Here is a 72,089-nt window from a genome sequence, read left to right on the forward strand (position 1 = left end):
GCATCACCCCACCTCACCTTTCCCGTTAGGCAGCCTTAGTGTGTTTTCTAAATGTGTGACTCTGTTCTGTTTTGTAATTCAGTTCAAGTGTAGCGGTTTTTACTTTCCCTCTATAAGTGATATCTTATGATTAGTGTCTTTTTCTGTGTGACTTCCTTCACTTAGAACCGTCTTACCTGAATCCACTCATTATGCTGCTACTAGCCTTATGACGTTGATTTCATGGCTGAGTGATATTCCATTGTACCTAAGGACCACAACTTCTTTATCCATTTTTCTCTTTCCTGGGATATTTAAGGTGGAATGAAGTGGAGGTTCTTGTCAACAGAGCAACCCTAAACTTTGGAGTGCCTGTGCCTTGCTGATTTTTAGTTTTCCCAAATTAGACGCTCATGAGTGGAAGTGCCCTATGCTGTCTAAGCCGAGTTTTTTAGATGTTTCAGGACACACCGTACACTTCTCCAGAGTGGCTGTTGGCAATTTACATCCCGCCCATCAGCGTAGCAAGGCTCCCATTTTTCCATGTCCTCTCCTGCATTTCTGGTTTTGACACTTTATTCAGCATGGCCCTTTTGACCGATGGGAAGCGAGACTTCTTTGTAGCGCTGATTTGCCTTTCCAGGTTGCTTGGTTGGCCAAAAAGGGCGTATGCGTTTTTTCCTGAATATATTCAGGAAAAAACGCATACGCCCTTTTTGGCCAAGGGCATCACTGTCGAGGTTTTGCCGCTTTTCCTGTGCTTTACAGGCGATTCGAATCTACCTCCTGAAATCTGTTTCCTGCAATTCTGCCTTGCTTTCAAATCCTCTTCGTTGCTTTCCCTCAATATTTTTGTGGGCGAGAGTTATCATTTCTAACTCTGCAGGTTTGTGATTTGCAGTGCCCCTGAGCTCCATTTTTCAACTCGCTTTTTTGGGAGCTGGCCTCAAAAGCGTAGGATTGCTTCAGGCCTTTTTCTGGTTCCGGGCGGCAGGCAGAGCCTGTGGTTAATTCTTCTTCCTGATGGGAAAATAGAGTGACCTGTGCCTTTCCCAACACCTAGAGCTAGTCGCTCATTGGTTCCCCCTCTTGCCGTTCATCCTCAGGACAAATTGCAACCTGTACGGAACAGGAGGTTAAAGTGCTGATTCTCCAAGGAGGGACATTGCTAGTAAAGCGGCTGGAATGGCGACCCCGAGCACAAGGAGATGAGAAATAAGGTGCGTTTTAGAAACCTTTCCCGATCACACGGTGTACCATCTTCTGGGTTTCTCATGCATGTTTTCGATGTAGGAAGATGCCCTTGAACCTGGAGATTTGGGACCCATCAGACGGGTACCACGCAGTATTACTTTAAAGGGTCTGTGTTTGCTCACCCAACCTCACCAAACCTCTCAGCCCCAAGAGTGTCCACGCTTATGTCTCAATCAGCTGTGGGTCTAGATATGGTCAATCCAGGTGGCATCACAGCCCCTGAACGAATTTTGTAAGAATTTCTCTCTCTTTCACTGTCTTTGTTTCACGGGTTTTTAAAAGTAATTGATTTTCCTAATGGGGTTTAGCTGCTTTTCACTGCTGTGTTTATGCCGCTTTACTCCCACTTGACTCACTTACAGAGAGATATCAATACATAGGTTTGAAGATTCTTACTAGTCAGATCTATTCTTGGGCGGTGAATAGGGGGTGTTGAGTCCAGTTCACTGAGCAAGGAGTAGGTCTTTTCTATTACATATTGTGTTTATGGAACGGTATCTGAGCTAATTTGAAACCCTTGTTTTAGGCATCACCCCACCTCACCTTTCCCGTTAGGCAGCCTTAGTGTGTTTTCTAAATGTGTGACTCTGTTCTGTTTTGTAATTCAGTTCAAGTGTAGCGGTTTTTACTTTCCCTCTATAAGTGATATCTTATGATTAGTGTCTTTTTCTGTGTGACTTCCTTCACTTAGAACCGTCTTACCTGAATCCACTCATTATGCTGCTACTAGCCTTATGACGTTGATTTCATGGCTGAGTGATATTCCATTGTACCTAAGGACCACAACTTCTTTATCCATTTTTCTCTTTCCTGGGATATTTAAGGTGGAATGAAGTGGAGGTTCTTGTCAACAGAGCAACCCTAAACTTTGGAGTGCCTGTGCCTTGCTGATTTTTAGTTTTCCCAAATTAGACGCTCATGAGTGGAAGTGCCCTATGCTGTCTAAGCCGAGTTTTTTAGATGTTTCAGGACACACCGTACACTTCTCCAGAGTGGCTGTTGGCAATTTACATCCCGCCCATCAGCGTAGCAAGGCTCCCATTTTTCCATGTCCTCTCCTGCATTTCTGGTTTTGACACTTTATTCAGCATGGCCCTTTTGACCGATGGGAAGCGAGACTTCTTTGTAGCGCTGATTTGCCTTTCCAGGTTGCTTGGTTGGCCAAAAAGGGCGTATGCGTTTTTTCCTGAATATATTCAGGAAAAAACGCATACGCCCTTTTTGGCCAAGGGCATCACTGTCGAGGTTTTGCCGCTTTTCCTGTGCTTTACAGGCGATTCGAATCTACCTCCTGAAATCTGTTTCCTGCAATTCTGCCTTGCTTTCAAATCCTCTTCGTTGCTTTCCCTCAATATTTTTGTGGGCGAGAGTTATCATTTCTAACTCTGCAGGTTTGTGATTTGCAGTGCCCCTGAGCTCCATTTTTCAACTCGCTGTTTTGGGAGCTGGCCTCAAAAGCGTAGGATTGCTTCAGGCCTTTTTCTGGTTCCGGGCGGCAGGCAGAGCCTGTGGTTAATTCTTCTTCCTGATGGGAAAATAGAGTGACCTGTGCCTTTCCCAACACCTAGAGCTAGTCGCTCATTGGTTCCCCCTCTTGCCGTTCATCCTCAAGACAAATTGCAACCTGTACGGAACAGGAGGTTAAAGTGCTGATTCTCCAAGGAGGGACATTGCTAGTAAAGCGGCTGGAATGGCGACCCCGAGCACAAGGAGATGAGAAATAAGGTGCGTTTTAGAAACCTTTCCCGATCACACGGTGTACCATCTTCTGGGTTTCTCATGCATGTTTTCGATGTAGGAAGATGCCCTTGAACCTGGAGATTTGGGACCCATCAGACGGGTACCACGCAATATTACTTTAAAGGGTCTGCGTTTGCTCACCCAACCTCACCAAACCTCTCAGCCCCAAGAGTGTCCACGCTTATGTCTCAATCAGCTGTGGGTCTAGATATGGTCAATCCAGGTGGCATCACAGCCCCTGAACGAATTTTGTAAGAATTTCTCTCTCTTTCACTGTCTTTGTTTCACGGGTTTTTAAAAGTAATTGATTTTCCTAATGGGGTTTAGCTGCTTTTCACTGCTGTGTTTATGCCGCTTTACACCCACTTGACTCACTTCCAGAGAGATATCAATACATAGGTTTGAAGATTTTTACTAGTCAGATATATTCTTGGGCGGTGAATAGGGGGTGTTGAGTCCACTTCACTGAGCAAGGAGTAGGTCTTGTCTATTACATATTGGGTTTATGGAACGGTATCTGAGCTAATTTGAAACCCTTGTTTTATGCATCACCCCACCTCACCTTTCCCGTTAGGCAGCCATAGTGTGTTTTCTAAATGTGTGACTCTGTTCTGTTTTGTAATTCAGTTCAAGTGTAGCGGTTTGTACATTCCCTCTATAAGTGATATCTTATGACTAGTGTCTTTTTCTGTGTGACTTATTTCACTTAGAACCGTCGTACCTGAATCCACTCATCATGCTGCTACTAGCCTTATGACGTTGATTTCATGGCTGAGTGATATTCCATTGTACCTAAGGACCACAACTTCTTTATCCATTTTTCTCCTTCCTGGGATATTTAAGGTGGAATGAAGTGGAGGTTCTTGTCAACAGAGCAACCCTAAACTTTGGAGTGCCTGTGCCTTGCTGATTTTTAGTTTTCCCAAATTAGACGCCCATGAGTGGAAGTGCCCTATGCTCTCTAAGACGAGTTTTTTAGATGTTTCAGGACACACCGTACACTTCTCCAGAGTGGCTGTTGGCAATTTACATCCCGATCATCAGCGTAGCAAGGCTCCCATTTCTCCATGGCCTCTCCTGCATTTCTGGTTTTGACACTTTATTCAGCATGGCCCTTTTGACCGATGGGAAGCGAGACTTCTTTGTAGCGCTGATTTGCCTTTCCAGGTTGCTTGGTTGGCCAAACAGGGCGTATGCGTTTTTTCCTGAATATATTCAGGAAAAAACGCATACGCCCTGTTTGGCCAAGGGCATCATTGTCGAGGTTTTGCCGCTTTTCCTGTGCTTTAAAGGCGATTCGAATCTACCTCCTGAAATCTGTTTCCTGCAATTCTGCCTTGCTTTCAAATCCTCTTCGTTGCCTTCCCTCAATATTTTTGTGGGCGAGAGTTATCATTTCTAACTCTGCAGGTTTGTGATTTGCAGTGCCCCTGAGCTCCATTTTTCAACTCGCTTTTTTGGGAGCTGGCCGCAAAACCGTAGGATTGCTTCAGGCCCTATTCTGGTTCCGGGCGGCAGGCTGATCCTGTGGTTAATTCTTCTTCCTGATGGGAAAATAGAGTGACCTGTGCCTTTCCCAACACCTAGAGCTAGTCGCTCATTGGTTCCCCCTCTTCCCGTTCATCCTCAGGACAAATTGCAACCTGTACGGAACAGGAGGTTAAACGTGCTGATTCTCCAAGGAGGGAGATTGCTAGTAAAGCGGCTGGAATGGCGAACCCGAGCACAAGGAGATGAGAAATGAGGTGCGTTTTAGAAACCTTTCCCGATCACACGGTGTACCATCTTCTGGGGTTCTCATGCATGTTTTCGATGTAGGAAGATGCCCTTCAACCTGGAGATTTGGGACCCATCAGACGGGTACCACGCAGTATTACTTTAAAGGGTCTGTGTTTGCTCACCCAACCTCACCAAACCTCTCAGCCCCAAGAGTGTCCACCCTTATGTCTCAATCAGCTGTGGGTCTAGATATGGTCAATCCAGGTGGCATCACAGCCCCTGAACGAATTTTGTAAGAATTTCTCTCTCTTTCACTGTCTTTGTTTCACGGGTTTTTAAAAGTAATTGATTTTCCTAATGGGGTTTAGCTGCTTTTCACTGCTGTGTTTATGCCGCTTTACTCCCACTTGACTCACTTACGGAGAGATATCAATACATAGCTTTGAAGATTCTTACTAGTCAGATCTATTCTTGGGCGGTGAATAGGGGGTGTTGAGTCCAGTTCACTGAGCAAGGAGTAGGTCTTGTCTATTACATATTGGGTTTATGGAACGGTATCTGAGCTAATTTGAAACCCTTGTTTTAGGCATCACCCCACCTCGCCTTTCCCGTTAGGCAGCCATAGTGTGTTTTCTAAATGTGTGACTCTGTTCTGTTTTGTAATTCAGTTCAAGTGTAGCGGTTTTTACATTCCCTCTATAAGTGATATCTTCTGATTAGTGTCTTTTTCTGTGTGACTTCCTTCACTTAGAACCGTCTTACCTGAATCCACTCATTATGCTGCTACTAGCCTTATGACGTTGATTTCATGGCTGAGTGATATTCCATTGTACCTAAGGACCACAACTTCTTTATCCATTTTTCTCTTTCCTGGGATATTTAAGGTGGAATGAAGTGGAGGTTCTTGTCAACAGAGCAACCCTAAACTTTGGAGTGCCTGTGCCTTGCTGATTTTTAGTTTTCCCAAATTAGACGCCCATGAGTGGAAGTGCCCTATGCTCTCTAAGACGAGTTTTTTAGATGTTTCAGGACACACCGTACACTTCTCCAGAGTGGCTGTTGGCAATTTACATCCCGCCCATCAGCGTAGCAAGGCTCCCATTTCTCCATGGCCTCTCCTGCATTTCTGGTTTTGACACTTTATTCAGCATGGCCCTTTTGACCGATGGGAAGCGAGACTTCTTTGTAGCGCTGATTTGCCTTTCCAGGTTGCTTGGTTGGCCAAAAAGGGCGTATGCGTTTTTTCCTGAATATATTCAGGAAAAAACGCATACGCCCTTTTTGGCCAAGGGCATCATTGTCGAGGTTTTGCCGCTTTTCCTGTGCTTTAAAGGCGATTCGAATCTACCTCCTGAAATCTGTTTCCTGCAATTCTGCCTTGCTTTCAAATCCTCTTCGTTGTCTTCCCTCAATATTTTTGTGGGCGAGAGTTATCATTTCTAACTCTGCAGGTTTGTGATTTGCAGTGCCCCTGAGCTCCATTTTTCAACTCGCTTTTTTGGGAGCTGGCCGCAAAAGCGTAGGATTGCTTCAGGCCCTATTCTGGTTCCGGGCGGCAGGCTGAGCCTGTGGTTAATTCTTCTTCCTGATGGGAAAATAGAGTGACCTGTGCCTTTCCCAACACCTAGAGCTAGTCGCTCATTGGTTCCCCCTCTTCCCGTTCATCCTCAGGACAAATTGCAACCTGTACGGAACAGGAGGTTAAACGTGCTGATTATCCAAGGAGGGAGATTGCTAGTAAAGCGGCTGGAATGGCGAACCCGAGCACAAGGAGATGAGAAATGAGGTGCGTTTTAGAAACCTTTCCCGATCACACGGTGTACCATCATCTGGGTTTCTCATGCATGTTTTCGATGTAGGAAGATGCCCTTGAACCTGGAGATTTGGGACCCATCAGACGGGTACCACGCAGTATTACTTTAAAGGGTCTGCGTTTGCTCACCCAACCTCACCAAACCTCTCAGCCCCAAGAGTGTCCACCCTTATGTCTCAATCAGCTGTGGGTCTAGATATGGTCAATCCAGGTGGCATCACAGCCCCTGAACGAATTTTGTAAGAATTTCTCTCTCTTTCACTGTCTTTGTTTCACGGGTTTTTAAAAGTAATTGATTTTCCTAATGGGGTTTAGCTGCTTTTCACTGCTGTGTTTATGCCGCTTTACTCCCACTTGACTCACTTACAGAGAGATATCAATACATAGGTTTGAAGATTCTTACTAGTCAGATCTATTCTTGGGCGGTGAATAGGGGGTGTTGAGTCCAGTTCACTGAGCAAGGAGTAGGTCTTGTCTATTACATATTGTGTTTATGGAACGGTATCTGAGCTAATTTGAAACCCTTGTTTTAGGCATCACCCCACCTCACCTTTCCCGTTAGGCAGCCTTAGTGTGTTTTCTAAATGTGTGACTCTGTTCTGTTTTGTAATTCAGTTCAAGTGTAGCGGTTTTTACTTTCCCTCTATAAGTGATATGTTATGATTAGTGTCTTTTTCTGTGTGACTTATTTCACTTAGAACCGTCGTACCTGAATCCACTCATCATGCTGCTACTAGCCTTATGACGTTGATTTCATGGCTGAGTGATATTCCATTGTACCTAAGGACCACAACTTCTTTATCCATTTTTCTCTTTCCTGGGATATTTAAGGTGGAATGAAGTGGAGGTTCTTGTCAACAGAGCAACCCTAAACTTTGGAGTGCCTGTGCCTTGCTGATTTTTAGTTTTCCCAAATTAGACGCTCATGAGTGGAAGTGCCCTATGCTGTCTAAGCCGAGTTTTTTAGATGTTTCAGGACACACCGTACACTTCTCCAGAGTGGCTGTTGGCAATTTACATCCCGCCCATCAGCGTAGCAAGGCTCCCATTTCTCCATGTCCTCTCCTGCATTTCTGGTTTTGACACTTTATTCAGCATGGCCCTTTTGACCAATGGGAAGCGAGACTTCTTTGTAGCGCTGATTTGCCTTTCCAGGTTGCTTGGTTGGCCAAAAAGGGCGTATGCGTTTTTTGCTGAATATATTCAGGAAAAAACGCATACGCCCTTTTTGGCCAAGGGCATCACTGTCGAGGTTTTGCCGCTTTTCCTGTGCTTTACAGGCGATTCGAATCTACCTCCTGAAATCTGTTTCCTGCAATTCTGCCTTGCTTTCAAATCCTCTTCGTTGCTTTCCCTCAATATTTTTGTGGGCGAGAGTTATCATTTATAACGCAGCAGGTTTGTGATTTGCAGTGCCCCTGAGCTCCATTTTTCAACTCGCTTTTTTGGGAGCTGGCCTCAAAAGCGTAGGATTGCTTCAGGCCTTTTTCTGGTTCCGGGCGGCAGGCAGAGCCTGTGGTTAATTCTTCTTCCTGATGGGAAAATAGAGTGACCTGTGCCTTTCCCAACACCTAGAGCTAGTCGCTCATTGGTTCCCCCTCTTCCCGTTCATCCTCAGGACAAATTGCAACCTGTACGGAACAGGAGGTTAAAGTGCTGATTCTCCAAGGAGGGACATTGCTAGTAAAGCGGCTGGAATGGCGACCCCGAGCACAAGGAGATGAGAAATAAGGTGCGTTTTAGAAACCTTTCCCGATCACACGGTGTACCATCTTCTGGGTTTCTCATGCATGTTTTCGATGTAGGAAGATGCCCTTAAACCTGGAGATTTGGGACCCATCAGACGGGTACCACGCAATATTACTTTTAAGGGTCTGCGTTTGCTCACCCAACCTCACCAAACCTCTCAGCCCCAAGAGTGTCCACGCTTATGTCTCAATCAGCTGTGGGTCTAGATATGGTCAATCCAGGTGGCATCACAGCCCCTGAACGAATTTTGTAAGAATTTCTCTCTCTTTCACTGTCTTTGTTTCACGGGGTTTTAAAAGTAATTGATTTTCCTAATGGGGTTTAGCTGCTTTTCACTGCTGTGTTTATGCCGCTTTACACCCACTTGACTCACTTCCAGAGAGATATCAATACATAGGTTTGAAGATTTTTACTAGTCAGATCTATTCTTGGGCGGTGAATAGGGGGTGTTGAGTCCACTTCACTGAGCAAGGAGTAGGTCTTGTCTATTACATATTGGGTTTATGGAACGGTATCTGAGCTAATTTGAAACCCTTGTTTTATGCATCACCCCACCTCACCTTTCCCGTTAGGCAGCCATAGTGTGTTTTCTAAATGTGTGACTCTGTTCTGTTTTGTAATTCAGTTCAAGTGTAGCGGTTTGTACATTCCCTCTATAAGTGATATCTTATGACTAGTGTCTTTTTCTGTGTGACTTATTTCACTTAGAACCGTCGTACCTGAATCCACTCATCATGCTGCTACTAGCCTTATGACGTTGATTTCATGGCTGAGTGATATTCCATTGTACCTAAGGACCACAACTTCTTTATCCATTTTTCTCCTTCCTGGGATATTTAAGGTGGAATGAAGTGGAGGTTCTTGTCAACAGAGCAACCCTAAACTTTGGAGTGCCTGTGCCTTGCTGATTTTTAGTTTTCCCAAATTAGACGCCCATGAGTGGAAGTGCCCTATGCTCTCTAAGACGAGTTTTTTAGATGTTTCAGGACACACCGTACACTTCTCCAGAGTGGCTGTTGGCAATTTACATCCCGACCATCAGCGTAGCAAGGCTCCCATTTCTCCATGGCCTCTCCTGCATTTCTGGTTTTGACACTTTATTCAGCATGGCCCTTTTGACCGATGGGAAGCGAGACTTCTTTGTAGCGCTGATTTGCCTTTCCAGGTTGCTTGGTTGGCCAAAAAGGGCGTATGCGTTTTTTGCTGAATATATTCAGGAAAAAACGCATACGCCCTTTTTGGCCAAGGGCATCACTGTCGAGGTTTTGCCGCTTTTCCTGTGCTTTACAGGCGATTCGAATCTACCTCCTGAAATCTGTTTCCTGCAATTCTGCCTTGCTTTCAAATCCTCTTCGTTGCTTTCCCTCAATATTTTTGTGGGCGAGAGTTATCATTTATAACGCAGCAGGTTTGTGATTTGCAGTGCCCCTGAGCTCCATTTTTCAACTCGCTTTTTTGGGAGCTGGCCTCAAAAGCGTAGGATTGCTTCAGGCCTTTTTCTGGTTCCGGGCGGCAGGCAGAGCCTGTGGTTAATTCTTCTTCCTGATGGGAAAATAGAGTGACCTGTGCCTTTCCCAACACCTAGAGCTAGTCGCTCATTGGTTCCCCCTCTTCCCGTTCATCCTCAGGACAAATTGCAACCTGTACGGAACAGGAGGTTAAAGTGCTGATTCTCCAAGGAGGGACATTGCTAGTAAAGCGGCTGGAATGGCGACCCCGAGCACAAGGAGATGAGAAATAAGGTGCGTTTTAGAAACCTTTCCCGATCACACGGTGTACCATCTTCTGGGTTTCTCATGCATGTTTTCGATGTAGGAAGATGCCCTTAAACCTGGAGATTTGGGACCCATCAGACGGGTACCACGCAATATTACTTTTAAGGGTCTGCGTTTGCTCACCCAACCTCACCAAACCTCTCAGCCCCAAGAGTGTCCACGCTTATGTCTCAATCAGCTGTGGGTCTAGATATGGTCAATCCAGGTGGCATCACAGCCCCTGAACGAATTTTGTAAGAATTTCTCTCTCTTTCACTGTCTTTGTTTCACGGGGTTTTAAAAGTAATTGATTTTCCTAATGGGGTTTAGCTGCTTTTCACTGCTGTGTTTATGCCGCTTTACACCCACTTGACTCACTTCCAGAGAGATATCAATACATAGGTTTGAAGATTTTTACTAGTCAGATCTATTCTTGGGCGGTGAATAGGGGGTGTTGAGTCCACTTCACTGAGCAAGGAGTAGGTCTTGTCTATTACATATTGGGTTTATGGAACGGTATCTGAGCTAATTTGAAACCCTTGTTTTATGCATCACCCCACCTCACCTTTCCCGTTAGGCAGCCATAGTGTGTTTTCTAAATGTGTGACTCTGTTCTGTTTTGTAATTCAGTTCAAGTGTAGCGGTTTGTACATTCCCTCTATAAGTGATATCTTATGACTAGTGTCTTTTTCTGTGTGACTTATTTCACTTAGAACCGTCGTACCTGAATCCACTCATCATGCTGCTACTAGCCTTATGACGTTGATTTCATGGCTGAGTGATATTCCATTGTACCTAAGGACCACAACTTCTTTATCCATTTTTCTCCTTCCTGGGATATTTAAGGTGGAATGAAGTGGAGGTTCTTGTCAACAGAGCAACCCTAAACTTTGGAGTGCCTGTGCCTTGCTGATTTTTAGTTTTCCCAAATTAGACGCCCATGAGTGGAAGTGCCCTATGCTGTCTAAGCCGAGTTTTTTAGATGTTTCAGGACACACCGTACACTTCTCCAGAGTGGCTGTTGGCAATTTACATCCCGCCCATCAGCGTAGCAAGGCTCCCATTTCTCCATGGCCTCTCCTGCATTTCTGGTTTTGACACTTTATTCAGCATGGCCCTTTTGACCGATGGGAAGCGAGACTTCTTTGTAGCGCTGATTTGCCTTTCCAGGTTGCTTGGTTGGCCAAAAAGGGCGTATGCGTTTTTTCCTGAATATATTCAGGAAAAAACGCATACGCCCTTTTTGGCCAAGGGCATCATTGTCGAGGTTTTGCCGCTTTTCCTGTGCTTTAAAGGCGATTCGAATCTACCTCCTGAAATCTGTTTCCTGCAATTCTGCCTTGCTTTCAAATCCTCTTCGTTGCCTTCCCTCAATATTTTTGTGGGCGAGAGTTATCATTTCTAACTCTGCAGGTTTGTGATTTGCAGTGCCCCTGAGCTCCATTTTTCAACTCGCTTTTTTGGGAGCTGGCCGCAAAAGCGTAGGATTGCTTCAGGCCCTATTCTGGTTCCGGGCGGCAGGCTGAGCCTGTGGTTAATTCTTCTTCCTGATGGGAAAATAGAGTGACCTGTGCCTTTCCCAACACCTAGAGCTAGTCGCTCATTGGTTCCCCCTCTTCCCGTTCATCCTCAGGACAAATTGCAACCTGTACGGAACAGGAGGTTAAACGTGCTGATTATCCAAGGAGGGAGATTGCTAGTAAAGCGGCTGGAATGGCGAACCCGAGCACAAGGAGATGAGAAATGAGGTGCGTTTTAGAAACCTTTCCCGATCACACGGTGTACCATCATCTGGGTTTCTCATGCATGTTTTCGATGTAGGAAGATGCCCTTGAACCTGGAGATTTGGGACCCATCAGACGGGTACCACGCAGTATTACTTTAAAGGGTCTGCGTTTGCTCACCCAACCTCACCAAACCTCTCAGCCCCAAGAGTGTCCACCCTTATGTCTCAATCAGCTGTGGGTCTAGATATGGTCAATCCAGGTGGCATCACAGCCCCTGAACGAATTTTGTAAGAATTTCTCTCTCTTTCACTGTCTTTGTTTCACGGGTTTTTAAAAGTAATTGATTTTCCTAATGGGGTTTAGCTGCTTTTCACTGCTGTGTTTATGCCGCTTTACTCCCACTTGACTCACTTACAGAGAGATATCAATACATAGGTTTGAAGATTCTTACTAGTCAGATCTATTCTTGGGCGGTGAATAGGGGGTGTTGAGTCCAGTTCACTGAGCAAGGAGTAGGTCTTGTCTATTACATATTGTGTTTATGGAACGGTATCTGAGCTAATTTGAAACCCTTGTTTTAGGCATCACCCCACCTCACCTTTCCCGTTAGGCAGCCTTAGTGTGTTTTCTAAATGTGTGACTCTGTTCTGTTTTGTAATTCAGTTCAAGTGTAGCGGTTTTTACTTTCCCTCTATAAGTGATATGTTATGATTAGTGTCTTTTTCTGTGTGACTTATTTCACTTAGAACCGTCGTACCTGAATCCACTCATCATGCTGCTACTAGCCTTATGACGTTGATTTCATGGCTGAGTGATATTCCATTGTACCTAAGGACCACAACTTCTTTATCCATTTTTCTCTTTCCTGGGATATTTAAGGTGGAATGAAGTGGAGGTTCTTGTCAACAGAGCAACCCTAAACTTTGGAGTGCCTGTGCCTTGCTGATTTTTAGTTTTCCCAAATTAGACGCTCATGAGTGGAAGTGCCCTATGCTGTCTAAGCCGAGTTTTTTAGATGTTTCAGGACACACCGTACACTTCTCCAGAGTGGCTGTTGGCAATTTACATCCCGCCCATCAGCGTAGCAAGGCTCCCATTTCTCCATGTCCTCTCCTGCATTTCTGGTTTTGACACTTTATTCAGCATGGCCCTTTTGACCAATGGGAAGCGAGACTTCTTTGTAGCGCTGATTTGCCTTTCCAGGTTGCTTGGTTGGCCAAAAAGGGCGTATGCGTTTTTTGCTGAATATATTCAGGAAAAAACGCATAAGCCCTTTTTGGCCAAGGGCATCACTGTCGAGGTTTTGCCGCTTTTCCTGTGCTTTACAGGCGATTCGAATCTACCTCCTGAAATCTGTTTCCTGCAATTCTGCCTTGCTTTCAAATCCTCTTCGTTGCTTTCCCTCAATATTTTTGTGGGCGAGAGTTATCATTTATAACGCAGCAGGTTTGTGATTTGCAGTGCCCCTGAGCTCCATTTTTCAACTCGCTTTTTTGGGAGCTGGCCTCAAAAGCGTAGGATTGCTTCAGGCCTTTTTCTGGTTCCGGGCGGCAGGCAGAGCCTGTGGTTAATTCTTCTTCCTGATGGGAAAATAGAGTGACCTGTGCCTTTCCCAACACCTAGAGCTAGTCGCTCATTGGTTCCCCCTCTTCCCGTTCATCCTCAGGACAAATTGCAACCTGTACGGAACAGGAGGTTAAAGTGCTGATTCTCCAAGGAGGGACATTGCTAGTAAAGCGGCTGGAATGGCGACCCCGAGCACAAGGAGATGAGAAATAAGGTGCGTTTTAGAAACCTTTCCCGATCACACGGTGTACCATCTTCTGGGTTTCTCATGCATGTTTTCGATGTAGGAAGATGCCCTTAAACCTGGAGATTTGGGACCCATCAGACGGGTACCACGCAATATTACTTTTAAGGGTCTGCGTTTGCTCACCCAACCTCACCAAACCTCTCAGCCCCAAGAGTGTCCACGCTTATGTCTCAATCAGCTGTGGGTCTAGATATGGTCAATCCAGGTGGCATCACAGCCCCTGAACGAATTTTGTAAGAATTTCTCTCTCTTTCACTGTCTTTGTTTCACGGGGTTTTAAAAGTAATTGATTTTCCTAATGGGGTTTAGCTGCTTTTCACTGCTGTGTTTATGCCGCTTTACACCCACTTGACTCACTTCCAGAGAGATATCAATACATAGGTTTGAAGATTTTTACTAGTCAGATCTATTCTTGGGCGGTGAATAGGGGGTGTTGAGTCCACTTCACTGAGCAAGGAGTAGGTCTTGTCTATTACATATTGGGTTTATGGAACGGTATCTGAGCTAATTTGAAACCCTTGTTTTATGCATCACCCCACCTCACCTTTCCCGTTAGGCAGCCATAGTGTGTTTTCTAAATGTGTGACTCTGTTCTGTTTTGTAATTCAGTTCAAGTGTAGCGGTTTGTACATTCCCTCTATAAGTGATATCTTATGACTAGTGTCTTTTTCTGTGTGACTTATTTCACTTAGAACCGTCGTACCTGAATCCACTCATCATGCTGCTACTAGCCTTATGACGTTGATTTCATGGCTGAGTGATATTCCATTGTACCTAAGGACCACAACTTCTTTATCCATTTTTCTCCTTCCTGGGATATTTAAGGTGGAATGAAGTGGAGGTTCTTGTCAACAGAGCAACCCTAAACTTTGGAGTGCCTGTGCCTTGCTGATTTTTAGTTTTCCCAAATTAGACGCCCATGAGTGGAAGTGCCCTATGCTCTCTAAGACGAGTTTTTTAGATGTTTCAGGACACACCGTACACTTCTCCAGAGTGGCTGTTGGCAATTTACATCCCGACCATCAGCGTAGCAAGGCTCCCATTTCTCCATGGCCTCTCCTGCATTTCTGGTTTTGACACTTTATTCAGCATGGCCCTTTTGACCGATGGGAAGCGAGACTTCTTTGTAGCGCTGATTTGCCTTTCCAGGTTGCTTGGTTGGCCAAAAAGGGCGTATGCGTTTTTTCCTGAATATATTCAGGAAAAAACGCATACGCCCTTTTTGGCCAAGGGCATCACTGTCGAGGTTTTGCCGCTTTTCCTGTGCTTTACAGGCGATTCGAATCTACCTCCTGAAATCTGTTTCCTGCAATTCTGCCTTGCTTTCAAATCCTCTTCGTTGCTTTCCCTCAATATTTTTGTGGGCGAGAGTTATCATTTATAACGCAGCAGGTTTGTGATTTGCAGTGCCCCTGAGCTCCATTTTTCAACTCGCTTTTTTGGGAGCTGGCCTCAAAAGCGTAGGATTGCTTCAGGCCTTTTTCTGGTTCCGGGCGGCAGGCAGAGCCTGTGGTTAATTCTTCTTCCTGATGGGAAAATAGAGTGACCTGTGCCTTTCCCAACACCTAGAGCTAGTCGCTCATTGGTTCCCCCTCTTCCCGTTCATCCTCAGGACAAATTGCAACCTGTACGGAACAGGAGGTTAAAGTGCTGATTCTCCAAGGAGGGACATTGCTAGTAAAGCGGCTGGAATGGCGACCCCGAGCACAAGGAGATGAGAAATAAGGTGCGTTTTAGAAACCTTTCCCGATCACACGGTGTACCATCTTCTGGGTTTCTCATGCATGTTTTCGATGTAGGAAGATGCCCTTAAACCTGGAGATTTGGGACCCATCAGACGGGTACCACGCAATATTACTTTTAAGGGTCTGCGTTTGCTCACCCAACCTCACCAAACCTCTCAGCCCCAAGAGTGTCCACGCTTATGTCTCAATCAGCTGTGGGTCTAGATATGGTCAATCCAGGTGGCATCACAGCCCCTGAACGAATTTTGTAAGAATTTCTCTCTCTTTCACTGTCTTTGTTTCACGGGGTTTTAAAAGTAATTGATTTTCCTAATGGGGTTTAGCTGCTTTTCACTGCTGTGTTTATGCCGCTTTACACCCACTTGACTCACTTCCAGAGAGATATCAATACATAGGTTTGAAGATTTTTACTAGTCAGATCTATTCTTGGGCGGTGAATAGGGGGTGTTGAGTCCACTTCACTGAGCAAGGAGTAGGTCTTGTCTATTACATATTGGGTTTATGGAACGGTATCTGAGCTAATTTGAAACCCTTGTTTTATGCATCACCCCACCTCACCTTTCCCGTTAGGCAGCCATAGTGTGTTTTCTAAATGTGTGACTCTGTTCTGTTTTGTAATTCAGTTCAAGTGTAGCGGTTTGTACATTCCCTCTATAAGTGATATCTTATGACTAGTGTCTTTTTCTGTGTGACTTATTTCACTTAGAACCGTCGTACCTGAATCCACTCATCATGCTGCTACTAGCCTTATGACGTTGATTTCATGGCTGAGTGATATTCCATTGTACCTAAGGACCACAACTTCTTTATCCATTTTTCTCCTTCCTGGGATATTTAAGGTGGAATGAAGTGGAGGTTCTTGTCAACAGAGCAACCCTAAACTTTGGAGTGCCTGTGCCTTGCTGATTTTTAGTTTTCCCAAATTAGACGCCCATGAGTGGAAGTGCCCTATGCTCTCTAAGACGAGTTTTTTAGATGTTTCAGGACACACCGTACACTTCTCCAGAGTGGCTGTTGGCAATTTACATCCCGACCATCAGCGTAGCAAGGCTCCCATTTCTCCATGGCCTCTCCTGCATTTCTGGTTTTGACACTTTATTCAGCATGGCCCTTTTGACCGATGGGAAGCGAGACTTCTTTGTAGCGCTGATTTGCCTTTCCAGGTTGCTTGGTTGGCCAAACAGGGCGTATGCGTTTTTTCCTGAATATATTCAGGAAAAAACGCATACGCCCTGTTTGGCCAAGGGCATCATTGTCGAGGTTTTGCCGCTTTTCCTGTGCTTTAAAGGCGATTCGAATCTACCTCCTGAAATCTGTTTCCTGCAATTCTGCCTTGCTTTCAAATCCTCTTCGTTGCCTTCCCTCAATGTTTTTGTGGGCGAGAGTTATCATTTCTAACTCTGCAGGTTTGTGATTTGCAGTGCCCCTGAGCTCCATTTTTCAACTCGCTTTTTTGGGAGCTGGCCGCAAAAGCGTAGGATTGCTTCAGGCCCTATTCTGGTTCCGGGCGGCAGGCTGAGCCTGTGGTTAATTCTTCTTCCTGATGGGAAAATAGAGTGACCTGTGCCTTTCCCAACACCTAGAGCTAGTCGCTCATTGGTTCCCCCTCTTCCCGTTCATCCTCAGGACAAATTGCAACCTGTACGGAACAGGAGGTTAAACGTGCTGATTATCCAAGGAGGGAGATTGCTAGTAAAGCGGCTGGAATGGCGAACCCGAGCACAAGGAGATGAGAAATGAGGTGCGTTTTAGAAACCTTTCCCGATCACACGGTGTACCATCATCTGGGTTTCTCATGCATGTTTTCGATGTAGGAAGATGCCCTTGAACCTGGAGATTTGGGACCCATCAGACGGGTACCACGCAGTATTACTTTGAAGGGTCTGCGTTTGCTCACCCAACCTCACCAAACCTCTCAGCCCCAAGAGTGTCCACCCTTATGTCTCAATCAGCTGTGGGTCTAGATATGGTCAATCCAGGTGGCATCACAGCCCCTGAACGAATTTTGTAAGAATTTCTCTCTCTTTCACTGTCTTTGTTTCACGGGTTTTTAAAAGTAATTGATTTTCCTAATGGGGTTTAGCTGCTTTTCACTGCTGTGTTTATGCCGCTTTACTCCCACTTGACTCACTTACAGAGAGATATCAATACATAGGTTTGAAGATTCTTACTAGTCAGATCTATTCTTGGGCGGTGAATAGGGGGTGTTGAGTCCAGTTCACTGAGCAAGGAGTAGGTCTTGTCTATTACATATTGTGTTTATGGAACGGTATCTGAGCTAATTTGAAACCCTTGTTTTAGGCATCACCCCACCTCACCTTTCCCGTTAGGCAGCCTTAGTGTGTTTTCTAAATGTGTGACTCTGTTCTGTTTTTTAATTCAGTTCAAGTATAGCGGTTTTTACTTTCCCTCTATAAGTGATATGTTATGATTAGTGTCTTTTTCTGTGTGACTTATTTCACTTAGAACCGTCGTACCTGAATCCACTCATCATGCTGCTACTAGCCTTATGACGTTGATTTCATGGCTGAGTGATATTCCATTGTACCTAAGGACCACAACTTCTTTATCCATTTTTCTCTTTCCTGGGATATTTAAGGTGGAATGAAGTGGAGGTTCTTGTCAACAGAGCAACCCTAAACTTTGGAGTGCCTGTGCCTTGCTGATTTTTAGTTTTCCCAAATTAGACGCTCATGAGTGGAAGTGCCCTATGCTGTCTAAGCCGAGTTTTTTAGATGTTTCAGGACACACCGTACACTTCTCCAGAGTGGCTGTTGGCAATTTACATCCCGCCCATCAGCGTAGCAAGGCTCCCATTTCTCCATGTCCTCTCCTGCATTTCTGGTTTTGACACTTTATTCAGCATGGCCCTTTTGACCAATGGGAAGCGAGACTTCTTTGTAGCGCTGATTTGCCTTTCCAGGTTGCTTGGTTGGCCAAAAAGGGCGTATGCGTTTTTTGCTGAATATATTCAGGAAAAAACGCATACGCCCTTTTTGGCCAAGGGCATCACTGTCGAGGTTTTGCCGCTTTTCCTGTGCTTTACAGGCGATTCGAATCTACCTCCTGAAATCTGTTTCCTGCAATTCTGCCTTGCTTTCAAATCCTCTTCGTTGCTTTCCCTCAATATTTTTGTGGGCGAGAGGTATCATTTATAACACAGCAGGTTTGTGATTTGCAGTGCCCCTGAGCTCCATTTTTCAACTCGCTTTTTTGGGAGCTGGCCTCAAAAGCGTAGGATTGCTTCAGGCCTTTTTCTGGTTCCGGGCGGCAGGCAGAGCCTGTGGTTAATTCTTCTTCCTGATGGGAAAATAGAGTGACCTGTGCCTTTCCCAACACCTAGAGCTAGTCGCTCATTGGTTCCCCCTCTTCCCGTTCATCCTCAGGACAAATTGCAACCTGTACGGAACAGGAGGTTAAAGTGCTGATTCTCCAAGGAGGGACATTGCTAGTAAAGCGGATGGAATGGCGACCCCGAGCACAAGGAGATGAGAAATAAGGTGCGTTTTAGAAACCTTTCCCGATCACACGGTGTACCATCTTCTGGGTTTCTCATGCATGTTTTCGATGTAGGAAGATGCCCTTGAACCTGGAGATTTGGGACCCATCAGACGGGTACCACGCAATATTACTTTTAAGGATCTGCGTTTGCTCACCCAACCTCACCAAACCTCTCAGGCCCAAGAGTGTCCACGCTTATGTCTCAATCAGCTGTGGGTCTAGATATGGTCAATCCAGGTGGCATCACAGCCCCTGAACGAATTTTGTAAGAATTTCTCTCTCTTTCACTGTCTTTGTTTCACGGGTTTTTAAAAGTAATTGATTTTCCTAATGGGGTTTAGCTGCTTTTCACTGCTGTGTTTATGCCGCTTTACACCCACTTGACTCACTTCCAGAGAGATATCAATACATAGGTTTGAAGATTTTTACTAGTCAGATCTATTCTTGGGCGGTGAATAGGGGGTGTTGAGTCCACTTCACTGAGCAAGGAGTAGGTCTTGTCTATTACATATTGGGTTTATGGAACGGTATCTGAGCTAATTTGAAACCCTTGTTTTATGCATCACCCCACCTCACCTTTCCCGTTAGGCAGCCATAGTGTGTTTTCTAAATGTGTGACTCTGTTCTGTTTTGTAATTCAGTTCAAGTGTAGCGGTTTGTACATTCCCTCTATAAGTGATATCTTATGACTAGTGTCTTTTTCTGTGTGACTTATTTCACTTAGAACCGTCGTACCTGAATCCACTCATCATGCTGCTACTAGCCTTATGACGTTGATTTCATGGCTGAGTGATATTCCATTGTATCTAAGGACCACAACTTCTTTATCCATTTTTCTCCTTCCTGGGATATTTAAGGTGGAATGAAGTGGAGGTTCTTGTCAACAGAGCAACCCTAAACTTTGGAGTGCCTGTGCCTTGCTGATTTTTAGTTTTCCCAAATTAGACGCCCATGAGTGGAAGTGCCCTATGCTCTCTAAGACGAGTTTTTTAGATGTTTCAGGACACACCGTACACTTCTCCAGAGTGGCTGTTGGCAATTTACATCCCGACCATCAGCGTAGCAAGGCTCCCATTTCTCCATGGCCTCTCCTGCATTTCTGGTTTTGACACTTTATTCAGCATGGCCCTTTTGACCGATGGGAAGCGAGACTTCTTTGTAGCGCTGATTTGCCTTTCCAGGTTGCTTGGTTGGCCAAACAGGGCGTATGCGTTTTTTCCTGAATATATTCAGGAAAAAACGCATACGCCCTGTTTGGCCAAGGGCATCATTGTCGAGGTTTTGCCGCTTTTCCTGTGCTTTAAAGGCGATTCGAATCTACCTCCTGAAATCTGTTTCCTGCAATTCTGCCTTGCTTTCAAATCCTCTTCGTTGCCTTCCCTCAATATTTTTGTGGGCGAGAGTTATCATTTCTAACTCTGCAGGTTTGTGATTTGCAGTGCCCCTGAGCTCCATTTTTCAACTCGCTTTTTTGGGAGCTGTCCGCAAAACCGTAGGATTGCTTCAGGCCCTATTCTGGTTCCGGGCGGCAGGCTGATCCTGTGGTTAATTCTTCTTCCTGATGGGAAAATAGAGTGACCTGTGCCTTTCCCAACACCTAGAGCTAGTCGCTCATTGGTTCCCCCTCTTCCCGTTCATCCTCAGGACAAATTGCAACCTGTACGGAACAGGAGGTTAAACGTGCTGATTCTCCAAGGAGGGAGATTGCTAGTAAAGCGGCTGGAATGGCGAACCCGAGCACAAGGAGATGAGAAATGAGGTGCGTTTTAGAAACCTTTCCCGATCACACGGTGTACCATCTTCTGGGGTTCTCATGCATGTTTTCCATGTAGGAAGATGCCCTTCAACCTGGAGATTTGGGACCCATCAGACGGGTACCACGCAGTATTACTTTAAAGGGTCTGCGTTTGCTCACCCAACCTCACCAAACCTCTCAGCCCCAAGAGTGTCCACCCTTATGTCTCAATCAGCTGTGGGTCTAGATATGGTCAATCCAGGTGGCATCACAGCCCCTGAACGAATTTTGTAAAAATTTCTCTCTCTTTCACTGTCTTTGTTTCACGGGTTTTTAAAAGTAATTGATTTTCCTAATGGGGTTTAGCTGCTTTTCACTGCTGTGTTTATGCCGCTTTACTCCCACTTGACTCACTTACAGAGAGATATCAATACATAGGTTTGAAGATTCTTACTAGTCAGATCTATTCTTGGGCGGTGAATAGGGGGTGTTGAGTCCAGTTCACTGAGCAAGGAGTAGGTCTTGTCTATTACATACTGTGTTTATGGAACGGTATCTGAGCTAATTTGAAACCCTTGTTTTAGGCATCACCCCACCTCACCTTTCCCGTTAGGCAGCCTTAGTGTGTTTTCTAAATGTGTGACTCTGTTCTGTTTTGTAATTCAGTTCAAGTGTAGCGGTTTTTACTTTCCCTCTATAAGTGATATGTTATGATTAGTGTCTTTTTCTGTGTGACTTATTTCACTTAGAACCGTCGTACCTGAATCCACTCATCATGCTGCTACTAGCCTTATGACGTTGATTTCATGGCTGAGTGATATTCCATTGTACCTAAGGACCACAACTTCTTTATCCATTTTTCTCCTTCCTGGGATATTTAAGGTGGAATGAAGTGGAGGTTCTTGTCAACAGAGCAACCCTAAACTTTGGAGTGCCTGTGCCTTGCTGATTTTTAGTTTTCCCAAATTAGACGCCCATGAGTGGAAGTGCCCTATGCTCTCTAAGACGAGTTTTTTAGATGTTTCAGGACACACCGTACACTTCTCCAGAGTGGCTGTTGGCAATTTACATCCCGACCATCAGCGTAGCAAGGCTCCCATTTCTCCATGGCCTCTCCTGCATTTCTGGTTTTGACACTTTATTCAGCATGGCCCTTTTGACCGATGGGAAGCGAGACTTCTTTGTAGCGCTGATTTGCCTTTCCAGGTTGCTTGGTTGGCCAAAAAGGGCGTATGCGTTTTTTGCTGAATATATTCAGGAAAAAACGCATACGCCCTTTTTGGCCAAGGGCATCACTGTCGAGGTTTTGCCGCTTTTCCTGTGCTTTACAGGCGATTCGAATCTACCTCCTGAAATCTGTTTCCTGCAATTCTGCCTTGCTTTCAAATCCTCTTCGTTGCTTTCCCTCAATATTTTTGTGGGCGAGAGTTATCATTTATAACGCAGCAGGTTTGTGATTTGCAGTGCCCCTGAGCTCCATTTTTCAACTCGCTTTTTTGGGAGCTGGCCTCAAAAGCGTAGGATTGCTTCAGGCCTTTTTCTGGTTCCGGGCGGCAGGCAGAGCCTGTGGTTAATTCTTCTTCCTGATGGGAAAATAGAGTGACCTGTGCCTTTCCCAACACCTAGAGCTAGTCGCTCATTGGTTCCCCCTCTTCCCGTTCATCCTCAGGACAAATTGCAACCTGTACGGAACAGGAGGTTAAAGTGCTGATTCTCCAAGGAGGGACATTGCTAGTAAAGCGGCTGGAATGGCGACCCCGAGCACAAGGAGATGAGAAATAAGGTGCGTTTTAGAAACCTTTCCCGATCACACGGTGTACCATCTTCTGGGTTTCTCATGCATGTTTTCGATGTAGGAAGATGCCCTTAAACCTGGAGATTTGGGACCCATCAGACGGGTACCACGCAATATTACTTTTAAGGGTCTGCGTTTGCTCACCCAACCTCACCAAACCTCTCAGCCCCAAGAGTGTCCACGCTTATGTCTCAATCAGCTGTGGGTCTAGATATGGTCAATCCAGGTGGCATCACAGCCCCTGAACGAATTTTGTAAGAATTTCTCTCTCTTTCACTGTCTTTGTTTCACGGGGTTTTAAAAGTAATTGATTTTCCTAATGGGGTTTAGCTGCTTTTCACTGCTGTGTTTATGCCGCTTTACACCCACTTGACTCACTTCCAGAGAGATATCAATACATAGGTTTGAAGATTTTTACTAGTCAGATCTATTCTTGGGCGGTGAATAGGGGGTGTTGAGTCCACTTCACTGAGCAAGGAGTAGGTCTTGTCTATTACATATTGGGTTTATGGAACGGTATCTGAGCTAATTTGAAACCCTTGTTTTATGCATCACCCCACCTCACCTTTCCCGTTAGGCAGCCATAGTGTGTTTTCTAAATGTGTGACTCTGTTCTGTTTTGTAATTCAGTTCAAGTGTAGCGGTTTGTACATTCCCTCTATAAGTGATATCTTATGACTAGTGTCTTTTTCTGTGTGACTTATTTCACTTAGAACCGTCGTACCTGAATCCACTCATCATGCTGCTACTAGCCTTATGACGTTGATTTCATGGCTGAGTGATATTCCATTGTACCTAAGGACCACAACTTCTTTATCCATTTTTCTCCTTCCTGGGATATTTAAGGTGGAATGAAGTGGAGGTTCTTGTCAACAGAGCAACCCTAAACTTTGGAGTGCCTGTGCCTTGCTGATTTTTAGTTTTCCCAAATTAGACGCCCATGAGTGGAAGTGCCCTATGCTGTCTAAGCCGAGTTTTTTAGATGTTTCAGGACACACCGTACACTTCTCCAGAGTGGCTGTTGGCAATTTACATCCCGCCCATCAGCGTAGCAAGGCTCCCATTTCTCCATGGCCTCTCCTGCATTTCTGGTTTTGACACTTTATTCAGCATGGCCCTTTTGACCGATGGGAAGCGAGACTTCTTTGTAGCGCTGATTTGCCTTTCCAGGTTGCTTGGTTGGCCAAAAAGGGCGTATGCGTTTTTTCCTGAATATATTCAGGAAAAAACGCATACGCCCTTTTTGGCCAAGGGCATCATTGTCGAGGTTTTGCCGCTTTTCCTGTGCTTTAAAGGCGATTCGAATCTACCTCCTGAAATCTGTTTCCTGCAATTCTGCCTTGCTTTCAAATCCTCTTCGTTGCCTTCCCTCAATATTTTTGTGGGCGAGAGTTATCATTTCTAACTCTGCAGGTTTGTGATTTGCAGTGCCCCTGAGCTCCATTTTTCAACTCGCTTTTTTGGGAGCTGGCCGCAAAAGCGTAGGATTGCTTCAGGCCCTATTCTGGTTCCGGGCGGCAGGCTGAGCCTGTGGTTAATTCTTCTTCCTGATGGGAAAATAGAGTGACCTGTGCCTTTCCCAACACCTAGAGCTAGTCGCTCATTGGTTCCCCCTCTTCCCGTTCATCCTCAGGACAAATTGCAACCTGTACGGAACAGGAGGTTAAACGTGCTGATTATCCAAGGAGGGAGATTGCTAGTAAAGCGGCTGGAATGGCGAACCCGAGCACAAGGAGATGAGAAATGAGGTGCGTTTTAGAAACCTTTCCCGATCACACGGTGTACCATCATCTGGGTTTCTCATGCATGTTTTCGATGTAGGAAGATGCCCTTGAACCTGGAGATTTGGGACCCATCAGACGGGTACCACGCAGTATTACTTTAAAGGGTCTGCGTTTGCTCACCCAACCTCACCAAACCTCTCAGCCCCAAGAGTGTCCACCCTTATGTCTCAATCAGCTGTGGGTCTAGATATGGTCAATCCAGGTGGCATCACAGCCCCTGAACGAATTTTGTAAGAATTTCTCTCTCTTTCACTGTCTTTGTTTCACGGGTTTTTAAAAGTAATTGATTTTCCTAATGGGGTTTAGCTGCTTTTCACTGCTGTGTTTATGCCGCTTTACTCCCACTTGACTCACTTACAGAGAGATATCAATACATAGGTTTGAAGATTCTTACTAGTCAGATCTATTCTTGGGCGGTGAATAGGGGGTGTTGAGTCCAGTTCACTGAGCAAGGAGTAGGTCTTGTCTATTACATATTGTGTTTATGGAACGGTATCTGAGCTAATTTGAAACCCTTGTTTTAGGCATCACCCCACCTCACCTTTCCCGTTAGGCAGCCTTAGTGTGTTTTCTAAATGTGTGACTCTGTTCTGTTTTGTAATTCAGTTCAAGTGTAGCGGTTTTTACTTTCCCTCTATAAGTGATATGTTATGATTAGTGTCTTTTTCTGTGTGACTTATTTCACTTAGAACCGTCGTACCTGAATCCACTCATCATGCTGCTACTAGCCTTATGACGTTGATTTCATGGCTGAGTGATATTCCATTGTACCTAAGGACCACAACTTCTTTATCCATTTTTCTCTTTCCTGGGATATTTAAGGTGGAATGAAGTGGAGGTTCTTGTCAACAGAGCAACCCTAAACTTTGGAGTGCCTGTGCCTTGCTGATTTTTAGTTTTCCCAAATTAGACGCTCATGAGTGGAAGTGCCCTATGCTGTCTAAGCCGAGTTTTTTAGATGTTTCAGGACACACCGTACACTTCTCCAGAGTGGCTGTTGGCAATTTACATCCCGCCCATCAGCGTAGCAAGGCTCCCATTTCTCCATGTCCTCTCCTGCATTTCTGGTTTTGACACTTTATTCAGCATGGCCCTTTTGACCAATGGGAAGCGAGACTTCTTTGTAGCGCTGATTTGCCTTTCCAGGTTGCTTGGTTGGCCAAAAAGGGCGTATGCGTTTTTTGCTGAATATATTCAGGAAAAAACGCATAAGCCCTTTTTGGCCAAGGGCATCACTGTCGAGGTTTTGCCGCTTTTCCTGTGCTTTACAGGCGATTCGAATCTACCTCCTGAAATCTGTTTCCTGCAATTCTGCCTTGCTTTCAAATCCTCTTCGTTGCTTTCCCTCAATATTTTTGTGGGCGAGAGTTATCATTTATAACGCAGCAGGTTTGTGATTTGCAGTGCCCCTGAGCTCCATTTTTCAACTCGCTTTTTTGGGAGCTGGCCTCAAAAGCGTAGGATTGCTTCAGGCCTTTTTCTGGTTCCGGGCGGCAGGCAGAGCCTGTGGTTAATTCTTCTTCCTGATGGGAAAATAGAGTGACCTGTGCCTTTCCCAACACCTAGAGCTAGTCGCTCATTGGTTCCCCCTCTTCCCGTTCATCCTCAGGACAAATTGCAACCTGTACGGAACAGGAGGTTAAAGTGCTGATTCTCCAAGGAGGGACATTGCTAGTAAAGCGGCTGGAATGGCGACCCCGAGCACAAGGAGATGAGAAATAAGGTGCGTTTTAGAAACCTTTCCCGATCACACGGTGTACCATCTTCTGGGTTTCTCATGCATGTTTTCGATGTAGGAAGATGCCCTTAAACCTGGAGATTTGGGACCCATCAGACGGGTACCACGCAATATTACTTTTAAGGGTCTGCGTTTGCTCACCCAACCTCACCAAACCTCTCAGCCCCAAGAGTGTCCACGCTTATGTCTCAATCAGCTGTGGGTCTAGATATGGTCAATCCAGGTGGCATCACAGCCCCTGAACGAATTTTGTAAGAATTTCTCTCTCTTTCACTGTCTTTGTTTCACGGGGTTTTAAAAGTAATTGATTTTCCTAATGGGGTTTAGCTGCTTTTCACTGCTGTGTTTATGCCGCTTTACACCCACTTGACTCACTTCCAGAGAGATATCAATACATAGGTTTGAAGATTTTTACTAGTCAGATCTATTCTTGGGCGGTGAATAGGGGGTGTTGAGTCCACTTCACTGAGCAAGGAGTAGGTCTTGTCTATTACATATTGGGTTTATGGAACGGTATCTGAGCTAATTTGAAACCCTTGTTTTATGCATCACCCCACCTCACCTTTCCCGTTAGGCAGCCATAGTGTGTTTTCTAAATGTGTGACTCTGTTCTGTTTTGTAATTCAGTTCAAGTGTAGCGGTTTGTACATTCCCTCTATAAGTGATATCTTATGACTAGTGTCTTTTTCTGTGTGACTTATTTCACTTAGAACCGTCGTACCTGAATCCACTCATCATGCTGCTACTAGCCTTATGACGTTGATTTCATGGCTGAGTGATATTCCATTGTACCTAAGGACCACAACTTCTTTATCCATTTTTCTCCTTCCTGGGATATTTAAGGTGGAATGAAGTGGAGGTTCTTGTCAACAGAGCAACCCTAAACTTTGGAGTGCCTGTGCCTTGCTGATTTTTAGTTTTCCCAAATTAGACGCCCATGAGTGGAAGTGCCCTATGCTCTCTAAGACGAGTTTTTTAGATGTTTCAGGACACACCGTACACTTCTCCAGAGTGGCTGTTGGCAATTTACATCCCGACCATCAGCGTAGCAAGGCTCCCATTTCTCCATGGCCTCTCCTGCATTTCTGGTTTTGACACTTTATTCAGCATGGCCCTTTTGACCGATGGGAAGCGAGACTTCTTTGTAGCGCTGATTTGCCTTTCCAGGTTGCTTGGTTGGCCAAAAAGGGCGTATGCGTTTTTTCCTGAATATATTCAGGAAAAAACGCATACGCCCTTTTTGGCCAAGGGCATCACTGTCGAGGTTTTGCCGCTTTTCCTGTGCTTTACAGGCGATTCGAATCTACCTCCTGAAATCTGTTTCCTGCAATTCTGCCTTGCTTTCAAATCCTCTTCGTTGCTTTCCCTCAATATTTTTGTGGGCGAGAGTTATCATTTATAACGCAGCAGGTTTGTGATTTGCAGTGCCCCTGAGCTCCATTTTTCAACTCGCTTTTTTGGGAGCTGGCCTCAAAAGCGTAGGATTGCTTCAGGCCTTTTTCTGGTTCCGGGCGGCAGGCAGAGCCTGTGGTTAATTCTTCTTCCTGATGGGAAAATAGAGTGACCTGTGCCTTTCCCAACACCTAGAGCTAGTCGCTCATTGGTTCCCCCTCTTCCCGTTCATCCTCAGGACAAATTGCAACCTGTACGGAACAGGAGGTTAAAGTGCTGATTCTCCAAGGAGGGACATTGCTAGTAAAGCGGCTGGAATGGCGACCCCGAGCACAAGGAGATGAGAAATAAGGTGCGTTTTAGAAACCTTTCCCGATCACACGGTGTACCATCTTCTGGGTTTCTCATGCATGTTTTCGATGTAGGAAGATGCCCTTAAACCTGGAGATTTGGGACCCATCAGACGGGTACCACGCAATATTACTTTTAAGGGTCTGCGTTTGCTCACCCAACCTCACCAAACCTCTCAGCCCCAAGAGTGTCCACGCTTATGTCTCAATCAGCTGTGGGTCTAGATATGGTCAATCCAGGTGGCATCACAGCCCCTGAACGAATTTTGTAAGAATTTCTCTCTCTTTCACTGTCTTTGTTTCACGGGGTTTTAAAAGTAATTGATTTTCCTAATGGGGTTTAGCTGCTTTTCACTGCTGTGTTTATGCCGCTTTACACCCACTTGACTCACTTCCAGAGAGATATCAATACATAGGTTTGAAGATTTTTACTAGTCAGATCTATTCTTGGGCGGTGAATAGGGGGTGTTGAGTCCACTTCACTGAGCAAGGAGTAGGTCTTGTCTATTACATATTGGGTTTATGGAACGGTATCTGAGCTAATTTGAAACCCTTGTTTTATGCATCACCCCACCTCACCTTTCCCGTTAGGCAGCCATAGTGTGTTTTCTAAATGTGTGACTCTGTTCTGTTTTGTAATTCAGTTCAAGTGTAGCGGTTTGTACATTCCCTCTATAAGTGATATCTTATGACTAGTGTCTTTTTCTGTGTGACTTATTTCACTTAGAACCGTCGTACCTGAATCCACTCATCATGCTGCTACTAGCCTTATGACGTTGATTTCATGGCTGAGTGATATTCCATTGTACCTAAGGACCACAACTTCTTTATCCATTTTTCTCCTTCCTGGGATATTTAAGGTGGAATGAAGTGGAGGTTCTTGTCAACAGAGCAACCCTAAACTTTGGAGTGCCTGTGCCTTGCTGATTTTTAGTTTTCCCAAATTAGACGCCCATGAGTGGAAGTGCCCTATGCTCTCTAAGACGAGTTTTTTAGATGTTTCAGGACACACCGTACACTTCTCCAGAGTGGCTGTTGGCAATTTACATCCCGACCATCAGCGTAGCAAGGCTCCCATTTCTCCATGGCCTCTCCTGCATTTCTGGTTTTGACACTTTATTCAGCATGGCCCTTTTGACCGATGGGAAGCGAGACTTCTTTGTAGCGCTGATTTGCCTTTCCAGGTTGCTTGGTTGGCCAAACAGGGCGTATGCGTTTTTTCCTGAATATATTCAGGAAAAAACGCATACGCCCTGTTTGGCCAAGGGCATCATTGTCGAGGTTTTGCCGCTTTTCCTGTGCTTTAAAGGCGATTCGAATCTACCTCCTGAAATCTGTTTCCTGCAATTCTGCCTTGCTTTCAAATCCTCTTCGTTGCCTTCCCTCAATGTTTTTGTGGGCGAGAGTTATCATTTCTAACTCTGCAGGTTTGTGATTTGCAGTGCCCCTGAGCTCCATTTTTCAACTCGCTTTTTTGGGAGCTGGCCGCAAAAGCGTAGGATTGCTTCAGGCCCTATTCTGGTTCCGGGCGGCAGGCTGAGCCTGTGGTTAATTCTTCTTCCTGATGGGAAAATAGAGTGACCTGTGCCTTTCCCAACACCTAGAGCTAGTCGCTCATTGGTTCCCCCTCTTCCCGTTCATCCTCAGGACAAATTGCAACCTGTACGGAACAGGAGGTTAAACGTGCTGATTATCCAAGGAGGGAGATTGCTAGTAAAGCGGCTGGAATGGCGAACCCGAGCACAAGGAGATGAGAAATGAGGTGCGTTTTAGAAACCTTTCCCGATCACACGGTGTACCATCATCTGGGTTTCTCATGCATGTTTTCGATGTAGGAAGATGCCCTTGAACCTGGAGATTTGGGACCCATCAGACGGGTACCACGCAGTATTACTTTGAAGGGTCTGCGTTTGCTCACCCAACCTCACCAAACCTCTCAGCCCCAAGAGTGTCCACCCTTATGTCTCAATCAGCTGTGGGTCTAGATATGGTCAATCCAGGTGGCATCACAGCCCCTGAACGAATTTTGTAAGAATTTCTCTCTCTTTCACTGTCTTTGTTTCACGGGTTTTTAAAAGTAATTGATTTTCCTAATGGGGTTTAGCTGCTTTTCACTGCTGTGTTTATGCCGCTTTACTCCCACTTGACTCACTTACAGAGAGATATCAATACATAGGTTTGAAGATTCTTACTAGTCAGATCTATTCTTGGGCGGTGAATAGGGGGTGTTGAGTCCAGTTCACTGAGCAAGGAGTAGGTCTTGTCTATTACATATTGTGTTTATGGAACGGTATCTGAGCTAATTTGAAACCCTTGTTTTAGGCATCACCCCACCTCACCTTTCCCGTTAGGCAGCCTTAGTGTGTTTTCTAAATGTGTGACTCTGTTCTGTTTTTTAATTCAGTTCAAGTATAGCGGTTTTTACTTTCCCTCTATAAGTGATATGTTATGATTAGTGTCTTTTTCTGTGTGACTTATTTCACTTAGAACCGTCGTACCTGAATCCACTCATCATGCTGCTACTAGCCTTATGACGTTGATTTCATGGCTGAGTGATATTCCATTGTACCTAAGGACCACAACTTCTTTATCCATTTTTCTCTTTCCTGGGATATTTAAGGTGGAATGAAGTGGAGGTTCTTGTCAACAGAGCAACCCTAAACTTTGGAGTGCCTGTGCCTTGCTGATTTTTAGTTTTCCCAAATTAGACGCTCATGAGTGGAAGTGCCCTATGCTGTCTAAGCCGAGTTTTTTAGATGTTTCAGGACACACCGTACACTTCTCCAGAGTGGCTGTTGGCAATTTACATCCCGCCCATCAGCGTAGCAAGGCTCCCATTTCTCCATGTCCTCTCCTGCATTTCTGGTTTTGACACTTTATTCAGCATGGCCCTTTTGACCAATGGGAAGCGAGACTTCTTTGTAGCGCTGATTTGCCTTTCCAGGTTGCTTGGTTGGCCAAAAAGGGCGTATGCGTTTTTTGCTGAATATATTCAGGAAAAAACGCATACGCCCTTTTTGGCCAAGGGCATCACTGTCGAGGTTTTGCCGCTTTTCCTGTGCTTTACAGGCGATTCGAATCTACCTCCTGAAATCTGTTTCCTGCAATTCTGCCTTGCTTTCAAATCCTCTTCGTTGCTTTCCCTCAATATTTTTGTGGGCGAGAGGTATCATTTATAACACAGCAGGTTTGTGATTTGCAGTGCCCCTGAGCTCCATTTTTCAACTCGCTTTTTTGGGAGCTGGCCTCAAAAGCGTAGGATTGCTTCAGGCCTTTTTCTGGTTCCGGGCGGCAGGCAGAGCCTGTGGTTAATTCTTCTTCCTGATGGGAAAATAGAGTGACCTGTGCCTTTCCCAACACCTAGAGCTAGTCGCTCATTGGTTCCCCCTCTTCCCGTTCATCCTCAGGACAAATTGCAACCTGTACGGAACAGGAGGTTAAAGTGCTGATTCTCCAAGGAGGGACATTGCTAGTAAAGCGGATGGAATGGCGACCCCGAGCACAAGGAGATGAGAAATAAGGTGCGTTTTAGAAACCTTTCCCGATCACACGGTGTACCATCTTCTGGGTTTCTCATGCATGTTTTCGATGTAGGAAGATGCCCTTGAACCTGGAGATTTGGGACCCATCAGACGGGTACCACGCAATATTACTTTTAAGGATCTGCGTTTGCTCACCCAACCTCACCAAACCTCTCAGGCCCAAGAGTGTCCACGCTTATGTCTCAATCAGCTGTGGGTCTAGATATGGTCAATCCAGGTGGCATCACAGCCCCTGAACGAATTTTGTAAGAATTTCTCTCTCTTTCACTGTCTTTGTTTCACGGGTTTTTAAAAGTAATTGATTTTCCTAATGGGGTTTAGCTGCTTTTCACTGCTGTGTTTATGCCGCTTTACACCCACTTGACTCACTTCCAGAGAGATATCAATACATAGGTTTGAAGATTTTTACTAGTCAGATCTATTCTTGGGCGGTGAATAGGGGGTGTTGAGTCCACTTCACTGAGCAAGGAGTAGGTCTTGTCTATTACATATTGGGTTTATGGAACGGTATCTGAGCTAATTTGAAACCCTTGTTTTATGCATCACCCCACCTCACCTTTCCCGTTAGGCAGCCATAGTGTGTTTTCTAAATGTGTGACTCTGTTCTGTTTTGTAATTCAGTTCAAGTGTAGCGGTTTGTACATTCCCTCTATAAGTGATATCTTATGACTAGTGTCTTTTTCTGTGTGACTTATTTCACTTAGAACCGTCGTACCTGAATCCACTCATCATGCTGCTACTAGCCTTATGACGTTGATTTCATGGCTGAGTGATATTCCATTGTATCTAAGGACCACAACTTCTTTATCCATTTTTCTCCTTCCTGGGATATTTAAGGTGGAATGAAGTGGAGGTTCTTGTCAACAGAGCAACCCTAAACTTTGGAGTGCCTGTGCCTTGCTGATTTTTAGTTTTCCCAAATTAGACGCCCATGAGTGGAAGTGCCCTATGCTCTCTAAGACGAGTTTTTTAGATGTTTCAGGACACACCGTACACTTCTCCAGAGTGGCTGTTGGCAATTTACATCCCGACCATCAGCGTAGCAAGGCTCCCATTTCTCCATGGCCTCTCCTGCATTTCTGGTTTTGACACTTTATTCAGCATGGCCCTTTTGACCGATGGGAAGCGAGACTTCTTTGTAGCGCTGATTTGCCTTTCCAGGTTGCTTGGTTGGCCAAACAGGGCGTATGCGTTTTTTCCTGAATATATTCAGGAAAAAACGCATACGCCCTGTTTGGCCAAGGGCATCATTGTCGAGGTTTTGCCGCTTTTCCTGTGCTTTAAAGGCGATTCGAATCTACCTCCTGAAATCTGTTTCCTGCAATTCTGCCTTGCTTTCAAATCCTCTTCGTTGCCTTCCCTCAATATTTTTGTGGGCGAGAGTTATCATTTCTAACTCTGCAGGTTTGTGATTTGCAGTGCCCCTGAGCTCCATTTTTCAACTCGCTTTTTTGGGAGCTGTCCGCAAAACCGTAGGATTGCTTCAGGCCCTATTCTGGTTCCGGGCGGCAGGCTGATCCTGTGGTTAATTCTTCTTCCTGATGGGAAAATAGAGTGACCTGTGCCTTTCCCAACACCTAGAGCTAGTCGCTCATTGGTTCCCCCTCTTCCCGTTCATCCTCAGGACAAATTGCAACCTGTACGGAACAGGAGGTTAAACGTGCTGATTCTCCAAGGAGGGAGATTGCTAGTAAAGCGGCTGGAATGGCGAACCCGAGCACAAGGAGATGAGAAATGAGGTGCGTTTTAGAAACCTTTCCCGATCACACGGTGTACCATCTTCTGGGGTTCTCATGCATGTTTTCCATGTAGGAAGATGCCCTTCAACCTGGAGATTTGGGACCCATCAGACGGGTACCACGCAGTATTACTTTAAAGGGTCTGCGTTTGCTCACCCAACCTCACCAAACCTCTCAGCCCCAAGAGTGTCCACCCTTATGTCTCAATCAGCTGTGGGTCTAGATATGGTCAATCCAGGTGGCATCACAGCCCCTGAACGAATTTTGTAAAAATTTCTCTCTCTTTCACTGTCTTTGTTTCACGGGTTTTTAAAAGTAATTGATTTTCCTAATGGGGTTTAGCTGCTTTTCACTGCTGTGTTTATGCCGCTTTACTCCCACTTGACTCACTTACAGAGAGATATCAATACATAGGTTTGAAGATTCTTACTAGTCAGATCTATTCTTGGGCGGTGAATAGGGGGTGTTGAGTCCAGTTCACTGAGCAAGGAGTAGGTCTTGTCTATTACATACTGTGTTTATGGAACGGTATCTGAGCTAATTTGAAACCCTTGTTTTAGGCATCACCCCACCTCACCTTTCCCGTTAGGCAGCCTTAGTGTGTTTTCTAAATGTGTGACTCTGTTCTGTTTTGTAATTCAGTTCAAGTGTAGCGGTTTTTACTTTCCCTCTATAAGTGATATGTTATGATTAGTGTCTTTTTCTGTGTGACTTATTTCACTTAGAACCGTCGTACCTGAATCCACTCATCATGCTGCTACTAGCCTTATGACGTTGATTTCATGGCTGAGTGATATTCCATTGTACCTAAGGACCACAACTTCTTTATCCATTTTTCTCTTTCCTGGGATATTTAAGGTGGAATGAAGTGGAGGTTCTTGTCAACAGAGCAACCCTAAACTTTGGAGTGCCTGTGCCTTGCTGATTTTTAGTTTTCCCAAATTAGACGCTCATGAGTGGAAGTGCCCTATGCTGTCTAAGCCGAGTTTTTTAGATGTTTCAGGACACACCGTACACTTCTCCAGAGTGGCTGTTGGCAATTTACATCCCGCCCATCAGCGTAGCAAGGCTCCCATTTCTCCATGTCCTCTCCTGCATTTCTGGTTTTGACACTTTATTCAGCATGGCCCTTTTGACCAATGGGAAGCGAGACTTCTTTGTAGCGCTGATTTGCCTTTCCAGGTTGCTTGGTTGGCCAAAAAGGGCGTATGCGTTTTTTGCTGAATATATTCAGGAAAAAACGCATACGCCCTTTTTGGCCAAGGGCATCACTGTCGAGGTTTTGCCGCTTTTCCTGTGCTTTACAGGCGATTCGAATCTACCTCCTGAAATCTGTTTCCTGCAATTCTGCCTTGCTTTCAAATCCTCTTCGTTGCTTTCCCTCAATATTTTTGTGGGCGAGAGTTATCATTTATAACGCAGCAGGTTTGTGATTTGCAGTGCCCCTGAGCTCCATTTTTCAACTCGCTTTTTTGGGAGCTGGCCTCAAAAGCGTAGGATTGCTTCAGGCCTTTTTCTGGTTCCGGGCGGCAGGCAGAGCCTGTGGTTAATTCTTCTTCCTGATGGGAAAATAGAGTGACCTGTGCCTTTCCCAACACCTAGAGCTAGTCGCTCATTGGTTCCCCCTCTTGCCGTTCATCCTCAGGACAAATTGCAACCTGTACGGAACAAGAGGTTAAAGTGCTGATTCTCCAAGGAGGGGCATTGCTAGTAAAGCGGCTGGAATGGCGACCCCGAGCACAAGGAGATGAGAAATAAGGTGCGTTTTAGAAACCTTTCCCGATCACACGGTGTACCATCTTCTGGGGTTCTCATGCATGTTTTCCATGTAGGAAGATGCCCTTCAACCTGGAGATTTGGGACCCATCAGACGGGTACCACGCAGTATTACTTTAAAGGGTCTGCGTTTGCTCACCCAACCTCACCAAACCTCTCAGCCCCAAGAGTGTCCACCCTTATGTCTCAATCAACTGTGGGTCTAGATATGGTCAATCCAGGTGGCATCACAGCCCCTGAACGAATTTTGTAAGAATTTCTCTCTCTTTCACTGTCTTTGTTTCACGGGTTTTTAAAAGTAATTGATTTTCCTAATGGGGTTTAGCTGCTTTTCACTGCTGTGTTTATGCCGCTTTACTCCCACTTGACTCACTTACAGAGAGATATCAATACATAGGTTTGAAGATTCTTACTAGTCAGATCTATTCTTGGGCGGTGAATAGGGGGTGTTGAGTCCAGTTCACTGAGCAAGGAGTAGGTCTTGTCTATTACATATTGTGTTTATGGAACGGTATCTGAGCTAATTTGAAACCCTTGTTTTAGGCATCACCCCACCTCACCTTTCCCGTTAGGCAGCCTTAGTGTGTTTTCTAAATGTGTGACTCTGTTCTGTTTTGTAATTCAGTTCAAGTGTAGCGGTTTTTACTTTCCCTCTATAAGTGATATGTTATGATTAGTGTCTTTTTCTGTGTGACTTATTTCACTTAGAACCGTCGTACCTGAATCCACTCATCATGCTGCTACTAGCCTTATGACGTTGATTTCATGGCTGAGTGATATTCCATTGTACCTAAGGACCACAACTTCTTTATCCATTTTTCTCTTTCCTGGGATATTTAAGGTGGAATGAAGTGGAGGTTCTTGTCAACAGAGCAACCCTAAACTTTGGAGTGCCTGTGCCTTGCTGATTTTTAGTTTTCCCAAATTAGACGCCCATGAGTGGAAGTGCCCTATGCTGTCTAAGCCGAGTTTTTTAGATGTTTCAGGACACACCGTACACTTCTCCAGAGTGGCTGTTGGCAATTTACATCCCGCCCATCAGCGTAGCAAGGCTCCCATTTCTCCATGGCCTCTCCTGCATTTCTGGTTTTGACACTTTATTCAGCATGGCCCTTTTGACCGATGGGAAGCGAGACTTCTTTGTAGCGCTGATTTGCCTTTCCAGGTTGCTTGGTTGGCCAAAAAGGGCGTATGCGTTTTTTCCTGAATATATTCAGGAAAAAACGCATACGCCCTTTTTGGCCAAGGGCATCATTGTCGAGGTTTTGCCGCTTTTCCTGTGCTTTAAAGGCGATTAAAATCTACCTCTTGAAATCTGTTTCCTGCAATTCTGCCATGCTTTCAAATCCTCTTCGTTGCCTTCCCTCAATATTTTTGTGGGCGAGAGTTATCATTTCTAACTCTGCAGGTTTGTGATTTGCAGTGCCCCTGAGCTCCATTTTTCAACTCGCTTTTTTGGGAGCTGGCCGCAAAAGCGTAGGATTGCATCAGGCCCTATTCTGGTTCCGGGCGGCAGGCTGAGCCTGTGGTTAATTCTTCTTCCTGATGGGAAAATAGAGTGACCTGTGCCTTTCCCAACACCTAGAGCTAGTCGCTCATTGGTTCCCCCTCTTCCCATTCATCCTCAGGACAAATTGCAACCTGTACGGAACAGGAGGTTAAACGTGCTGATTCTCCAAGGAGGAAGATTGCTAGTAAAGCGGCTGGAATGGCGAACCCGAGCACAAGGAGATGAGAAATGAGGTGCGTTTTAGAAACCTTTCCCGATCACACGGTGTACCATCATCTGGGTTTCTCATGCATGTTTTCGATGTAGGAAGATGCCCTTGAACCTGGAGATTTGGGACCCATCAGACGGGGACCACGCAATATTACTTTAAAGGGTCTGCGTTTGCTCACCAAACCTCACCAAACCTCTCAGCCCCAAGAGTGTCCACCCTTATGTCTCAATTAGCTGTGGGTCTAGATATGGTCAATCCAGGTGGCATCACAGCCCCTGAACGAATTTTGTAAGAATTTCTCTCTCTTTCACTGTCTTTGTTTCACGGGTTTTTAAAAGTAATTGATTTTCCTAATGGGGTTTAGCTGCTTTTCACTGCTGTGTTTATGCCGCTTTACTCCCACTTGACTCACTTACAGAGAGATATCAATACATAGGTTTGAAGATTCTTACTAGTCAGATCTATTCTTGGGCGGTGAATAGGGGGTGTTGAGTCCAGTTCACTGAGCAAGGAGTAGGTCTTTTCTATTACATATTGTGTTTATGGAACGGTATCTGAGCTAATTTGAAACCCTTGTTTTAGGCATCACCCCACCTCACCCTTCCCGTTAGGCAGCCTTAGTGTGTTTTCTAAATGTGTGACTCTGTTCTGTTTTGTAATTCAGTTCAAGTGTAGCGGTTTTTACTTTCCCTCTATAAGTGATATCTTATGATTAGTGTCTTTTTCTGTGTGACTTCCTTCACTTAGAACCGTCTTACCTGAATCCACTCATTATGCTGCTACTAGCCTTATGACGTTGATTTCATGGCTGAGTGATATTCCATTGTACCTAAGGACCACAACTTCTTTATCCATTTTTCTCTTTCCTGGGATATTTAAGGTGGAATGAAGTGGAGGTTCTTGTCAACAGAGCAACCCTAAACTTTGGAGTGCCTGTGCCTTGCTGATTTTTAGTTTTCCCAAATTAGACGCCCATGAGTGGAAGTGCCCTATGCTGTCTAAGCCGAGTTTTTTAGATGTTTCAGGACACACCGTACACTTCTCCAGAGTGGCTGTTGGCAATTTACATCCCGCCCATCAGCGTAGCAAGGCTCCCATTTCTCCATGTCCTCTCCTGCATTTCTGGTTTTGACACTTTATTCAGCATGGCCCTTTTGACCGATGGGAAGCGAGACTTCTTTGTAGCGCTGATTTGCCTTTCCAGGTTGCTTGGTTGGCCAAAAAGGGCGTATGCGTTTTTTCCTGAATATATTCAGGAAAAAACGCATACGCCCTTTTTGGCCAAGGGCATCACTGTCGAGGTTTTGCCGCTTTTCCTGTGCTTTACAGGCGATTCGAATCTACCTCCTGAAATCTGTTTCCTGCAATTCTGCCTTGCTTTCAAATCCTCTTCGTTGCTTTCCCTCAATATTTTTGTGGGCGAGAGTTATCATTTATAACGCAGCAGGTTTGTGATTTGCAGTGCCCATGAGCTCAATTTTTCAACTCGCTTTTTTGGGAGCTGGCCTCAAAAGCGTAGGATTGCTTCAGGCCTTTTTCTGGTTCCGGGCGGCAGGCAGAGCCTGTGGTTAATTCTTCTTCCTGATGGGAAAATAGAGTGACCTGTGCCTTTCCCAACACCTAGAGCTAGTCGCTCATTGGTTCCCCCTCTTGCCGTTCATCCTCAGGACAAATTGCAACCTGTACGGAACAGGAGGTTAAAGTGCTGATTCTCCAAGGAGGGACATTGCTAGTAAAGCGGCTGGAATGGCGACCCCGAGCACAAGGAGATGAGAAATAAGGTGCGTTTTAGAAACCTTTCCCGATCACACGGTGTACCATCTTCTGGGTTTCTCATGCATGTTTTCGATGTAGGAAGATGCCCTTGAACCTGGAGATTTGGGACCCATCAGACGGGTACCACGCAATATTACTTTAAAGGGTCTGCGTTTGCTCACCCAACCTCACCAAACCTCTCAGCCCCAAGAGTGTCCACGCTTATGTCTCAATCAGCTGTGGGTCTAGATATGGTCAATCCAGGTGGCATCACAGCCCCTGAACGAATTTTGTAAGAATTTCTCTCTCTTTCAGTGTCTTTGTTTCACGGGTTTTTAAAAGTAATTGATTTTCCTAATGGGGTTTAGCTGCTTTTCACTGCTGTGTTTATGCCGCTTTACACCCACTTGACTCACTTCCAGAGAGATATCAATACATAGGTTTGAAGATTTTTACTAGTCAGATCTATTCTTGGGCGGTGAATAGGGGGTGTTGAGTCCACTTCACTGAGCAAGGAGTAGGTCTTGTCTATTACATATTGGGTTTATGGAACGGTATCTGAGCTAATTTGAAACCCTTGTTTTATGCATCACCCCACCTCACCTTTCCCGTTAGGCAGCCATAGTGTGTTTTCTAAATGTGTGACTCTGTTCTGTTTTGTAATTCAGTTCAAGTGTAGCGGTTTGTACATTCCCTCTATAAGTGATATCTTATGACTAGTGTCTTTTTCTGTGTGACTTATTTCACTTAGAACCGTCGTACCTGAATCCACTCATCATGCTGCTACTAGCCTTATGACGTTGATTTCATGGCTGAGTGATATTCCATTGTACCTAAGGACCACAACTTCTTTATCCATTTTTCTCCTTCCTGGGATATTTAAGGTGGAATGAAGTGGAGGTTCTTGTCAACAGAGCAACCCTAAACTTTGGAGTGCCTGTGCCTTGCTGATTTTTAGTTTTCCCAAATTAGACGCCCATGAGTGGAAGTGCCCTATGCTCTCTAAGACGAGTTTTTTAGATGTTTCAGGACACACCGTACACTTCTCCAGAGTGGCTGTTGGCAATTTACATCCCGCCCATCAGCGTAGCAAGGCTCCCATTTCTCCATGGCCTCTCCTGCATTTCTGGTTTTGACACTTTATTCAGCACGGCCCTTTTGACCGATGGGAAGCGAGACTTCTTTGTAGCGCTGATTTGCCTTTCCAGGTTGCTTGGTTGGCCAAACAGGGCGTATGCGTTTTTTCCTGAATATATTCAGGAAAAAACGCATACGCCCTGTTTGGCCAAGGGCATCATTGTCGAGGTTTTGCCGCTTTTCCTGTGCTTTAAAGGCGATTCGAATCTACCTCCTGAAATCTGTTTCCTGCAATTCTGCCTTGCTTTCAAATCCTCTTCGTTGCCTTCCCTCAATATTTTTGTGGGCGAGAGTTATCATTTCTAACTCTGCAGGTTTGTGATTTGCAGTGCCCCTGAGCTCCATTTTTCAACTCGCTTTTTTGGGAGCTGGCCGCAAAACCGTAGGATTGCTTCAGGCCCTATTCTGGTTCCGGGGGGCAGGCTGATCCTGTGGTTAATTCTTCTTCCTGATGGGAAAATAGAGTGACCTGTGCCTTTCCCAACACCTAGAGCTAGTCGCTCATTGGTTCCCCCTCTTCCCGTTCATCCTCAGGACAAATTGCAACCTGTACGGACCAGGAGGTTAAACGTGCTGATTCTCCAAGGAGGGAGATTGCTAGTAAAGCGGCTGGAATGGCGAACCCGAGCACAAGGAGATGAGAAATGAGGTGCGTTTTAGAAACCTTTCCCGATCACACGGTGTACCATTTCTGGGGTTCTCATGCATGTTTTCGATGTAGGAAGATGCCCTTCAACCTGGAGATTTGGGACCCATCAGACGGGTACCACGCAGTATTACTTTAAAGGGTCTGTGTTTGCTCACCCAACCTCACCAAACCTCTCAGCCCCAAGAGTGTCCACCCTTATGTCTCAATCAGCTGTGGGTCTAGATATGGTCAATCCAGGTGGCATCACAGCCCCTGAACGAATTTTGTAAGAATTTCTCTCTCTTTCACTGTCTTTGTTTCACGGGTTTTTAAAAGTAATTGATTTTCCTAATGGGGTTTAGCTGCTTTTCACTGCTGTGTTTATGCTGCTTTACTCCCACTTGACTCACTTACGGAGAGATATCAATACATAGGTTTGAAGATTCTTACTAGTCAGATCTATTCTTGGGCGGTGAATAGGGGGTGTTGAGTCCAGTTCACTGAGCAAGCAGTAGGTCTTGTCTATTGCATATTGGGTTTATGGAACGGTATCTGAGCTAATTTGAAACCCTTGTTTTATGCATCACCCCACCTCACCTTTCCCGTTAGGCAGCCATAGTGTGTTTTCTAAATGTGTGACTCTGTTCTGTTTTGTAATTCAGTTCAAGTGTAGCGGTTTTTACATTCCCTCTATAAGTGATATCTTATGATTAGTGTCTTTTTCTGTGTGACTTATTTCACTTAGAACCGTCGTACCTGAATCCACTCATCATGCTGCTACTAGCCTTATGACGTTGATTTCATGGCTGAGTGATATTCCATTGTACCTAAGGACCACAACTTCTTTATCCATTTTTCTCTTTCCTGGGATATTTAAGGTGGAATGAAGTGGAGGTTCTTGTCAACAGAGCAACCCTAAACTTTGGAGTGCCTGTGCCTTGCTGATTTTTAGTTTTCCCAAATTAGACGCCCATGAGTGGAAGTGCCCTATGCTCTCTAAGCCGAGTTTTTTAGATGTTTCAGGACACACCGTACACTTCTCCAGAGTGGCTGTTGGCAATTTACATCCCGCCCATCAGCGTAGCAAGGCTCCCATTTCTCCATGGCCTCTCCTGCATTTCTGGTTTTGACACTTTATTCAGCATGGCCCTTTTGACCGATGGGAAGCGAGACTTCTTTGTAGCGCTGATTTGCCTTTCCAGGTTGCTTGGTTGGCCAAAAAGGGCGTATGCGTTTTTTCCTGAATATATTCAGGAAAAAACGCATACGCCCTTTTTGGCCAAGGGCATCATTGTCGAGGTTTTGCCGCTTTTCCTGTGCTTTAAAGGCGATTCGAATCTACCTCCTGAAATCTGTTTCCTGCAATTCTGCCTTGCTTTCAAATCCTCTTCGTTGCCTTCCCTCAATATTTTTGTGGGCGAGAGTTATCATTTCTAACTCTGCAGGTTTGTGATTTGCAGTGCCCCTGAGCTCCATTTTTCAACTCGCTTTTTTGGGAGCTGGCTGCAAAAGCGTAGGATTGCTTCAGGCCCTATTCTGGTTCCAGGCGGCAGGCTGAGCCTGTGGTTAATTCTTCTTCCTGATGGGAAAATAGAGTGACCTGTGCCTTTCCCAACACCTAGAGCTAGTCGCTCATTGGTTCCCCCTCTTCCCGTTCATCCTCAGGACAAATTGCAACCTGTACGGAACAGGAGGTTAAAGTGCTGATTCTCCAAGGAGGGAGATTGCTAGTAAAGCGGCTGGAATTGCGACGCCGAGCACAAGGAGATGAGAAATAAGGTGCGTTTTAGAAACCTTTCCCGATCACACGGTGTACCATCTTCTGGGTTTCTCATGCATGTTTTCGATGTTGGAAGATGCCCTTGAACCTGGAGATTTGGGACCCATCAGACGGGTACCACGCAGTATTAGTTTAAAGGGTCTGTGTTTGCTCACCCAACCTCACCAAACCTCTCAGCCCCAAGAGTGTCCACCCTTATGTCTCAATCAGCTGTGGGTCTAGATATGGTCAATCCAGGTGGCATCACAGCCCCTGAACGAATTTTGTAAGAATTTCTCTCTCTTTCACTGTCTTTGTTTCACGGGTTTTTAAAAGTAATTGATTTTCCTAATGGGGTTTAGCTGCTTTTCACTGCTGTGTTTATGCCGCTTTACTCCCACTTGACTCACTTACGGAGAGATATCAATACATAGGTTTGAAGATTCTTACTAGTCAGATCTATTCTTGGGCGGTGAATAGGGGGTGTTGAGTCCAGTTCACTGAGCAAGCCGTAGGTCTTGTCTATTACATATTGGGTTTATGGAACGGTATCTGAGCTAATTTGAAACCCTTGTTTTATGCATCACCCCACCTCACCTTTCCCGTTAGGCAGCCATAGTGTGTTTTCTAAATGTGTGACTCTGTTCTGTTTTGTAATTCAGTTCAAGTGTAGCGGTTTTTACATTCCCTCTATAAGTGATATCTTATGATTAGTGTCTTTTTCTGTGTGACTTATTTCACTTAGAACCGTCGTACCTGAATCCACTCATCATGCTGCTACTAGCCTTATGACGTTGATTTCATGGCTGAGTGATATTCCATTGTACCTAAGGACCACAACTTCTTTATCCATTTTTCTCTTTCCTGGGATATTTAAGGTGGAATGAAGTGGAGGTTCTTGTCAACAGAGCAACCCTAAACTTTGGAGTGCCTGTGCCTTGCTGATTTTTAGTTTTCCCAAATTAGACGCCCATGAGTGGAAGTGCCCTATGCTGTCTAAGCCGAGTTTTTTAGATGTTTCAGGACACACCGTACACTTCTCCAGAGTGGCTGTTGGCAATTTACATCCCGCCCATCAGCATAACAAGGCTCCCATTTCTCCATGGCCTCTCCTGCATTTCTGGTTTTGACACTTTATTCAGCATGGCCCTTTTGACCGATGGGAAGCGAGACTTCTTTGTAGCGCTGATTTGCCTTTCCAGGTTGCTTGGTTGGCCAAAAAGGGCGTATGCGTTTTTTCCTGAATATATTCAGGAAAAAACGCATACGCTCTTTTTGGCCAAGGGCATCATTGTCGAGGTTTTGCCGCTTTTCCTGTGCTTTAAAGGCGATTCGAATCTACCTCCTGAAATCTGTTTCCTGCAATTCTGCCTTGCTTTCAAATCCTCTTCGTTGCCTTCCCTCAATATTTTTGTGGGCGAGAGTTATCATTTCTAACTCTGCAGGTTTGTGATTTGCAGTGCCCCTGAGCTCCATTTTTCAACTCGCTTTTTTGGGAGCTGGCCGCAAAAGCGTAGGATTGCTTCAGGCCCTATTCTGGTTCCGGGCGGCAGGCTGAGCCTGTGGTTAATTCTTCTTCCTGATGGGAAAATAGAGTGACCTGTGCCTTTCCCAACACCTAGAGCTAGTCGCTCATTGGTTCCCCCTCTTCCCGTTCATCCTCAGGACAAATTGCAACCTGTACGGAACAGGAGGTTAAACGTGCTGATTCTCCAAGGAGGGAGATTGCTAGTAAAGCGGCTGTAATGGCGAACCCGAGCACAAGGAGATGAGAAATGAGGTGCGTTTTAGAAACCTTTCCCGATCACACGGTGTACCATCATCTGGGTTTCTCATGCATGTTTTCGATGTAGGAAGATGCCCTTTAACCTGGAGATTTGGGACCCATCAGACGGGTACCACGCAGTATTACTTTGAAGGGTCTGCGTTTGCTCACCCAACCTCACCAAACCTCTCAGCCCCAAGAGTGTCCACCCTTATGTCTCAATCAGCTGTGGGTCTAGATATGGTCAATCCAGGTGGCATCACAGCCCCTGAACGAATTTTGTAAGAATTTCTCTCTCTTTCACTGTCTTTGTTTCACGGGTTTTTAAAAGTAATTGATTTTCCTAATGGGGTTTAGCTGCTTTTCACTGCTGTGTTTATGCCGCTTTACTCCCACTTGACTCACTTACAGAGAGATATCAATACATAGGTTTGAAGATTCTTACTAGTCAGATCTATTCTTGGGCGGTGAATAGGGGGTGTTGAGTCCAGTTCACTGAGCAAGGAGTAGGTCTTGTCTATTACATATTGTGTTTATGGAACGGTATCTGAGCTAATTTGAAACCCTTGTTTTAGGCATCACCCCACCTCACCTTTCCCGTTAGGCAGCCTTAGTGTGTTTTCTAAATGTGTGACTCTGTTCTGTTTTGTAATTCAGTTCAAGTGTAGCGGTTTTTACTTTCCCTCTATAAGTGATATGTTATGATTAGTGTCTTTTTTCTGTGTGACTTATTTCACTTAGAACCGTCGTACCTGAATCCACTCATCATGCTGCTACTAGCCTTATGACGTTGATTTCATGGCTGAGTGATATTCCATTGTACCCAAGGACCACAACTTCTTTATCCATTTTTCTCTTTCCTGGGATATTTAAGGTGGAATGAAGTGGAGGTTCTTGTCAACAGAGCAACCCTAAACTTTGGAGTGCCTGTGCCTTGCTGATTTTTAGTTTTCCCAAATTAGACGCCCATGAGTGGAAGTGCCCTATGCTGTCTAAGCCGAGTTTTTTAGATGTTTCAGGACACACCGTACACTTCTCCAGAGTGGCTGTTGGCAATTTACATCCCGCCCATCAGCGTAGCAAGGCTCCCATTTCTCCATGTCCTCTCCTGCATTTCTGGTTTTGACACTTTATTCAGCATGGCCCTTTTGACCGATGGGAAGCGAGACTTCTTTGTAGCGCTGATTTGCCTTTCCAGGTTGCTTGGTTGGCCAAAAAGGGCGTATGCGTTTTTTCCTGAATATATTCAGGAAAAAACGCATACGCCCTTTTTGGCCAAGGGCATCACTGTCGAGGTTTTGCCGCTTTTCCTGTGCTTTACAGGCGATTCGAATCTACCTCCTGAAATCTGTTTCCTGCAATTCTGCCTTGCTTTCAAATCCTCTTCGTTGCTTTCCCTCAATATTTTTGTGGGCGAGAGTTATCATTTATAACGCAGCAGGTTTGTGATTTGCAGTGCCCCTGAGCTCCATTTTTCAACTCGCTTTTTTGGGAGCTGGCCTCAAAAGCGTAGGATTGCTTCAGGCCTTTTTCTGGTTCCGGGCGGCAGGCAGAGCCTGTGGTTAATTCTTCTTCCTGATGGGAAAATAGAGTGACCTGTGCCTTTCCCAACACCTAGAGCTAGTCGCTCATTGGTTCCCCCTCTTGCCGTTCATCCTCAGGACAAATTGCAACCTGTACGGAACAGGAGGTTAAAGTGCTGATTCTCCAAGGAGGGACATTGCTAGTAAAGCGGCTGGAATGGCGACCCCGAGCACAAGGAGATGAGAAATAAGGTGCGTTTTAGAAACCTTTCCCGATCACACGGTGTACCATCTTCTGGGTTTCTCATGCATGTTTTCGATGTAGGAAGATGCCCTTGAACCTGGAGATTTGGGACCCATCAGACGGGTACCACGCAATATTACTTTTAAGGGTCTGCGTTTGCTCACCCAACCTCACCAAACCTCTCAGCCCCAAGAGTGTCCACGCTTATGTCTCAATCAGCTGTGGGTCTAGATATGGTCAATCCAGGTGGCATCACAGCCCCTGAACGAATTTTGTAAGAATTTCTCTCTCTTTCACTGTCTTTGTTTCACGGGTTTTTAAAAGTAATTGATTTTCCTAATGGGGTTTAGCTGCTTTTCACTGCTGTGTTTATGCCGCTTTACACCCACTTGACTCACTTCCAGAGAGATATCAATACATAGGTTTGAAGATTTTTACTAGTCAGATCTATTCTTGGGCGGTGAATAGGGGGTGTTGAGTCCACTTCACTGAGCAAGGAGTAGGTCTTGTCTATTACATATTGGGTTTATGGAACGGTATCTGAGCTAATTTGAAACCCTTGTTTTATGCATCACCCCACCTCACCTTTCCCGTTAGGCAGCCATAGTGTGTTTTCTAAATGTGTGACTCTGTTCTGTTTTGTAATTCAGTTCAAGTGTAGCGGTTTGTACATTCCCTCTATAAGTGATATCTTATGACTAGTGTCTTTTTCTGTGTGACTTATTTCACTTAGAACCGTCGTACCTGAATCCACTCATCATGCTGCTACTAGCCTTATGACGTTGATTTCATGGCTGAGTGATATTCCATTGTACCTAAGGACCACAACTTCTTTATCCATTTTTCTCCTTCCTGGGATATTTAAGGTGGAATGAAGTGGAGGTTCTTGTCAACAGAGCAACCCTAAACTTTGGAGTGCCTGTGCCTTGCTGATTTTTACTTTTCCCAAATTAGACGCCCATGAGTGGAAGTGCCCTATGCTCTCTAAGACGAGTTTTTTAGATGTTTCAGGACACACCGTACACTTCTCCAGAGTGGCTGTTGGCAATTTACATCCCGCCCATCAGCGTAGCAAGGCTCCCATTTCTCCATGGCCTCTCCTGCATTTCTGGTTTTGACACTTTATTCAGCATGGCCCTTTTGACCGATGGGAAGCGAGACTTCTTTGTAGCGCTGATTTGCCTTTCCAGGTTGCTTGGTTGGCCAAACAGGGCGTATGCGTTTTTTCCTGAATATATTCAGGAAAAAACGCATACGCCCTGTTTGGCCAAGAGCATCATTGTCGAGGTTTTGCCGCTTTTCCTGTGCTTTAAAGGCGATTCGAATCTACCTCCTGAAATCTGTTTCCTGCAATTCTGCCTTGCTTTCAAATCCTCTTCGTTGCCTTCCCTCAATATTTTTGTGGGCGAGAGTTATCATTTCTAACTCTGCAGGTTTGTGATTTGCAGTGCCCCTGAGCTCCATTTTTCAACTCGCTTTTTTGGGAGCTGGCCGCAAAAGCGTAGGATTGCTTCAGGCCCTATTCTGGTTCCGGGCGGCAGGCTGATCCTGTGGTTAATTCTTCTTCCTGATGGGAAAATAGAGTGACCTGTGCCTTTCCCAACACCTAGAGCTAGTCGCTCATTGGTTCCCCCTCTTCCCGTTCATCCTCAGGACAAATTGCAACCTGTACGGAACAGGAGGTTAAACGTGCTGATTCTCCAAGGAGGGAGATTGCTAGTAAAGCGGCTGGAATGGCGAACCCGAGCACAAGGAGATGAGAAATGAGGTGCGTTTTAGAAACCTTTCCCGATCACACGGTGTACCATCTTCTGGGGTTCTCATGCATGTTTTCAATGTAGGAAGATGCCCTTCAACCTGGAGATTTGGGACCCATCATACGGGTACCACGCAGTATTACTTTAAAGGGTCTGTGTTTGCTCACCCAACCTCACCAAACCTCTCAGCCCCAAGAGTGTCCACCCTTATGTCTCAATCAGCTGTGGGTCTAGATATGGTCAATCCAGGTGGCATCACAGCCCCTGAACGAATTTTGTAAGAATTTCTCTCTCTTTCACTGTCTTTGTTTCACGGGTTTTTAAAAGTAATTGATTTTCCTAATGGGGTTTAGCTGCTTTTCACTGCTGTGTTTATGCCGCTTTACTCCCACTTGACTCACTTACGGAGAGATATCAATACATAGGTTTGAAGATTCTTACTAGTCAGATCTATTCTTGGGCGGTGAATAGGGGGTGTTGAGTCCAGTTCACTGAGCAAGCAGTAGGTCTTGTCTATTACATATTGGGTTTATGGAACGGTATCTGAGCTAATTTGAAACCCTTGTTTTATGCATCACCCCACCTCACCTTTCCCGTTAGGCAGCCATAGTGTGTTTTCTAAATGTGTGACTCTGTTCTGTTTTGTAATTCAGTTCAAGTGTAGCGGTTTTTACATTCCCTCTATAAGTGATATCTTATGATTAGTGTCCTTTTCTGTGTGACTTATTTCACTTAGAACCGTCGTACCTGAATCCACTCATCATGCTGCTACTAGCCTTATGACGTTGATTTCATGGCTGAGTGATATTCCATTGTACCTAAGGACCACAACTTCTTTATCCATTTTTCTCTTTCCTGGGATATTTAAGGTGGAATGAAGTGGAGGTTCTTGTCAACAGAGCAACCCTAAACTTTGGAGTGCCTGTGCCTTGCTGATTTTTAGTTTTCCCAAATTAGACGCCCATGAGTGGAAGTGCCCTATGCTGTCTAAGCCGAGTTTTTTAGATGTTTCAGGACACACCGTACACTTCTCCAGAGTGGCTGTTGGCAATTTACATCCCGCCCATCAGCGTAGCAAGGCTCCCATTTCTCCATGGCCTCTCCTGCATTTCTGGTTTTGACACTTTATTCAGCATGGCCCTTTTGACCGATGGGAAGCGAGACTTCTTTGTAGCGCTGATTTGCCTTTCCAGGTTGCTTGGTTGGCCAAAAAGGGCGTATGCGTTTTTTCCTGAATATATTCAGGAAAAAACGCATACGCCCTGTTTGGCCAAGGGCATCATTGTCGAGGTTTTGCCGCTTTTCCTGTGCTTTAAAGGCGATTCGAATCTACCTCCTGAAATCTGTTTCCTGCAATTCTGCCTTGCTTTCAAATCCTCTTCGTTGCCTTCCCTCAATATTTTTGTGGGCGAGAGTTATCATTTCTAACTCTGCAGGTTTGTGATTTGCAGTGCCCCTGAGCTCCATTTTTCAACTCGCTTTTTTGGGAGCTGGCCGCAAAAGCGTAGGATTGCTTCAGGCCCTATTCTGGTTCCAGGCGGCAGGCTGAGCCTGTGGTTAATTCTTCTTCCTGATGGGAAAATAGAGTGACCTGTGCCTTTCCCAAAACCTAGAGCTAGTCGCTCATTGGTTCCCCCTCTTCCCGTTCATCCTCAGGAAAAATTGCAACCTGTACGGAACAGGAGGTTAAAGTGCTGATTCTCCAAGGAGGGAGATTGCTAGTAATGCGGCTGGAATTGCGACGCCGAGCACAAGGAGATGAGAAATAAGGTGCGTTTTAGAAACCTTTCCCGATCACACGGTGTACCATCTTCTGGGTTTCTCATGCATGTTTTCGATGTTGGAAGATGCCCTTGAACCTGGAGATTTGGGACCCATCAGACGGGTACCACGCAGTATTACTTTAAAGGGTCTGTGTTTGCTCACCCAACCTCACCAAACCTCTCAGCCCCAAGAGTGTCCACCCTTATGTCTCAATCAGCTGTGGGTCTAGATATGGTCAATCCAGGTGGCATCACAGCCCCTGAACGAATTTTGTAAGAATTTCTCTCTCTTTCACTGTCTTTGTTTCACGGGTTTTTAAAAGTAATTGATTTTCCTAATGGGGTTTAGCTGCTTTTCACTGCTGTGTTTATGCCGCTTTACTCCCACTTGACTCACTTACGGAGAGATATCAATACATAGGTTTGAAGATTCTTACTAGTCAGATCTATTCTTGGGCGGTGAATAGGGGGTGTTGAGTCCAGTTCACTGAGCAAGCAGTAGGTCTTGTCTATTACATATTGGGTTTATGGAACGGTATCTGAGCTAATTTGAAACCCTTGTTTTATGCATCACCCCACCTCACCTTTCCCGTTAGGCAGCCATAGTGTGTTTTCTAAATGTGTGACTCTGTTCTGTTTTGTAATTCAGTTCAAGTGTAGCGGTTTTTACATTCCCTCTATAAGTGATATCTTATGATTAGTGTCTTTTTCTGTGTGACTTATTTCACTTAGAACCGTCGTACCTGAATCCACTCATCATGCTGCTACTAGCCTTATGACGTTGATTTCATGGCTGAGTGATATTCCATTGTACCTAAGGACCACAACTTCTTTATCCATTTTTCTCTTTCCTGGGATATTTAAGGTGGAATGAAGTGGAGGTTCTTGTCAACAGAGCAACCCTAAACTTTGGAGTGCCTGTGCCTTGCTGATTTTTAGTTTTCCCAAATTAGACGCCCATGAGTGGAAGTGCCCTATGCTGTCTAAGCCGAGTTTTTTAGATGTTTCAGGACACACCGTACACTTCTCCAGAGTGGCTGTTGGCAATTTACATCCCGCCCATCAGCGTAGCAAGGCTCCCATTTCTCCATGGCCTCTCCTGCATTTCTGGTTTTGACACTTTTTTCAGCATGGCCCTTTTGACCGATGGGAAGCGAGACTTCTTTGTAGCGCTGATTTGCCTTTCCAGGTTGCTTGGTTGGCCAAAAAGGGCGTATGCGTTTTTTCCTGAATATATTCAGGAAAAAACGCATACGCTCTTTTTGGCCAAGGGTATCATTGTCGAGGTTTTGCCGCTTTTCCTGTGCTTTAAAGGCGATTCGAATCTACCTCCTGAAATCTGTTTCCTGCAATTCTGCCTTGCTTTCAAATCCTCTTCGTTGCCTTCCCTCAATATTTTTGTGGGCGAGAGTTATCATTTCTAACTCTGCAGGTTTGTGATTTGCAGTGCCCCTGAGCTCCATTTTTCAACTCGCTTTTTTGGGAGCTGGCCGCAAAAGCGTAGGATTGCTTCAGGCCCTATTCTGGTTCCGGGCGGCAGGCTGAGCCTGTGGTTAATTCTTCTTCCTGATGGGAAAATAGAGTGACCTGTGCCTTTCCCAACACCTAGAGCTAGTCGCTCATTGGTTCCCCCTCTTCCCGTTCATCCTCAGGACAAATTGCAACCTGTACGTAACAGGAGGTTAAACGTGCTGATTATCCAAGGAGGGAGATTGATAGTAAAGCGGCTGTAATGGCGAACCCGAGCACAAGGAGATGAGAAATGAGGTGCGTTTTAGAAACCTTTCCCGATCACACGGTGTACCATCATCTGGGTTTCTCATGCATGTTTTCGATGTAGGAAGATGCCCTTGAACCTGGAGATTTGGGACCCATCAGACGGGTACCACGCAGTATTACTTTGAAGGGTCTGCGTTTGCTCACCCAACCTCACCAAACCTCTCAGCCCCAAGAGTGTCCACCCTTATGTTTCAATCAGCTGTGGGTCTAGATATGGTCAATCCAGGTGGCATCACAGCCCCTGAACGAATTTTGTAAGAATTTCTCTCTCTTTCACTGTCTTTGTTTCACGGGTTTTTAAAAGTAATTGATTTTCCTAATGGGGTTTAGCTGCTTTTCACTGCTGTGTTTATGCCGCTTTACTCCCACTTGACTCACTTACAGAGAGATATCAATACATAGGTTTGAAGATTCTTACTAGTCAGATCTATTCTTGGGCGGTGAATAGGGGGTGTTGAGTCCAGTTCACTGAGCAAGGAGTAGGTCTTGTCTATTACATATTGTGTTTATGGAACGGTATCTGAGCTAATTTGAAACCCTTGTTTTAGGCATCACCCCACCTCACCTTTCCCGTTAGGCAGCCTTAGTGTGTTTTCTAAATGTGTGACTCTGTTCTGTTTTGTAATTCAGTTCAAGTGTAGCGGTTTTTACTTTCCCTCTATAAGTGATATGTTATGATTAGTGTCTTTTTCTGTGTGACTTATTTCACTTAGAACCGTCGTACCTGAATCCACTCATCATGCTGCTACTAGCCTTATGACGTTGATTTCATGGCTGAGTGATATTCCATTGTACCTAAGGACCACAACTTCTTTATCCATTTTTCTCTTTCCTGGGATATTTAAGGTGGAATGAAGTGGAGGTTCTTGTCAACAGAGCAACCCTAAACTTTGGAGTGCCTGTGCCTTGCTGATTTTTAGTTTTCCCAAATTAGACGCTCATGAGTGGAAGTGCCCTATGCTGTCTAAGCCGAGTTTTTTAGATGTTTCAGGAAACACCGTACACTTCTCCAGAGTGGCTGTTGGCAATTTACATCCCGCCCATCAGCGTAGCAAGGCTCCCATTTCTCCATGTCCTCTCCTGCATTTCTGGTTTTGACACTTTATTCAGCATGGCCCTTTTGACCGATGGGAAGCGAGACTTCTTTGTAGCGCTGATTTGCCTTTCCAGGTTGCTTGGTTGGCCAAAAAGGGCGTATGCGTTTTTTCCTGAATATATTCAGGAAAAAACGCATACGCCCTTTTTGGCCAAGGGCATCACTGTCGAGGTTTTGCCACTTTTCCTGTGCTTTACAGGCGATTCGAATCTACCTCCTGAAATCTGTTTCCTGCAATTCTGCCTTGCTTTCAAATCCTCTTCGTTGCTTTCCCTCAATATTTTTGTGGGCGAGAGTTATCATTTATAACGCAGCAGGTTTGTGATTTGCAGTGCCCCTGAGCTCCATTTTTCAACTCGCTTTTTTGGGAGCTGGCCTCAAAAGCGTAGGATTGCTTCAGGCCTTTTTCTGGTTCCGGGCGGCAGGCAGAGCCTGTGGTTAATTCTTCTTCCTGATGGGAAAATAGAGTGACCTGTGCCTTTCCCAACACCTAGAGCTAGTCGCTCATTGGTGCCCCCTCTTCCCGTTCATCCTCAGGACAAATTGCAACCTGTACGGAACAGGAGGTTAAACGTGCTGATTATCCAAGGAGGGAGATTGATAGTAAAGCGGCTGTAATGGCGAACCCGAGCACAAGGAGATGAGAAATGAGGTGCGTTTTAGAAACCTTTCCCGATCACACGGTGTACCATCATCTGGGTTTCTCATGCATGTTTTCGATGTAGGAAGATGCCCTTGAACCTGGAGATTTGGGACCCATCAGACGGGTACCACGCAGTATTACTTTGAAGGGTCTGCGTTTGCTCACCCAACCTCACCAAACCTCTCAGCCCCAAGAGTGTCCACCCTTATGTCTCAATCAGCTGTGGGTCTAGATATGGTCAATCCAGGTGGCATCACAGCCCCTGAACGAATTTTGTAAGAATTTCTCTCTCTTTCACTGTCTTTGTTTCACGGGTTTTTAAAAGTAATTCATTTTCCTAATGGGGTTTAGCTGCTTTTCACTGCTGTGTTTATGCCGCTTTACTCCCACTTGACTCACTTACAGAGAGATATCAATACATAGGTTTGAAGATTCTTACTAGTCAGATCTATTCTTGGGCGGTGAATAGGGGGTGTTGAGTCCACTTCACTGAGCAAGGAGTAGGTCTTGTCTATTACATATTGGGTTTATGGAACGGTATCTGAGCTAATTTGAAACCCTTGTTTTATGCATCACCCCACCTCGCCTTTCCCGTTAGGCAGCCATAGTGTGTTTTCTAAATGTGTGACTCTGTTCTGTTTTGTAATTCAGTTCAAGTGTAGCGGTTTTTACTTTCCCTCTATAAGTGATATCTTCTGATTAGTGTCTTTTTCTGTGTGACTTCCTTCACTTAGAACCGTCTTACCTGAATCCACTCATTATGCTGCTACTAGCCTTATGACGTTGATTTCATGGCTGAGTGATATTCCATTGTACGTAAGGACCACAACTTCTTTATCCATTTTTCTCTTTCCTGGGATATTTAAGGTGGAATGAAGTGGAGGTTCTTGTCAACAGAGCAACCCTAAACTTTGGAGTGCCTGTGCCTTGCTGATTTTTAGTTTTCCCAAATTAGACGCCCATGAGTGGAAGTGCCCTATGCTGTCTAAGCCGAGTTTTTTAGATGTTTCAGGACACACCGTACACTTCTCCAGAGTGGCTGTTGGCAATTTACATCCCGCCCATCAGCGTAGCAAGGCTCCCATTTCTCCATGGCCTCTCCTGCATTTCTGGTTTTGACACTTTATTCAGCATGGCCCTTTTGACCGATGGGAAGCGAGACTTCTTTGTAGCACTGATTTGCCTTTCCAGGTTGCTTGGTTGGCCAAAAAGGGCGTATGTGTTTTTTCCTGAGTATATTCAGGAAAAAACGCATACGCCCTTTTTGGCCAAGGGCATCATTGTCGAGGTTTTGCCGCTTTTCCTGTGCTTTAAAGGCGATTAAAATCTACCTCCTGAAATCTGTTTCCTGCAATTCTGCCTTGCTTTCAAATCCTCTTCGTTGCCTTCCCTCAATATTTTTGTGGGCGAGAGTTATCATTTCTAACTCTGCAGGTTTGTGATTTGCAGTGCCCCTGAGCTCCATTTTTCAACTCGCTTTTTTGGGAGCTGGCCGCAAAAGCGTAGGATTGCTTCAGGCCCTATTCTGGTTCCGGGCGGCAGGCTGAGCCTGTGGTTAATTCTTCTTCCTGATGGGAAAATAGAGTGACCTGTGCCTTTCCCAACACCTAGAGCTAGTCGCTCATTGGTTCCCCCTCTTCCCGTTCATCCTCAGGACAAATTGCAACCTGTACGGAACAGGAGGTTAAACGTGCTGATTCTCCAAGGAGGGAGATTGATAGTAAAGCGGCTGGAATGGCGAACCCGAGCACAAGGAGATGAGAAATGAGGTGCGTTTTAGAAACCTTTCCCGATCACACGGTGTACCATCTTCTGGGTTTCTCATGCATGTTTTCGATGTAGGAAGATGCCCTTGAACCTGGAGATTTGGGACCCATCAGACGGGTACCACGCACTATTACTTTAAAATGTCTGCGTTTGCTCACCCAACCTCACCAAACCTCTCAGCCCCAAGAGTGTCCACCCTTATGTCTCAATCAGCTGTGGGTCTAGATATGGTCAATCCAGGTGGCATCACAGCCCCTGAAAGAATTTTGTAAGAATTTCTCTCTCTTTCACTGTCTTTGTTTCACGGGTTTTTAAAAGTAATTGATTTTCCTAATGGGGTTTAGCTGCTTTTCACTGCTGTGTTTATGCCGCTTTACTCCCACTTGACTCACTTACAGAGAGAAATCAATACATAGGTTTGAAGATTCTTACTAGTCAGATCTATTCTTGGGCGGTGAATAGGGGGTGTTGAGTCCAGTTCACTGAGCAAGGAGTAGGTCTTGTCTATTACATATTGGGTTTATGGAACGGTATCTGAGCTAATTTGAAACCCTTGTTTTAGGCATCACCCCACCTCACCTTTCCCGTTAGGCAGCCATAGTGTGTTTTCTAAATGTGTGACTCTGTTCTGTTTTGTAATTCAGTTCAAGTGTAGCGGTTTGTACATTCCCTCTATAAGTGATATCTTATGACTAGTGTCTTTTTCTGTGTGACTTATTTCACTTAGAACCGTCGTACCTGAATCCACTCATCATGCTGCTACTAGCCTTATGACGTTGATTTCATGGCTGAGTGATATTCCATTGTACCTAAGGACCACAACTTCTTTATCCATTTTTCTCCTTCCTGGGATATTTAAGGTGGAATGAAGTGGAGGTTCTTGTCAACAGAGCAACCCTAAACTTTGGAGTGCCTGTGCCTTGCTGATTTTTAGTTTTCCCAAATTAGACGCCCATGAGTGGAAGTGCCCTATGCTCTCTAAGACGAGTTTTTTAGATGTTTCAGGACACACCGTACACTTCTCCAGAGTGGCTGTTGGCAATTTACATCCCGCCCATCAGCGTAGCAAGGCTCCCATTTCTCCATGTCCTCTCCTGCATTTCTGGTTTTGACACTTTATTCAGCATGGCCCTTTTGACCGATGGGAAGCGAGACTTCTTTGTAGCGCTGATTTGCCTTTCCAGTTTGCTTGGTTGGCCAAAAAGGGCGTATGCGTTTTTTCCTGAATATATTCAGGAAAAAACGCATACGCCCTTTTTGGCCAAGGGCATCATTGTCGAGGTTTTGCCGCTTTTCCTGTGCTTTAAAGGCGATTAAAATCTACCTCCTGAAATCTGTTTCCTGCAATTCTGCCTTGCTTTCAAATCCTCTTCGTTGCTTTCCCTCAATATTTTTGTGGGCGAGAGTTATCATTTATAACGCAGCAGGTTTGTGATTTGCAGTGCCCCTGAGCTCCATTTTTCAACTCGCTTTTTTGGGAGCTGGCCGCAAAAGCGTAGTATTGCTTCAGGCCCTATTCTGGTTCCGGGCGGCAGGCTGAGCCTGTGGTTAATTCTTCTTCCTGATGGGAAAATAGAGTGACCTGTGCCTTTCCCAACACCTAGAGCTAGTCGCTCATTGGTTCCCCCTCTTCCCGTTCATCCTCAGGACAAATTGCAACCTGTACGGAACAGGAGGTTAAACGTGCTGATTCTCCAAGGAGGGAGATTGCTAGTAAAGCGGCTGTAATGGCGAACCCGAGCACAAGGAGATGAGAAATGAGGTGCGTTTTAGAAACCTTTCCCGATCACACGGTGTACCATCTTCTGGGTTTCTCATGCATGTTTTCGATGTAGGAAGATGCCCTTGAACCTGGAGATTTGGGACCCATCAGACGGGTACCACGCAGTATTACTTTAAAGGGTCTGCGTTTGCTCACCCAACCTCACCAAACCTCTCAGCCCCAAGAGTGTCCACCCTTATGTCTCAATCAGCTGTGGGTCTAGATATGGTCAATCCAGGTGGCATCACAGCCCCTGAACGAATTTTGTAAGAATTTCTCTCTCTTTCACTGTCTTTGTTTCACGGGTTTTTAAAAGTAATTGATTTTCCTAATGGGGTTTAGCTGCTTTTCACTGCTGTGTTTATGCCGCTTTACTCCCACTTGACTCACTTACAGAGAGATATCAATACATAGGTTTGAAGATTCTTACTAGTCAGATCTATTCTTGGGCGGTGAATAGGGGGTGTTGAGTCCAGTTCACTGAGCAAGGAGTAGGTCTTGTCTATTACATATTGGGTTTATGGAACGGTATCTGAGCTAATTTGAAACCCTTGTTTTAGGCATCACCCCACCTCACCTTTCCCGTTAGGCAGCCATAGTGTGTTTTCTAAATGTGTGACTCTGTTCTGTTTTGTAATTCAGTTCAAGTGTAGCGGTTTGTACATTCCCTCTATAAGTGATATCTTATGACTAGTGTCTTTTTCTGTGTGACTTATTTCACTTAGAACCGTCGTACCTGAATCCACTCATCATGCTGCTACTAGCCTTATGACGTTGATTTCATGGCTGAGTGATATTCCATTGTACCTAAGGACCACAACTTCTTTATCCATTTTTCTCCTTCCTGGGATATTTAAGGTGGAATGAAGTGGAGGTTCTTGTCAACAGAGCAACCCTAAACTTTGGAGTGCCTGTGCCTTGCTGATTTTTACTTTTCCCAAATTAGACGCCCATGAGTGGAAGTGCCCTATGCTCTCTAAGACGAGTTTTTTAGATGTTTCAGGACACACCGTACACTTCTCCAGAGTGGCTGTTGGCAATTTACATCCCGACCATCAGCGTAGCAAGGCTCCCATTTCTCCATGGCCTCTCCTGCATTTCTGCTTTTGACACTTTATTCAGCATGGCCCTTTTGACCGATGGGAAGCGAGACTTCTTTGTAGCGCTGATTTGCCTTTCCAGGTTGCTTGGTTGGCCAAACAGGGCGTATGCGTTTTTTCCTGAATATATTCAGGAAAAAACGCATACGCCCTGTTTGGCCAAGGGCATCATTGTCGAGGTTTTGCCGCTTTTCCTGTGCTTTAAAGGCGATTCGAATCTACCTCCTGAAATCTGTTTCCTGCAATTCTGCCTTGCTTTCAAATCCTCTTCGTTGCCTTCCCTCAATATTTTTGTGGGCGAGAGTTATCATTTCTAACTCTGCAGGTTTGTGATTTGCAGTGCCCCTGAGCTCCATTTTTCAACTCGCTTTTTTGGGAGCTGGCCGCAAAAGCGTAGGATTGCTTCAGGCCCTATTCTGGTTCCGGGCGGCAGGCTGAGCCTGTGGTTAATTCTTCTTCCTGATGGGAAAATAGAGTGACCTGTGCCTTTCCCAACACCTAGAGCTAGTCGCTCATTGGTTCCCCCTATTCCCGTTCATCCTGAGGACAAATTGCAACCTGTACGGAACAGGAGGTTAAACGTGCTGATTCTCCAAGGAGGGAGATTGCTAGTAAAGCGGCTGGAATGGCGAACCCGAGCACAAGGAGATGAGAAATGAGGTGCGTTTTAGAAACCTTTCCCGATCACACGGTGTACCATCTTCTGGGTTTCTCATGCATGTTTTCGATGTAGGAAGATGCCCTTGAACCTGGAGATTTGGGACCCATCAGACGGGTACCACGCACTATTACTTTAAAAGGTCTGCGTTTGCTCACCCAACCTCACCAAACCTCTCAGCCCCAAGAGTGTCCACCCTTATGTCTCAATCAGCTGTGGGTCTAGATATGGTCAATCCAGGTGGCATCACAGCCCCTGAACGAATTTTGTAAGAATTTCTCTCTCTTTCACTGTCTTTGTTTCACGGGTTTTTAAAAGTAATTGATTTTCCTAATGGGGTTTAGCTGCTTTTCACTGCTGTGTTTATGCCGCTTTACTCCCACTTGACTCACTTACAGAGAGAAATCAATACATAGGTTTGAAGATTCTTACTAGTCAGATCTATTCTTGGGCGGTGAATAGGGGGTGTTGAGTCCAGTTCACTGAGCAAGGAGTAGGTCTTGTCTATTACATATTGGGTTTATGGAACGGTATCTGAGCTAATTTGAAACCCTTGTTTTAGGCATCACCCCACCTCACCTTTCCCGTTAGGCAGCCATAGTGTGTTTTCTAAATGTGTGACTCTGTTCTGTTTTGTAATTCAGTTCAAGTGTAGCGGTTTTTACTTTCCCTCTATAAGTGATATCTTATGATTAGTGTCTTTTTCTGTGTGACTTATTTCACTTAGAACCGTCGTACCTGAATCCACTCATCATGCTGCTACTAGCCTTATGACGTTGATTTCATGGCTGAGTGATATTCCATTGTACCTAAGGACCACAACTTCTTTATCCATTTTTCTCTTTCCTGGGATATTTAAGGTGGAATGAAGTGGAGGTTCTTGTCAACAGAGCAACCCTAAACTTTGGAGTGCCTGTGCCTTGCTGATTTTTAGTTTTCCCAAATTAGACGCCCATGAGTGGAAGTGCCCTATGCTCTCTAAGACGAGTTTTTTAGATGTTTCAGGACACACCGTACACTTCTCCAGAGTGGCTGTTGGCAATTTACATCCCGCCCATCAGCGTAGCAAGGCTCCCATTTCTCCATGGCCTCTCCTGCATTTCTGGTTTTGACACTTTATTCAGCATAGCCCTTTTGACCGATGGGAAGCGAGACTTCTTTGTAGCGCTGATTTGCCTTTCCAGGTTGCTTGGTTGGCCAAAAAGGGCGTATGCGTTTTTTCCTGAATATATTCAGGAAAAAACGCATACGCCCTTTTTGGCCAAGGGCATCATTGTCGAGGTTTTGCCGCTTTTCCTGTGCTTTAAAGGCGATTAAAATCTACCTCCTGAAATCTGTTTCCTGCAATTCTGCCTTGCTTTCAAATCCTCTTCGTTGCCTTCCCTGAATATTTTTGTGGGCGAGAGTTATCATTTCTAACTCTGCAGGTTTGTGATTTGCAGTGCCCCTGAGCTCCATTTTTCAACTCGCTTTTTTGGGAGCTGGCCGCAAAAGCGTAGTATTGCTTCAGGCCCTATTCTGGTTCCGGGCGGCAGGCTGAGCCTGTGGTTAATTCTTCTTCCTGATGGGAAAATAGAGTGACCTGTGCCTTTCCCAACACCTAGAGCTAGTCGCTCATTGGTTCCCCCTCTTCCCGTTCATCCTCAGGACAAATTGCAACCTGTACGGAACAGGAGGTTAAACGTGCTGATTCTCCAAGGAGGAAGATTGCTAGTAAAGCGGCTGTAATGGCGAACCCGAGCACAAGGAGATGAGAAATGAGGTGCGTTTTAGAAACCTTTCCCGATCACACGGTGTACCATCTTCTGGGTTTCTCATGCATGTTTTCGATGTAGGAAGATGCCCTTGAACCTGGAGATTTGGGACCCATCAGACGGGTACCACGCAGTATTACTTTAAAGGGTCTGCGTTTGCTCACCCAACCTCACCAAACCTCTCAGCCCCAAGAGTGTCCACCCTTATGTCTCAATCAGCTGTGGGTCTAGATATGGTCAATCCAGGTGGCATCACAGCCCCTGAACGAATTTTGTAAGAATTTCTCTCTCTTTCACTGTCTTTGTTTCACGGGTTTTTAAAAGTAATTGATTTTCCTAATGGGGTTTAGCTGCTTTTCACTGCTGTGTTTATGCCGCTTTACTCCCACTTGACTCACTTACAGAGAGATATCAATACATAGGTTTGAAGATTCTTACTAGTCAGATCTATTCTTGGGTGGTGAATAGGGGGTGTTGTGTCCAGTTCACTGAGCAAGGTGTAGGTCTTGTCTATTACATATTGGGTTTATGGAACGGTATCTGAGCTAATTTGAAACCCTTGTTTTAGGCATCACCCCACCTCACCTTTCCCGTTAGGCAGCCATAGTGTGTTTTCTAAATGTGTGACTCTGTTCTGTTTTGTAATTCAGTTCAAGTGTAGCGGTTTTTACTTTCCCTCTATAAGTGATATGTTATGATTAGTGTCTTTTTCTGTGTGACTTATTTCACTTAGAACCGTCATACCTGAATCCACTCATCATGCTGCTACTAGCCTTATGACGTTGATTTCATGGCTGAGTGATATTCCATTGTACCTAAGGACCACAACTTCTTTATCCATTTTTCTCTTTCCTGGGATATTTAAGGTGGAATGAAGTGGAGGTTCTTGTCAACAGAGCAACCCTAAACTTTGGAGTGCCTGTGCCTTGCTGATTTTTAGTTTTCCCAAATTAGACGCCCATGAGTGGAAGTGCCCTATGCTGTCTAAGCCGAGTTTTTTAGATGTTTCAGGACACACCGTACACTTCTCCAGAGTGGCTGTTGGCAATTTACATCCCGCCCATCAGCGTAGCAAGGCTCCCATTTCTCCATGTCCTCTCCTGCATTTCTGGTTTTGACACTTTATTCAGCATGGCCCTTTTGACCGATGGGAAGCGAGACTTCTTTGTAGCGCTGATTTGCCTTTCCAGGTTGCTTGGTTGGCCAAAAAGGGCGTATGCGTTTTTTCCTGAATATATTCAGGAAAAAACGCATACGCCCTTTTTGGCCAAGGGCATCACTGTCGAGGTTTTGCCGCTTTTCCTGTGCTTTACAGGCGATTCGAATCTACCTCCTGAAATCTGTTTCCTGCAATTCTGCCTTGCTTTCAAATCCTCTTCGTTGCTTTCCCTCAATATTTTTGTGGGCGAGAGTTATCATTTATAACTCAGCAGGTTTGTGATTTGCAGTGCCCCTGAGCTCCATTTTTCAACTCGCTTTTTTGGGAGCTGGCCTCAAAAGCGTAGGATTGCTTCAGGCCTTTTTCTGGTTCCGGGCGGCAGGCAGAGCCTGTGGTTAATTCTTCTTCCTGATGGGAAAATAGAGTGACCTGTGCCTTTCCCAACACCTAGAGCTAGTCGCTCATTGGTTCCCCCTCTTGCCGTTCATCCTCAGGACAAATTGCAACCTGTACGGAACAGGAGGTTAAAGTGCTGATTCTCCAAGGAGGGACATTGCTAGTAAAGCGGCTGGAATGGCGACCCCGAGCACAAGGAGATGAGAAATGAGGTGCGTTTTAGAAACCTTTCCCGATCACACGGTGTACCATCTTCTGGGTTTCTCATGCATGTTTTCGATGTAGGAAGATGCCCTTGAACCTGGAGATTTGGGACCCATCAGACGGGTACCACGCAATATTACTTTTAAGGGTCTGCGTTTGCTCACCCAACCTCACCAAACCTCTCAGCCCGAAGAGTGTCCACGCTTATGTCTCAATCAGCTGTGGGTCTAGATATGGTCAATCCAGGTGGCATCACAGCCCCTGAACGAATTTTGTAAGAATTTCTCTCTCTTTCACTGTCTTTGTTTCACGGGTTTTTAAAAGTAATTGATTTTCCCAATGGGATTTAGCTGCTTTTCACTGCTGTGTTTATGCCGCTTTACACCCACTTGACTCACTTCCAGAGAGATATCAATACATAGGTTTGAAGATTTTTACTAGTCAGATCTATTCTTGGGCGGTGAATAGGGGGTGTTGAGTCCACTTCACTGAGCAAGGAGTAGGTCTTGTCTATTACATATTGGGTTTATGGAACGGTATCTGAGCTAATTTGAAACCCTTGTTTTATGCATCACCCCACCTCACCTTTCCCGTTAGGCAGCCATAGTGTGTTTTCTAAATGTGTGACTCTGTTCTGTTTTGTAATTCAGTTCAAGTGTAGCGGTTTGTACATTCCCTCTATAAGTGATATCTTATGACTAGTGTCTTTTTCTGTGTGACTTATTTCACTTAGAACCGTCGTACCTGAATCCACTCATCATGCTGCTACTAGCCTTATGACGTTGATTTCATGGCTGAGTGATATTCCATTGTACCTAAGGACCACAACTTCTTTATCCATTTTTCTCCTTCCTGGGATATTTAAGGTGGAATGAAGTGGAGGTTCTTGTCAACAGAGCAACCCTAAACTTTGGAGTGCCTGTGCCTTGCTGATTTTTAGTTTTCCCAAATTAGACGCCCATGAGTGGAAGTGCCCTATGCTCTCTAAGACGAGTTTTTTAGATGTTTCAGGACACACTGTACACTTCTCCAGAGTGGCTGTTGGCAATTTACATCCCGACCATCAGCGTAGCAAGGCTCCCATTTCTCCATGGCCTCTCCTGCATTTCTGGTATTGACACTTTATTCAGCATGGCCCTTTTGACCGATGGGAAGCGAGACTTCTTTGTAGCGCTGATTTGCCTTTCCAGGTTGCTTGGTTGGCCAAACAGGGCGTATGCGTTTTTTCCTGAATATATTCAGGAAAAAACGCATACGCCCTGTTTGGCCAAGGGCATCATTGTCGAGGTTTTGCCGCTTTTCCTGTGCTTTAAAGGCGATTCGAATCTACCTCCTGAAATCTGTTTCCTGCAATTCTGCCTTGCTTTCAAATCCTCTTCGTTGCCTTCCCTCAATATTTTTGTGGGCGAGAGTTATCATTTCTAACTCTGCAGGTTTGTGATTTGCAGTGCCCCTGAGCTCCATTTTTCAACTCGCTTTTTTGGGAGCTGGCCGCAAAAGCGTAGGATTGCTTCAGGCCCTATTCTGGTTCCGGGCGGCAGGCTGAGCCTGTGGTTAATTCTTCTTCCTGATGGGAAAATAGAGTGACCTGTGCCTTTCCCAACACCTAGAGCTAGTCGCTCATTGGTTCCCCCTCTTCCCGTTCATCCTCAGGACAAATTGCAACCTGTACGGAAGAGGAGGTTAAACGTGCTGATTCTCCAAGGAGGGAGATTGCTAGTAAAGCGGCTGTAATGGCGAACCCGAGCACAAGGAGATGAGAAATGAGGTGCGTTTTAGAAACCTTTCCCGATCACACGGTGTACCATCATCTGGGTTTCTCATGCATGTTTTCGATGTAGGAAGATGCCCTTGAACCTGGAGATTTGGGACCCATCAGACGGGTACCACGCAGTATTACTTTAAAAGGTCTGCGTTTGCTCACCCAACCTCACCAAACCTCTCAGCCCCAAGAGTGTCCACCCTTATGTCTCAATCAGCTGTGGGTCTAGATATGGTCAATCCAGGTGGCATCACAGCCCCTGAAAGAATTTTGTAAGAATTTCTCTCTCTTTCACTGTCTTTGTTTCACGGGTTTTTAAAAGTAATTGATTTTCCTAATGGGGTTTAGCTGCTTTTCACTGCTGTGTTTATGCCGCTTTACTCCCACTTGACTCACTTACAGAGAGAAATCAATACATAGGTTTGAAGATTCTTACTAGTCAGATCTATTCTTGGGCCGTGAATAGGGGGTGTTGAGTCCAGTTCACTGAGCAAGGAGTAGGTCTTGTCTATTACATATTGGGTTTATGGAACGGTATCTGAGCTAATTTGAAACCCTTGTTTTAGGCATCACCCCACCTCACCTTTCCCGTTAGGCAGCCATAGTGTGTTTTCTAAATGTGTGACTCTGTTCTGTTTTGTAATTCAGTTCAAGTGTAGCGGTTTGTACATTCCCTCTATAAGTGATATCTTATGACTAGTGTCTTTTTCTGTGTGACTTATTTCACTTAGAACCGTCGTACCTGAATCCACTCATCATGCTGCTACTAGCCTTATGACGTTGATTTCATGGCTGAGTGATATTCCATTGTACCTAAGGACCACAACTTCTTTATCCATTTTTCTCCTTCCTGGGATATTTAAGGTGGAATGAAGTGGAGGTTCTTGTCAACAGAGCAACCCTAAACTTTGGAGTGCCTGTGCCTTGCTGATTTTTAGTTTTCCCAAATTAGACGCCCATGAGTGGAAGTGCCCTATGCTCTCTAAGACGAGTTTTTTAGATGTTTCAGGACACACCGTACACTTCTCCAGAGTGGCTGTTGGCAATTTACATCCCGCCCATCAGCGTAGCAAGGCTCCCATTTCTCCATGTCCTCTCCTGCATTTCTGGTTTTGACACTTTATTCAGCATGGCCCTTTTGACCGATGGGAAGCGAGACTTCTTTGTAGCGCTGATTTGCCTTTCCAGTTTGCTTGGTTGGCCAAAAAGGGCGTATGCGTTTTTTCCTGAATATATTCAGGAAAAAACGCATACGCCCTTTTTGGCCAAGGGCATCATTGTCGAGGTTTTGCCGCTTTTCCTGTGCTTTAAAGGCGATTAAAATCTACCTCCTGAAATCTGTTTCCTGCAATTCTGCCTTGCTTTCAAATCCTCTTCGTTGCCTTCCCTCAATATTTTTGTGGGCGAGAGTTATCATTTCTAACTCTGCAGGTTTGTGATTTGCAGTGCCCCTGAGCTCCATTTTTCAACTCGCTTTTTTGGGAGCTGGCCGCAAAAGCGTAGTATTGCTTCAGGCCCTATTCTGGTTCCGGGCGGCAGGCTGAGCCTGTGGTTAATTCTTCTTCCTGATGGGAAAATAGAGTGACCTGTGCCTTTCCCAACACCTAGAGCTAGTCGTTCATTGGTTCCCCCTCTTCCCGTTCATCCTCAGGACAAATTGCAACCTGTACGGAACAGGAGGTTAAACGTGCTGATTCTCCAAGGAGGGAGATTGCTAGTAAAGCGGCTGTAATGGCGAACCCGAGCACAAGGAGATGAGAAATGAGGTGCGTTTTAGAAACCTTTCCCGATCACACGGTGTACCATCTTCTGGGTTTCTCATGCATGTTTTCGATGTAGGAAGATGCCCTTGAACCTGGAGATTTGGGACCCATCAGACGGGTACCACGCAGTATTACTTTAAAGGGTCTGCGTTTGCTCACCCAACCTCACCAAACCTCTCAGCCCCAAGAGTGTCCACCCTTATGTCTCAATCAGCTGTGGGTCTAGATATGGTCAATCCAGGTGGCATCACAGCCCCTGAACGAATTTTGTAAGAATTTCTCTCTCTTTCACTGTCTTTGTTTCACGGGTTTTTAAAAGTAATTGATTTTCCTAATGGGGTTTAGCTGCTTTTCACTGCTGTGTTTATGCCGCTTTACTCCCACTTGACTCACTTACAGAGAGATATCAATACATAGGTTTGAAGATTCTTACTAGTCAGATCTATTCTTGGGCCGTGAATAGGGGGTGTTGAGTCCAGTTCACTGAGCAAGGAGTAGGTCTTGTCTATTACATATTGGGTTTATGGAACGGTATCTGAGCTAATTTGAAACCCTTGTTTTAGGCATCACCCCACCTCACCTTTCCCGTTAGGCAGCCATAGTGTGTTTTCTAAATGTGTGACTCTGTTCTGTTTTGTAATTCAGTTCAAGTGTAGCGGTTTGTACATTCCCTCTATAAGTGATATCTTATGACTAGTGTCTTTTTCTGTGTGACTTATTTCACTTAGAACCGTCGTACCTGAATCCACTCATCATGCTGCTACTAGCCTTATGACGTTGATTTCATGGCTGAGTGATATTCCATTGTACCTAAGGACCACAACTTCTTTATCCATTTTTCTCCTTCCTGGGATATTTAAGGTGGAATGAAGTGGAGGTTCTTGTCAACAGAGCAACCCTAAACTTTGGAGTGCCTGTGCCTTGCTGATTTTTACTTTTCCCAAATTAGACGCCCATGAGTGGAAGTGCCCTATGCTCTCTAAGACGAGTTTTTTAGATGTTTCAGGACACACCGTACACTTCTCCAGAGTGGCTGTTGGCAATTTACATCCCGACCATCAGCGTAGCAAGGCTCCCATTTCTCCATGGCCTCTCCTGCATTTCTGCTTTTGACACTTTATTCAGCATGGCCCTTTTGACCGATGGGAAGCGAGACTTCTTTGTAGCGCTGATTTGCCTTTCCAGGTTGCTTGGTTGGCCAAACAGGGCGTATGCGTTTTTTCCTGAATATATTCAGGAAAAAACGCATACGCCCTGTTTGGCCAAGGGCATCATTGTCGAGGTTTTGCCGCTTTTCCTGTGCTTTAAAGGCGATTCGAATCTACCTCCTGAAATCTGTTTCCTGCAATTCTGCCTTGCTTTCAAATCCTCTTCGTTGCCTTCCCTCAATATTTTTGTGGGCGAGAGTTATCATTTCTAACTCTGCAGGTTTGTGATTTGCAGTGCCCCTGAGCTCCATTTTTCAACTCGCTTTTTTGGGAGCTGGCCGCAAAAGCGTAGGATTGCTTCAGGCCCTATTCTGGTTCCGGGCGGCAGGCTGAGCCTGTGGTTAATTCTTCTTCCTGATGGGAAAATAGAGTGACCTGTGCCTTTCCCAACACCTAGAGCTAGTCGCTCATTGGTTCCCCCTATTCCCGTTCATCCTGAGGACAAATTGCAACCTGTACGGAACAGGAGGTTAAACGTGCTGATTCTCCAAGGAGGGAGATTGCTAGTAAAGCGGCTGGAATGGCGAACCCGAGCACAAGGAGATGAGAAATGAGGTGCGTTTTAGAAACCTTTCCCGATCACACGGTGTACCATCTTCTGGGTTTCTCATGCATGTTTTCGATGTAGGAAGATGCCCTTGAACCTGGAGATTTGGGACCCATCAGACGGGTACCACGCACTATTACTTTAAAAGGTCTGCGTTTGCTCACCCAACCTCACCAAACCTCTCAGCCCCAAGAGTGTCCACCCTTATGTCTCAATCAGCTGTGGGTCTAGATATGGTCAATCCAGGTGGCATCACAGCCCCTGAACGAATTTTGTAAGAATTTCTCTCTCTTTCACTGTCTTTGTTTCACGGGTTTTTAAAAGTAATTGATTTTCCTAATGGGGTTTAGCTGCTTTTCACTGCTGTGTTTATGCCGCTTTACTCCCACTTGACTCACTTACAGAGAGAAATCAATACATAGGTTTGAAGATTCTTACTAGTCAGATCTATTCTTGGGCGGTGAATAGGGGGTGTTGAGTCCAGTTCACTGAGCAAGGAGTAGGTCTTGTCTATTACATATTGGGTTTATGGAACGGTATCTGAGCTAATTTGAAACCCTTGTTTTAGGCATCACCCCACCTCACCTTTCCCGTTAGGCAGCCATAGTGTGTTTTCTAAATGTGTGACTCTGTTCTGTTTTGTAATTCAGTTCAAGTGTAGCGGTTTTTACTTTCCCTCTATAAGTGATATCTTATGATTAGTGTCTTTTTCTGTGTGACTTATTTCACTTAGAACCGTCGTACCTGAATCCACTCATCATGCTGCTACTAGCCTTATGACGTTGATTTCATGGCTGAGTGATATTCCATTGTACCTAAGGACCACAACTTCTTTATCCATTTTTCTCTTTCCTGGGATATTTAAGGTGGAATGAAGTGGAGGTTCTTGTCAACAGAGCAACCCTAAACTTTGGAGTGCCTGTGCCTTGCTGATTTTTAGTTTTCCCAAATTAGACGCCCATGAGTGGAAGTGCCCTATGCTCTCTAAGACGAGTTTTTTAGATGTTTCAGGACACACCGTACACTTCTCCAGAGTGGCTGTTGGCAATTTACATCCCGCCCATCAGCGTAGCAAGGCTCCCATTTCTCCATGGCCTCTCCTGCATTTCTGGTTTTGACACTTTATTCAGCATGGCCCTTTTGACCGATGGGAAGCGAGACTTCTTTGTAGCGCTGATTTGCCTTTCCAGGTTGCTTGGTTGGCCAAAAAGGGCGTATGCGTTTTTTCCTGAATATATTCAGGAAAAAACGCATACGCCCTTTTTGGCCAAGGGCATCATTGTCGAGGTTTTGCCGCTTTTCCTGTGCTTTAAAGGCGATTAAAATCTACCTCCTGAAATCTGTTTCCTGCAATTCTGCCTTGCTTTCAAATCCTCTTCGTTGCCTTCCCTGAATATTTTTGTGGGCGAGAGTTATCATTTCTAACTCTGCAGGTTTGTGATTTGCAGTGCCCCTGAGCTCCATTTTTCAACTCGCTTTTTTGGGAGCTGGCCGCAAAAGCGTAGTATTGCTTCAGGCCCTATTCTGGTTCCGGGCGGCAGGCTGAGCCTGTGGTTAATTCTTCTTCCTGATGGGAAAATAGAGTGACCTGTGCCTTTCCCAACACCTAGAGCTAGTCGCTCATTGGTTCCCCCTCTTCCCGTTCATCCTCAGGACAAATTGCAACCTGTACGGAACAGGAGGTTAAACGTGCTGATTCTCCAAGGAGGAAGATTGCTAGTAAAGCGGCTGTAATGGCGAACCCGAGCACAAGGAGATGAGAAATGAGGTGCGTTTTAGAAACCTTTCCCGATCACACGGTGTACCATCTTCTGGGTTTCTCATGCATGTTTTCGATGTAGGAAGATGCCCTTGAACCTGGAGATTTGGGACCCATCAGACGGGTACCACGCAGTATTACTTTAAAGGGTCTGCGTTTGCTCACCCAACCTCACCAAACCTCTCAGCCCCAAGAGTGTCCACCCTTATGTCTCAATCAGCTGTGGGTCTAGATATGGTCAATCCAGGTGGCATCACAGCCCCTGAACGAATTTTGTAAGAATTTCTCTCTCTTTCACTGTCTTTGTTTCACGGGTTTTTAAAAGTAATTGATTTTCCTAATGGGGTTTAGCTGCTTTTCACTGCTGTGTTTATGCCGCTTTACTCCCACTTGACTCACTTACAGAGAGATATCAATACATAGGTTTGAAGATTCTTACTAGTCAGATCTATTCTTGGGCGGTGAATAGGGGGTGTTGAGTCCAGTTCACTGAGCAAGGTGTAGGTCTTGTCTATTACATATTGGGTTTATGGAACGGTATCTGAGCTAATTTGAAACCCTTGTTTTAGGCATCACCCCACCTCACCTTTCCCGTTAGGCAGCCATAGTGTGTTTTCTAAATGTGTGACTCTGTTCTGTTTTGTAATTCAGTTCAAGTGTAGCGGTTTTTACTTTCCCTCTATAAGTGATATGTTATGATTAGTGTCTTTTTCTGTGTGACTTATTTCACTTAGAACCGTCATACCTGAATCCACTCATCATGCTGCTACTAGCCTTATGACGTTGATTTCATGGCTGAGTGATATTCCATTGTACCTAAGGACCACAACTTCTTTATCCATTTTTCTCTTTCCTGGGATATTTAAGGTGGAATGAAGTGGAGGTTCTTGTCAACAGAGCAACCCTAAACTTTGGAGTGCCTGTGCCTTGCTGATTTTTAGTTTTCCCAAATTAGACGCCCATGAGTGGAAGTGCCCTATGCTGTCTAAGCCGAGTTTTTTAGATGTTTCAGGACACACCGTACACTTCTCCAGAGTGGCTGTTGGCAATTTACATCCCGCCCATCAGCGTAGCAAGGCTCCCATTTCTCCATGTCCTCTCCTGCATTTCTGGTTTTGACACTTTATTCAGCATGGCCCTTTTGACCGATGGGAAGCGAGACTTCTTTGTAGCGCTGATTTGCCTTTCCAGGTTGCTTGGTTGGCCAAAAAGGGCGTATGCGTTTTTTCCTGAATATATTCAGGAAAAAACGCATACGCCCTTTTTGGCCAAGGGCATCACTGTCGAGGTTTTGCCGCTTTTCCTGTGCTTTACAGGCGATTCGAATCTACCTCCTGAAATCTGTTTCCTGCAATTCTGCCTTGCTTTCAAATCCTCTTCGTTGCTTTCCCTCAATATTTTTGTGGGCGAGAGTTATCATTTATAACTCAGCAGGTTTGTGATTTGCAGTGCCCCTGAGCTCCATTTTTCAACTCGCTTTTTTGGGAGCTGGCCTCAAAAGCGTAGGATTGCTTCAGGCCTTTTTCTGGTTCCAGGCGGCAGGCAGAGCCTGTGGTTAATTCTTCTTCCTGATGGGAAAATAGAGTGACCTGTGCCTTTCCCAACACCTAGAGCTAGTCGCTCATTGGTTCCCCCTCTTGCCGTTCATCCTCAGGACAAATTGCAACCTGTACGGAACAGGAGGTTAAAGTGCTGATTCTCCAAGGAGGGACATTGCTAGTAAAGCGGCTGGAATGGCGACCCCGAGCACAAGGAGATGAGAAATGAGGTGCATTTTAGAAACCTTTCCCGATCACACGGTGTACCATCTTCTGGGTTTCTCATGCATGTTTTCGATGTAGGAAGATGCCCTTGAACCTGGAGATTTGGGACCCATCAGACGGGTACCACGCAATATTACTTTTAAGGGTCTGCGTTTGCTCACCCAACCTCACCAAACCTCTCAGCCCGAAGAGTGTCCACGCTTATGTCTCAATCAGCTGTGGGTCTAGATATGGTCAATCCAGGTGGCATCACAGCCCCTGAACGAATTTTGTAAGAATTTCTCTCTCTTTCACTGTCTTTGTTTCACGGGTTTTTAAAAGTAATTGATTTTCCCAATGGGATTTAGCTGCTTTTCACTGCTGTGTTTATGCCGCTTTACACCCACTTGACTCACTTCCAGAGAGATATCAATACATAGGTTTGAAGATTTTTACTAGTCAGATCTATTCTTGGGCGGTGAATAGGGGGTGTTGAGTCCACTTCACTGAGCAAGGAGTAGGTCTTGTCTATTACATATTGGGTTTATGGAACGGTATCTGAGCTAATTTGAAACCCTTGTTTTATGCATCACCCCACCTCACCTTTCCCGTTAGGCAGCCATAGTGTGTTTTCTAAATGTGTGACTCTGTTCTGTTTTGTAATTCAGTTCAAGTGTAGCGGTTTGTACATTCCCTCTATAAGTGATATCTTATGACTAGTGTCTTTTTCTGTGTGACTTATTTCACTTAGAACCGTCGTACCTGAATCCACTCATCATGCTGCTACTAGCCTTATGACGTTGATTTCATGGCTGAGTGATATTCCATTGTACCTAAGGACCACAACTTCTTTATCCATTTTTCTCCTTCCTGGGATATTTAAGGTGGAATGAAGTGGAGGTTCTTGTCAACAGAGCAACCCTAAACTTTGGAGTGCCTGTGCCTTGCTGATTTTTAGTTTTCCCAAATTAGACGCCCATGAGTGGAAGTGCCCTATGCTCTCTAAGACGAGTTTTTTAGATGTTTCAGGACACACTGTACACTTCTCCAGAGTGGCTGTTGGCAATTTACATCCCGACCATCAGCGTAGCAAGGCTCCCATTTCTCCATGGCCTCTCCTGCATTTCTGCTTTTGACACTTTATTCAGCATGGCCCTTTTGACCGATGGGAAGCGAGACTTCTTTGTAGCGCTGATTTGCCTTTCCAGGTTGCTTGGTTGGCCAAACAGGGCGTATGCGTTTTTTCCTGAATATATTCAGGAAAAAACGCATACGCCCTGTTTGGCCAAGGGCATCATTGTCGAGGTTTTGCCGCTTTTCCTGTGCTTTAAAGGCGATTCGAATCTACCTCCTGAAATCTGTTTCCTGCAATTCTGCCTTGCTTTCAAATCCTCTTCGTTGCCTTCCCTCAATATTTTTGTGGGCGAGAGTTATCATTTCTAACTCTGCAGGTTTGTGATTTGCAGTGCCCCTGAGCTCCATTTTTCAACTCGCTTTTTTGGGAGCTGGCCGCAAAAGCGTAGGATTGCTTCAGGCCCTATTCTGGTTCCGGGCGGCAGGCTGAGCCTGTGGTTAATTCTTCTTCCTGATGGGAAAATAGAGTGACCTGTGCCTTTCCCAACACCTAGAGCTAGTCGCTCATTGGTTCCCCCTCTTCCCGTTCATCCTCAGGACAAATTGCAACCTGTACGGAACAGGAGGTTAAACGTGCTGATTCTCCAAGGAGGGAGCTTGCTAGTAAAGCGGCTGTAATGGCGAACCCGAGCACAAGGAGATGAGAAATGAGGTGCGTTTTAGAAACCTTTCCCGATCACACGGTGTACCATCTTCTGGGTTTCTCATGCATGTTTTCGATGTAGGAAGATGCCCTTGAACCTGGAGATTTGGGACCCATCAGACGGGTACCACGCAGTATTACTTTAAAGGGTCTGCGTTTGCTCACCCAACCTCACCAAACCTCTCAGCCCCAAGAGTGTCCACCCTTATGTCTCAATCAGCTGTGGGTCTAGATATGGTCAATCCAGGTGGCATCACAGCCCCTGAACGAATTTTGTAAGAATTTCTCTCTCTTTCACTGTCTTTGTTTCACGGGTTTTTAAAAGTAATTGATTTTCCTAATGGGGTTACCTGCTTTTCACTGCTGTGTATATGCCGCTTTACTCCCACTTGACTCACTTACAGAGAGATATCAATACATAGGTTTGAAGATTCTTACTAGTCAGATCTATTCTTGGGTGGTGAATAGGGGGTGTTGAGTCCAGTTCACTGAGCAAGGAGTAGGTCTTGTCTATTA

Source organism: Eschrichtius robustus, chromosome 5 (genome assembly GCF_028021215.1).
Source record: "Eschrichtius robustus isolate mEscRob2 chromosome 5, mEscRob2.pri, whole genome shotgun sequence".
NCBI classification, from domain to species: Eukaryota; Metazoa; Chordata; class Mammalia; order Artiodactyla; family Eschrichtiidae; genus Eschrichtius; species Eschrichtius robustus.